Consider the following 72,089-nt stretch of genomic DNA (forward strand, 5'->3'; position numbering starts at 1 on the left):
GTCCCTTTGTCCACAGGCCTGAGCAGGGGCCAAGGGTTTGGGCAGTCCTTGGCCCAGTGTCCTTCAGTGTTGGATTTATTTATTTATTTATTTATTGCAGTACTGGGGGTTGAACTCAGGACCTCGTGCTTGCCAGGCAGGCACAGCACCACTGAGCTACATCCCCGGCCCCCCTCAGTGTTGGCTTTGAAACATGGTCTTGGAGGCTCTGAGGAGACTTTGTTAGGGCTTTGTTTCCTTTTTTATTACCTTGAAGGGCAGATACCAGCAGCTGGTATTTAGCCTGTTTCTGTTTTATCATCTTCTCATCTCTGTTATTAAAGATGTGAAGGCTGTCTTAATGAGGTCTTTTTAAGGGGGTCTCTGGCACCTCTTCTAATTTTGGAGTTTCTTTTTGATATTTGATGAGCATTGGGAAAGTGTGGGTAAATATAATTTTCCTGCCTGTGAATCAGGATCTAGAGTGGTGTATTTTAGAATGGCCTCACTGAGTCTACTCAAGAAGGCTGCAGAATTTTTGAGTGATTCTTGAATCTTCTCATAATTTACTATTTTAAATGTGGCCTTTTTTATTCCTTCTGTGAAATGGGAGATTTTAAAAAGGGACATATTATTTAGGTTAGGGGAGCCAGGCTAATAATTCCATTTTGGGTCTTTTTCAGGAAAGGCAGTGGTACCAGCTACATTGTGGTTTGGGTGCCACACATGGACAGAGCTGGCAAAAGCCATGGCAGTGGCCCAAATATGTCTTTACTTCAGGGATGTAGAAGTAAAGATAAAATAGACATCATGCCAAGTGAGCCTATAGGAGTGGGTACAGTATCTCTTGTGTAGGATCTTAGGTGTTTTTCAATTTGGGAGAGGTAAGAAAGAGAAAAGAGAATATGGACATGGACAATGCTCTCTTCCCCTACCACTTCACAGAGAAGGAGGACAGAGGCAGCCTGTGGTTGTGGTTTAACAGGGAGTTGTGTATGAGTGGAGGCAGTGGGTGGGGAAAGGGATGGTAGAAAGGGAGAAGAAATAGAATGAGAGGAAGCCTCTGATGGTGGAGTTGAGAAAACCAAAGGAAAACGGGGATGGAAGGAGGCCTTTAACGGCAGGGATGAGGAAGAGGCTAAGGGTTGAGGGACATGTGGTAGTAGAGGTGCATGATCGGCAGGATCAAATTCAGGTTCAAGAAAAGAATTAGAGTCAAGTCTAAATCAATCATGAAGGAGGAAAATTTGAAATGTAGTACAGGTTTGGCAGAGTGAAGGATGAAAGAAGACTGGAAAAATGCCTACATGAGAAAAAAAAATACATAAGACACTTCTGATGACTTGCCCTTGCGCTGAATAAAGCTATCTAAATGTTGAAGTATTTGGGACTCATAGGTGCCATGTTCTGGCCACTGGTAATTATTATCTGTGACTGTGGCCAGATAGTGTTACAGAGAAAGATAAGGTTTTTTTTGGTTTCATGTTTTCCTCTCCCAGGTAGAGGGTTCTTAGGTTTTTAAGGAGGCAGAACAAAGGTGAGTCTTTGGGTGGTCAGAAGGCTGAGCTGTAGTTGCCCAGAGTGGAGTAGGTAGGGTCTCTAGGCCAAAGGAAGAGAAAAGATGAGACACAGCTGTCTCTTTAAGACACCAAAGAGACAAAGATGTCCCTGAGTAATCTCAGAGAAATGGTGGCCACCAGCAGGAGACCAGTATCCTATACCTCCTGGGGGGCAAGCCCAAGGGGACAGTTCCCCCGACCTGGGTGGACCAAGACCTAGTGCTAGGATTTACTGATGGATGGATGGAAGCAAAGGGCAAGGTCCTCACGAGGAGGCCTAGAGACTCACTAGACTCTTAGGAGATTACTTCCTGGAGAAGAGAGGACAATCAGTGTTGTGTGGAAGGACTGCAGTGTCAAGGGAGGCCTTATGGAACAGTGGCCTCACAAAGGCCTCCTGGTTTCAGCACCAAACGTTTGATTTAAGACCCAGCGACAACCAATCAAGGTGGAAATATTTATTAGCATGACAACTACACATCTTAGGAATGTGAAGTAAAGACTTCAGCAGGCCCCCAAGAGGCAAGGTTGCAGCTCTGAAGCCTGGAGTTTGGGGTGGAACTTAGGCTGGGGAGTAGAATGAGGGATGGAATGAAGAAGTCAGCTGGCTTTAAACCTGGAATAGAGAAGTTAGATTGCTAGGATGGGCTTTAAATTAACAATGACCATAAGTGCAAAAGCCCTGCTTGGGTTCAATCCTCAGTACTGCAGAGGAAGAAAGCATGTGTTATGTCACAAGCCTGTGATCCCAACAGTCTGTGAGGCTGCAGCAGGAAGATGGCCAATTCAGCCCAGATAGAACATTAGAACATTACATCCTCTTAGCAACTCCTTGACACAAAGTTTAAAGATCTTTTAGAAAAGACTAGGAATGAATCTCAGTGCAAGGGCCCTGGTTTCAATGGCCAGTGCTAAAACACACACACACACACACACACACACACACACACACACACACAAATCCCTCCTTGAATAACAAAGCCATCAATGCAGAATTATGTCCTTACCACTGAGCTTCAGTCCTTAGAGTCTCTGGGCACCAATAGAGGAAAGAGGTGCCCACTAAATTTTCCCTAAAGAATCTGAAGGTGGTGAGGCATTAGTCTTACACAGGCAATATCATGTCTTCAGAGAAAGAAATTTAGTTTCTGAGGGCCTGTAAGGAGCCAACTGAGGGAATTCTTAAGGTTGTGCCCACCCCAAGGCAAATAGTGCACCACAGTATCTGGGATTTGTTGTCTGTTCTGGATGTCCAGTGCCTGAAGTGTCTCAAAACTTCCTTCTGGGCTTTGTGAGAAAGTCAAGGTCTTGACTGATAATAGATAACAGGCAGCACATTAACAGCTACTTTCTTTTTTTTTTTCTGGTACCAGAGATTGAACTCAGGACCCTGTGCTTGCCAGGCAAGCACAGTGCCACTGAGCTACATCCCTGGTGGCCCCTACAGCCACTTTCAATATGAGGAATCCATGTGAGGGTTGTGAGAATAACCAGTAGCTGACAAGAGGATCCAAAAAGCCCTTCCTGTACTGTCAGCTTGGGAGATCAACAGAACAGATAATCAATGAAGGTTTTGTTCAAAGTATACGAGGAGATTCCATCAGATTCACTGAAGTAATCCCAGGTTTTCACAGGTTTCAGCAAATGTGTCTGAAGGAAGAGACACATGCACATGAGTGATCTCACAGATCACATGGATCTCTGGGTAGTTTTCAGCAGAGATATCCAGAAGAGACACTCACTCACAACAACATGGTATTCAGTGGGAAGGAGATTTTATGGTGGGAGGGTAAACTCAGGTCAGGTGAATAAGTTCGAGGCCTATGAGACTCTAGGACCCTGACAGAAGACTCATCTAAACTACATACTCTGGACTAAAGTGTCATTCTGAGGCTCTACACAAACCTTTGGTCAACTCTGGGAAAAACATAGGACAGGAACACACAGGTCAGATAACTTCATTATTCATATATATATATATATATATATATATATATGTATATGTATACACACACACATATATATATACACACACACATATATTTACATATTTTGTTTATTTTTTAGAGGAGTGAGGGCTTTGTTTCAAAGGCGTGTGACCTAATTATCAGACGAGGATTTCTACATTCTCAAAGGATTTAAGGTAAGAACTCTGAATTAGTAGTGAGAGAGCCACCCAGGTCAGAACACAGGTAGCCCCACAGTATGCACCTATGTTGTGCATTGTAGGCTATACATATGTAATATCCAATCAATTCTTGCTAGTTGTTCACTAGAATATGGGTCTTTAATATAAGGGCAGGAGGATAATCAGGCCAGCAAAGAGACAGTTTCATATAGGAGCAAGAGCCAGTGTGTAGACATTAAGTGAAGACTGAGCAAATATGTATTATAATGCATTTGGGACTCTCATAACCACTACTCTGGCTCCATATTAATCTGTTGGGATCTCCTGGCAGGAATGGTCAGAATTTCTACACTCTCATTTGATGTTCATACATCTCAGGGAAGTGAGTGTCTTGGTATCAAAGGCAGCCTCAGGTCAACATAAGAGTAAGTGTATAATGGCTTCTAGGAGGCGAGGTGAGTTCAAAGACTGAAGCTATCACCCACCTATGTAAGAAAGGGACCCAACCAACTCCATTTCTGCTCTCAGTTCAGGAGGTCTCAGGCAGGCATCACCTGAAGAGAGATTCCTTCTTTTCCTTCCTGGGCTTCCAGCAAGGGAAGTATTTTGCTGTGTAGGGCCCACATCACATCAGGTCAGCTGGAGAATGAGTCAGAAAGCCTACCAAGATCAGAGTGAGGACCCCGAATGGTGTGAGGGGTCTACCTACCCTTATGCAGAGGTCTTCCCTTTGGTGTGAGCCCTGGTAATCCAGGTTTGGTAGATGTATGAGATGTCTTATCCCTTCCTTCCCAGTTGTCTCATGGATGTGAGGCCTTTTACTGGAAGAAGTGAAGATAGTTATCAGAACTGGGGAATGTAGCTTGGTAGGAAAGGATTAAACACTGACTAAGGGCCCAGCATTTCAGAAGATGGTGTCTGATCATTGCCCTGCTTTGCTGTGCTTTGAGCTGCCAGGAGCATTGGGCAAGCCAGTCAGGCTATGGTATCTGTGCATTTCATGCAAGGTAAATGTAGGTTTTTAGAGGTTTTTGTCTGAAGAAGTGATATTATATCAAAATATTGTGAGCCCAAAGCAGACAGGCAGGTCTGCGGACGCTGTAGCAGTCGCCAGTCCCACGGAGCACACCGAATCATCCCGCGCCCCAGCAGCAATCCACTGGACACCCAGCCCTGCTTCTCTGTACAGCCACATGGTTCCACACTACAAAGATGCAGAGGACACCGGACCACCAGACCACTGTTCTGGGTAAGTTGGAGTCATCTTCACCTCCTATCAGGACCAGGACTATCTTCAGGGGAAGGGCAGCTGGAACCTGCAATACAACTCTGCAGAGTTCAACCCTATGGGAGGACAGGGAGCTCAACTTGGGACTTGCAGCCAGAAATCTGCCTGAATCTCATGGGTCTGTGACTAGCTTGCTGAGACTCATTGACTTATATCTGCACACTGCAACCCACGTTGTCTATTGTGACAGCAGAGACATACCCGGAAAGAGGCTTTTCATCTTCATGGTTATTTTTTAGTCCCCAAATTAGGTTTTATTATTTTGGTTTTTTTCTCTTCTTTTCTTTTGCTCCTCTTATCTGTAAGTTTTTCCCCTACTCTTTGCAAATATTTGTTTTTCTCTCCTTTTTTTCTTTTCTTTTCTTCTTTCTTTTCTCTTTCCTTTCTCTCTCTCTTACACTCACTCTCTTCCTCTCCCACATTGTTCATCTTCCCTTTTGGTCCTCATTCGGAGTTCTTCTTTATTTTCCTATTATTCTCTTTTTCCTTCTCACCTGTGTCCTCTGACCACACTGCTAACCTTCCCCATCCTTCTTCCCATCGATCCCTCCCTCCCCAACCCCTTCTAACTCCCCATCCCAAAGGGTAAAGTTGTTATATTGAAGAGTTTATTCACTATATGTTGGGTTGGTCCTCGATCTTGATTTAAGTTGCACAGCCAAAGGTGATAGATTAATAACTATCACAAATTGTCATTCTTTAAGAGGTATTTGATGTTATGGTGTTGCTGATTGTATGACTTAGGCTAAGGTGTCGTGATTGATCAAAACAGTTTTCCTTCCTGGTATAATGAAAATGAGATAGCCTCAGAGCCATTATAGACACAAAACCTAAAGAACAGCTATATCCGGTAGACACCTCTAAGAAGCAATCATTCCATAAGGGTTTTAAATAGATCAACAAAGATACTTACAATAAACAACTTCATAATATCAACCCAGGAACTAAACCAGGGACAGTACCAAAAAGAAAAATGAGAAGGCATTTAAACAAGTCACAAATGCAGACTTCCAACCCACAAAAGGCAATTTCTGGGGGAAATGAGGTGCAAAAGTCTGATAATCAACCACTTGGACACCCTGAACTGATAGCACAGGAAGTAACAAAACAGATGAATGAGGCTCTAGAAGAATTCAAAGCAGAAATAATCTCCCAGATTACTACAGAGATGGTGAGCAGAGGGAAAGACATGATTAGAGGCTCTAGAACAGAAACAGATAAAAAAATAGATGAGCTCAGAAACATGCTGGAAGCCATGAATACCCAGCATAAGAAAGAAATGGAAACCATGATTGCCCAACATAAGAAAGAAATGGAATCCATGAAACAGATTCAAACAGATATTCAGGAGATCAAAAACTCCATTGAAAGTATCCACAGCAGATTAAGGGAATCTGAAGATAGAATATCAGACATGGAAGACAGGATCGTGGTTAGAGAGCATGAAAATAGAGATTTCTTAAAAATAGTAAGGGACCACGAGAAATCAATCCAACAACTGCTAGACGATGCAAAGAAGAATAACATAAGACTGATAGGAGTCCATGAAAAAACAGGAGAAAGCACAATTGACATAAAAGATCTGTTCACAGAAGTAATAGTGGAAAACTTCCCAGACAGAGGTAGAGAATTGGACATATAGATAAGTGAGGCATATAGAACTCCAACTAGCCATGATCAAAAAAATCTACATCTAGACATATAATAGTCAAGATCCCAGAAAGCCAACAGAAAAACAAAATCCTACAAGCAGTTAGAGAAAAGAAACAAATCACCTACAAAGGAAAACCCATCAGAATCACAGCAGACTTCTCAACACAAACCCTCAAATCAAGGAGAGCCTGGAGTGAAGTATTTCAAGCCCTAAAAGAAAATAACTTCCAACCTAGACTGTTGTATCCCGCAAAATTCTCTTTCAAAATCGATGGGGAAATTAGATACTTCCACAACAAAGAACACCTGAGAAATTTCATGAACACCAAACCAGCACTACAAGCAATTCTAAACAATATCCTAGAAAAAAGCAGTGAAGGTCACAACTCCATGAGGCCCAACAGAGGGAAGCCACCAGGCAAGGTAAGACACTAAAGGGAAAGGGGGAAAAAATAAGAAATAAAAGAGCCAACAAAAGTAAAACATCATGACAAGGATATATCAATATCTACCAATTTTAACCATCAATGTTAATGGCCTCAATTCACCACTCAAAAGAAATAGACTGACAGAATGGATTAAAAAGGAAAATGCAACAATATGCTGTATACAAGAAACACACCTAACTCAAAAAGAAACTCATAGACTGAAAGTAAAAGGATGTAAAACAGTTCTCCATGCCACAGGAACCCAGAAGAAAGCAGGGGTAGCAATCTTATTTGCAGACAAAGTAGATTTCAAACCAAAACTAATTAAGAGAGACAAAGATGGTCACTACATCCTTGTGAAGGGAACAATCCAAGAGGAAGAGATGACAATCCTAAATATATATGCACCAAATACAAATGCCCCCAACTATACAAAACAAATATTAATAGACATGAAAAACCAAATAAACACTAACACAGTTGTAGTGGGGGACCTCAATACCCCACTATCACAAATAGATCATCTAGACAAAAAGTTAAAACGGAAATTCTAGAACTGAACCAAGCTATTGAACAAATGGACTTAATAGATGTTTACACAGTGTTCCACCCCACAAAATCGGAATACACATTCTTTTCAGCTGCACACAGGTCATTCTCCAGAATAGACCACGTGCTAGCTCATAGGACATATCTGAGTAAATGTAAAAGAATTGAAGTTACCCCCTGTATATTATCAGACCATAGTGCAATAAAATTGGAGATCAATAACATAAGAAACTGCAAAACCCCGACAAACACCTGGAAACTGAATAACACCCTCTTGAGCAAACAATGGGTCACAGAAGTAATTAAAGAAGAAATTAAACAGTTTCTACAAGTAAATGAAAATGCCAGTACAACATACAGGAATCTATGGGACACAATGAAAGCAGTTCTAGGTGGGAAATTCCTAGCAGTGAATGCCCATATTAGGAAAACAGAGAAAACTCAGATAAATAATCTAATGCAGAACCTCAAGCCCCTAGAAAAAGAAGAGCATGATAAACCCAAAGCTCGTACAAGAGAGGAAATTATAAAGATTAGGGCAGAAAGCAATGCAATGGAGGCTAAGAACAATACAAAAAATCAATGAATCAGAGTTGGTTTTTTGAAAGAATAAATAAAATTGATAAACCTTTAGCCAACCTTATCAAAAAAAGAAAAAAATGCACAAATACATGCAATTAAGAATGAAAAAGGTGCAGTCACAACAGATCCAACAGAAATCCAGAGGATCATCAATACCTACTTCAAGAACCTCTACTCCAATAAAATGGAAAACTCAGAAGAAATGGGCAGATTCCTAGATGCATACGAATTGCCAAAGTTAAATGAAGAAGATATAGAAATTCTAATCACCTCAATTACAATGAGTGAAATTGAAAATGTAATAAAATATTTACCAACAAAGAAAAGCCCAGGTCCAGATGGCTTCATTGCTGAATTTTACAAGACATTTAAAGAAGAACTAACACCATTACTCTTTAAATTCATCAAGGAAATTGAAAGGGAATCAAGGCTTCCAAATTCATTCCTGGAAGCAAGTGTTACTTTGATTCCAAAACCAGGGAAAGACCCAACCCAAAAAGAGAACTACAGACCAATCTCTCTAATGAACATAGATGCAAAAATCCTCAACAAGATACTGGCAAACAGAATACAGAGGGTTACCAAGAAGATCATACACCCTGACCAAGTCAGATTTATCCCAGGGATGCAAGGATGGTTCAACATTCATAAATCAATAAATGTAATACACCATATTAACAGAGTCAAGGACAAAAACCATATGATCATCTCAATAGATGTAGAAAAAGCATTTGACAAAATCGAGCACCCATTCATGATAAAAACCCTGCAGAAAATTGGAATAGAAGGTCTTTTTCTTAACCTGATTAAGGTTATCTATGAAGAACCAATAGCGAATATCATACTAAATGGTCAAAAACTGAAAACTTTCACACTAAAATCAGGAGCAAGACAAGGATGCCTACTAGCACCACTCCTGTCCAATATAGTTCTGGAAACATTAGCCACAGCAATTAGAAAAGAGAAAGAAATAAAAGGAATAAAGAAAGGAAAAGAAGAAGTTAAACTGCCATTATTTGCTGACGATATGATCCTTTACATAGAAGACCCAAAAAACTCCGCCAAAAGACTTCTTGACTTAATTGACAGATTCAGTAGAGTAGCCGGATACAAGGTCAACACTCAAAAAACAATAGCCTTCTTGTGCACAAATAACACACTCACTGAGAGAGAAATTAGGGAAACAGTTCCTTTTACAATAGCATCCAAAAAAATGAAATATCTAGGAATCACTCTAACAAAGGAAGCAAAAGACCTTTACACTGAAAACCACAGCACTCTGAAAAAAGAGATCAAAGAGGATACAAGAAAATGGAAAGACATCCCTTGCTCCTGGGTAGGAAGAACCAATATAGTGAAAATGGTCATATTTCCAAAACTACTATTTAGATTTAATGCAATGCCAATTGAAATTCCAATAATATACTTCACAGAACTAGAGAAAACAACCCAAAATTCATTTGGAACCACAAGAGACCTAGAATAGCTAAAGCAATTCTAAGCAACAGAGGCATGGCTGGGGGTATCACAATCCCCAACTTGAAACTATACTACAAAGCTACTGTGATAAAATCAGCATGGTACTGGCAAAGGAACAGACCTGAGGATCAGTGGAATAGATTAGAAGATGTAGAAACAACTCCAGACATGCTCAGCCACCTCATCTTTGACAAAGGAGCCAACCACCATCATTGGAGGAAAGATAGCCTATTTAATAAATGGTGTTGGAAAAACTGGATTTCAACCCGCCAAAGATTGAAACTAGACCCATACCTATCACCATGCACTAAACTAACATCAAAGTGGATTAAAGATCTAAATATTAAGACAGAAACACTAAACTTGCTGGAAGATAAGTTAGGTAGACCTCTTGAAGACATTGACATAGGAAAAGACTTCATGAACAAAACCTCAGCAGCATGGGAACTAGCAGAAAGAATCAACAACCTGGATCTCATCTTATTAAAAAGCTTCTGGGGGCCGGGGAGTTTGCTCAGTGGTTTCACCGCCTGCTGTGCAAGTGCAAGGACCTGAGTTCGATCCCCAGTACCAAAAAAAAAAAAGCTTCTGCACTGCAAAAGAAACCAACAGAGCTAACAGACAACCTACAATATGGGAAAAAAATTTTAGCAGCTGTATCTCAGACAAAGGACTACTATCTAGAATATATAAAGAATTGAAAATAATCAGACTCCCCAAATTCAAAGACCCAATTCAAAAATGGACACCTGAAATGAATAGACATTTCTCAGACAAGGAAGTAAAAGCAGCAAACAAATATATGAAAAAATGTTCAACATCACTGGTCATTCGAGAGATGCAGATGAAAACAACACTGAGATTCCACCTCACTCCAGAAAGAATGGCTGCTATCAAGAAATCAACCAATAACAAATGCTGGCGGGGTTGTGGGTAGAAAGGAACCCTTCTCCATTGCTGGTGGGAGTGCAGACTGGTGCAACCACTGTGGGAGTCAGTATGGAGATACCTCAAAGAACTAGGACTGGAAGTCCCATTTGACCCAGCTATTCCCCTGCTGGGTATCTTCCCAAAAGAATTAGAAGAATCATACCACAGTGATATATGTGCACCTATGTTTACAGCGGCACACTTTGTAATAGCTAAAGCTTGGAAACAGCCAAGGACCCGAGTTCGATCCCAGGAGTCTGTAGGTCTAATGGAATTATTCTGTGGTAATTTGATGTCTTTGCAGTTTAAGGAATAAAACTCAGTAATAAACATAGAATGTTTTTCATATTTATTTGGGGAAATAGAGTTAATAAGGGACCAACATGAGCAGTTTGCTATTTGTCAGAATGACTGGTGATGAAAACTAGTGCTTTCTTCCCATACCTGCTGTTACTAATCCCACAAGTTCTGGGAATGCAAGTGTTGTAAGGATGAACAGTCACTCTCAATGAAAATGAAGATTATACAGAAATTCAACAAAGGAGCTATTCATATAATACAAGGTTCCCTTTAGGGTACTCAGTGAACACCAAAGGCTGGGGATACGGGTTGGTTTACACCAGGAAGCTATTTGTCTTCTTGGGTCCTAGATGGTGTTCTAGAATTTTGGTTACTAGTGCTCCCCCAGGATGGAAACAAAAACAAACAAATAAGCATTAGGAAAGTTGATTCACTTTAATGATAATAGTATACTTGATAAAATGCACATGATCAATAAGCTTGGGAAAATGGATTTTGCAATCATGTCATAATCAGAATGGAATTTTTAAAGAGTTATTTAAAGCATTATGTGTTTTATGAATTAGCAAACATGATATATCACTGGATTTGTTTTGTTTTGTTTTTGTTTTTGGTACTGGTGATCGAACTCGGGAACTTGCGCTTACAAGGCAGGCGCCAGAACCACTGAGCTAAATCTCCAGCCCTTATATCAGTGGATTTTGACAATTAACAATAGAAAAGCAGTTCTTTGTCTAAGGATTTGAGTATATTAGTCACAAATTCATTTTGTGATTTTAATTAATCAACTTTCTCTTTGATAATGCATTAAATATGGACTCCTATCCTTTCAGGTTAGGATACAACTGCAATTTATTTGTAGTAAAAGTTTGGGCCTACTGTTTATTGGGAGAGCACAGAGTTTTGCATTATTTTTGATTTGGGGTTATTGTATCAATTTATAGAAGTATGATTTATGGGGGAAAAATCATATGTGAAATCGAGCAATGTAATACATCAATCATATGTTCCAAATTGTTGTATATTTTATTTGTTATTTAAGTACACTGCTATATAGCTGATGACTTTATAAGTTTTTGAAGGTCATTTTAAACTGTGGTGAGTACATGCACTGTGGCAGGCTCAAAGAATCATGATATGCTTAATTTACAATGAAGCATTCATTTCATTTCCAGAGTCCTTGATCAGATGAGATCACATTAATTGAATTGGCAGAGGAGAAAGGGAACTTCAGATTGAAATCCACAAGTGCTACTATTGGAAAGTTACCATAACATGGCAGGTACTACATAAATATTCTTTGGGTTAACCAATTGCACAGTCAAGGTATACACAATAAGTATGCAATTAATTATGCCAATTTCAATTGATAACAACTATATTTTATGTGATATAATAATTTAAAACTTTAAATATGTATAACTTGTTTAACATTTAAAATGAAAATTTTATAACCAGTAAATACTTGATGTCCTATTTTCACATTAAAATACGCTTCTTTGAAAAGTCATGAATGTTTTTATACATTTCTAAGTAATTGGCTATGAAAGGGTATTTTTTTGTTTTGTACCGGGGATGGGACTCGGGACCTTGCATTTGCGAGGCAGGCGGCAGCATCGCAGAGCTAAATCCCCGGCCCTTATCAAAGGGTTTTAATACGTAAACGTCAATTGCTTGACATTCAAGACCATATAAGACACACATCATAGCTTCAAGATTGAAAGGTTCATGAAGATTTTGAAGAACGAAATGTATCATTTAAAGAATAATCTGCAGAAGGTATGAGGTAGAAAAGGTAGAAGGCTACTTGATTAAGCACTCATCCCATACTAAATAGGGAGTTGGCAACGGGTCAGCTTCTAGCAACTCAAGTAAGACTCCAACCCTAATAGAAGTTACTCAGGCGTCTCAGCTCCAGGACATATCTGGTATAAATGGTATTCACATTCCTAGGTCGAAGCGCCGACCAGTTGCCATTCCCTACTCCCACCAGCAGGGGCACCGTTTGGCCTCCAGGCCAGGGCTCTTCTGGCCCCCCGGAAATTCTCAGTTCCCTTCCGGTATTATTTCCGTTCCTAAGGGAGAACTTCCGGGAGCGACAGAAGTAAAGGTTACTCAGCTAGAAACTGAGTCAGGTTTGTCCACCTATGGAATTCTTACTTTATTCTCAGTTCGGAAAGAAATTTCGTTGGGTCTCGAATTCTGTTACCAGTTTCATTGTTTTCTTTTCCTTTCTGCGCGGAAAGGATCCTTCTGCGTTATTACCGGTTTCCTGGATTCTGGGGAAGGCGCCATCGTGGAAGAACCGTTCCCGGACAGGTAACGTGTCTTCACTTTTCAGAGGGTTTTGATGTTTATGCTGCACTCATATTCTTTATATTTCATGGAGATTCCAAATACATATCGAGCTAGTAAAATATTTTAGAGGGCCGGGGATTTAGCTCAGTGGTTACGCCGCCTGCCTTGCAAGCGCAAGGGTCCGAGTTCGATCCCCGGTACCAAAAAAAAAGTTAGCTTCTCAGTAGATGGCCAGGCATGGTGGCACACTCCTGTAATCCCAGCTACTGGGGATGCTGAGGCAGGAGGGTCGCAAGTACTATGCAAGGCTGGGCAATTAATTTAGTGAGACCCAGTCTTTAAAGAGGAGGAAGGGACTCGGGATGTAGAGTTGAGCCTGTGGAGGCCCAAGGTTCAACCTCCAGTATCGACAAAATGTTCAATATCTGTTTCGTCAACACACAATTTTTCCCTTGTTATAAATAAAAAGGTATTTTATTTGATTGACACTAGCGACAAAACCAAGCAGGGGCAAAAAAAAAGAGTGCACATGAAAATAACAAAGCCAAAAATACCTTTAAAAATCGAGATAAATGATAGATATGCATTAAAACAGCGTAAACACATTCACAGGCAAAACATGGGTGTTGTTATCGTTCTTGATCCTATGCTAATGTTGAAGAGGATGGGAACTTGTTAAAATTCTTGCTGATAAAATGAAGTGACTCTTGTGTTACCTATAACAAAATGTTTTATGCCTACAGTCCTACATTTATAGAATATGAAATAATGTCTTGCTTTGGAAAACACGTTCTATTGCTGAAATGACTCATAGAAAAAGAGTGTACGTCACAACCAATTCAGGGACAAGAAAGTGAATGTGAGTGAAAATAACTAGAATGTATACGGATAGATACTTAATATAAGTACTTTTGATAGTCAATTATGAAATGATACATTCTTTGACAAAATATCTTGATAAAATGCATATATAAAATGCATATATAATATAGAATAATAAGTTAACTGACATTTAGTAGAAATATACTATATACTTAGTGGAAATTAAACAAGAAAGGACTTTCATATGGTGACAGTAAAGTTGGGAAGGAGTAGGCAGTGATCCTTTTTTGTTACTTTATGAATGTATATGAAACTTCATAACAAAAGGACTCTCTTTATTTGTCCTCTCTTCTCAAATATTTTTTAAGTATTCTTGCTTGAAATCAAGTAAGTTGACTCAGTCTAATTCACTTTGCCTATCAATTGTCTTAGGTATATGTTTTTCTCTGATTGCAAAAAACGTTAAGTTTACAGTTTGAGAAATGGTGCAAATTATATATTTTTCGTCTAAAATAATATGGATCACTTTTTACTTCAAAGACCCAGCCTTTCAAAATGAAATAATAGGAAAAAGTCTGTGTACTCATCCATATAATTTTCCTGTTCACGCTCTTGTTCCCTTTAGGTAGTTTTCCATCAAGGATTTGTTCCCTTCGGTCTGAAGAATGTCTTGTATGATTATGTGTTACTGTGTGGATGGGAACAGATATTCTCCAGTTTGTTTCATCTCTCTGTCAGTCCGGAAGGATGCAGTTGGAGTTAACGAATTCTGTGTTGACTTTTTATTCTTTATTTCAGTATTGGAAAGTTGCTGATCCATTTGCACCATTTTGCCACGGATTGGTTGAAAATGTAACTGCCAGATTCCAGTGTCAGTAAGTAACGTACTTTATTTTTCCTAAGCTTTTCATGGGTGTACAATTGTATACATCACTAATACTTGTATTTCACACAGAAATTCAATATATACCTTTGATACACAACGAAAGTACAGTAGCTATTTAGTCAATTCAATTTTTAATGTATTTGTAGAAAGAAAACTTTGCAACAGCAAAAAAACCTAAAATGACAAGTCTCATGAAAAAATGTTTTGCAAAAGCCAAAATACACAATTTTTATTTCTTAGTCAAATACAAACAAATGTCTTTTTTTTTTTCCTTTGATTTTGTGAAACAGGCTCTCGCTATGTATTTCAGGCTGCCCTTGAACTTGTAGCCCAGGCTGGCCTCAAACTTATGGTGATCCTCCTGCCTCAGCCTCCTGAGTGCTGGGGTTACAGGAGTGAGCCACCACACCTGGCTCCACAAATGTCTTCATACATCAGTAAAATAAGCGATGCATTTTCCCAAGCAAAATAGTTTATTTCAATTGTTAATTTGAGGCAAATTTTGACATGCATGAGAAATTGTATGAGAACAGATAAAATTTTGGTCAAACAAAATGAAGGGATGCATGCTAAAAGCAAAATATTTTCTATCTACGGTAATTATATAATATTCATTAGCACTCAAGTGTGGCAAATACATCCTAATTTGAATTGATTTATCTAGATAGTACATATTTTAATAATTGTTATTAGGCAATATGTATATACTTGTGTGAAAATCAAAATATATGTATATGTATAAGCTTAGTATATGTGACAGTTTCGGTATTTCAGATATTTACAAAATGATAGAATACTTAACCAATCATAGATCAAACAATTCAGAAAATAAGTGAAAACAAGAACGATATATTTCTGGTTTTCTATAGCAAGGGATATGGCCATTATCTTCTATGTTTGGCAGGGATGCAATAATCTTCAGGGAAGTTGGAAAACTAGCAGGAAAAATGGAAGGCTTTGGGGGCACCCTGGTAGTATGTTTTTGGCATGGTGAAGCTAGTCCTAGCCCAGCTAGAGGTGGAACATTTTACATGACTGACCAGGGGAGCATATTTGGTCCCCTCCACTTGGTCCTGAGTTAGAAACAGGGGCCACAATGAAGTGTTGGCAGTCCTCACTGTTTGAGCCTGGTTACTGTAGAATTTGTGGTTTGGCTTCAGTGGCTTTCTTGCTGCATAAGCTGCTGTTATTTATGGTCTGTTGATTCTCGGTTTCTGTGTTGTTTCTTACAGTAGATACAAAAATAATTGTACATAGAAAATTAATATATTTAATGTGATTGATAAATATAACATTTTAAATAAATAGCTTTTCTGTTTATCATGATACCAAATTACTGAGAGAGAAAAATGGTACTGGGTTTGGGGAAATTAAATTGGTGTCTTTAAGCAAATTTTAAATTTTTCCTACGAATTATAAATAGTAATTTTCCTTCTAGGGTTATAGTCAACAAAGCTACTCACAAGTATGCATAAAGTTTTGGTTAATAAATGGTGAAAAGTCTGTCTTTGGGGGGGGGGATTTTTGTTGGTTTGTTTTTTTGAGACAGGATCTTGCTTTGCAGGGCAGGCTGGCCTTGAACTCACTGTGTAGCCCACACTGGCCTCAAACTCATGTCAATCCTCCTGCCTCAGCCTCCCGAGTTCCAGGATGATAAGCATGAGGCACCATGCCCAGGTGAAAGGTCTGTTTTTCAGTAAATATTGTTGTGTTCATACAGTGAGACTATAGCTCTTACATACTAGCAGAACCTATGTTCAATTAATATTACTGATGAAGAAAAACATTTTATTTCACATGTATGTGTATGTATAGAAACACATCACATATGTCAGTGAAGCCAGGGCCTCACTTGTGCTGGACAAGTGCTCTACCACTGAGCTGTATCCCTCGCCCTTCCGTGTTTGAAGTAAGCATTCATCTTGGATAGTTGTCTTCCTGTGCCTAACTTTTTAAGATATAAAATTGTCTTTAAAGGCAAATAATCTTCTGAAGAGTGGATCATACTTATTTTTCTTTGTTTAATGTATTTCTGTGAAATGTTTTCATCGATTGCCCAGTTCCCAGTATGTACTAGGTATGGATTATGTGGTGGAGGTACATTACTGAGGTAGAGCCTAGTGGAAAACAAACAAGTAAATATGGCATATGCTATAGCATTGAAGTTTTGTAGTCATTTTTAAAGGTACAGTAGTAGCTGGGCACGGTAGCATACTCTTATAATCCCAGCACAGGGAGGCTGAGGCAGGAAGTTCAAGTCCCACCTGGGGAGTTTAGTGAGACCTTGTTTCAAAATAACAATAAAAAAGGACTGGGACCCGGCCGGGGATTTAGCTCAGCAGCACAGTGCCTGCCTGGCAAGTGCGAGGTCCTGAGTTCAATCCCCGGTACCAAACAAACAAACAAACAAAAAGACTGTGTATGAAGCTCAGTGTGACAGTCCTGTGTTCAATCCCTGGTACAAAATAAATGAGCTACATTAGTAACTAAAATACTGCTTATATCTCTTTGTGTTATGATTACTCGTTGCTCTAGTGATTGGCATATAAATCCTTTATTTTTTTTGGTCTCCTTAGAGTTAAGAAAATATCAATTTATGTAAATGCAGCTTCACAATAAGAAAATTCCATTTCCCTTTTTTGTAGTCTTTTTTTCCTATATATTATGTAGGCATTTTATTGAGAATTTTATATTGATGATTCCTTTGTACCTTTCATATTTAGTGAGACAGTTGTATATAGTTAAATGTGAGTGATTTTGCAGGTCAGGTTTTATATATGAAATACTAAGCAATTTTTAATTACAAATGTCAGTTTTTATGCACTGTGTGTGTGTGTGTGTGTGTGTTTGTGTCCGGTGTGGGGTTAAGCCCAGGCCTTCACACTGACCCCTTTCTCTGGCCTCCTTATATGTTTTGAGCTAAGGTCTCACTAAATTGCCTAGGCTTGGCTAGAACCTGCTGTCCTCCTGCCTCAGCCTCTCAGGGTGCTGGAATTACAGGCGTTCACCACCGAAGCTGGCTGTCAGTTGTCTTTTAATGTTCTAGCTTTCACCTGAATTTTTCCTTGACATACTGTTTACATAGTACTATGTGGTTTGATTTCCACATTTAAAAATTTTTCTAAATTCTCTGTTGTTGATTTCTAATTTCAGTTGGCTGTGTCGAAGAACATACTTTGTTTTATTTCATTTTGTTTAACATATTGAAATCTCTTCCATGGCCTAGTATGTGGTTTACGCTGGAAATGTTCTAGGTATACCTGCAAAGCATGTATTTTCTACAGTTACTGGGTGAAATATTTGTGGAGGTCTGCTAGGCCTACTTGATTTATAATGTTCATATCTTGGGTAAGCGTTTTAAAAATTTCTGCCTAGATGTTTTATCCCTTTTTGAAAGTGCGATAGCTATGTGCGATGATTGGTGTGTAATCATTTCACGGTGCATGCAAATATCAGGTGTTGTACACTTTAAATATATGCAGATGTATTTGTCAGTTATACCCCAGTAACACTGGATAGAAATGTTAATAAAGGGACTTATTGAGCTTTCCAAATGTTATGTTTGAATTGTCTTTTTTCCTCTTAGTTTGGTTAAATTTTGCTTGAAGTATTTTGGAGCTCTGTTGTTAGTGTATATCAGTTTATAATTTTTATGTCTTTGTGATAAGTTGACTGTATTTATTCTCATAAACACTTAACATTTTCTAGAAAAAGTTATCAATTTGATATTAAAATAGTCATTCCATTTTTCTTATGTTTGATTTCCTATATGTTTTATCCATTCTTTTATTTTTAGTATATTTGCATCTTGAATCTAAAGTGTCACATATGCAGAGCAGATATTTGTATCTTATCTTTTATTTAGTCTAAAATTCTTTTCCTTTCCTTGAATTGCTTAATCCGTTCACATTTAATGTTATTCCTGATGGTGGATTTATGTCCGCCAGTTTGTTTTCTATACGGCTCAGGACTATTTTTGCTTTGTGCTCCTCATTTACTAACTGCCTTTCATTAAATACATTTTGTTTCCATTTTAGTGTCTTCCATAATTTTTACCATGCTTTTGTGTAATTAGAGATTTCTGTCTCTGATTTACCATATAAACCTTAATGTATCATAAAATGCCTCAGATGTACACTAAATCTATACATCTATTCAGTTCATCCATGTATATCCAGTAAGATACAGAACAGTGCCATGGTACTCCCTCACTTTGCTATTTTTTTTATATATTTCGTTTATGTATGTTACAAGCAAAAGTACCTTGCCACACATATTTCTGTGTAAATCTCGTGTCGATTGAAGAATGTAGGAAAGTGAAATACGTTTATAGATTTTATATATTATTTCATATAAAAATTCTTATCCATTCTTTTTAGTTCTCTTTTTGGTACCGGGGATCAAACCCGGGACCTTGTGCTTGCGAAGCAGGCGGCGGCACCGCTGAGCTAAATCCCCGGCCCTTTACCCATTCTTTTTCATTGCCTTTCTCACTGTGAATTTGTGTTACTTGCTCATTTTTTGTTTGTTTGCAGTGCTGGGACTTGAACCCAGGGCTGAATGCATTCTAGGAACACCCTCTACCACAGTGCTACGTGCTTTCATCCCTATCTGTTTTTATTTTCGATTTTTATTTTGACACATGGTATTGCTAGGTTACTAAGATTCCTTGAATGTCCCGGAACTTGTGATCCTCCTGCCTCAACCTCTTGTGTAGCTAGAATTACAGGTGTGTGCCACCATGCGATTTTAATTTTCTGTTCCTCTGTAGTTTTATTCATAACACCCTTCTCCACGTTTTTATTGCCAAACATTTGTTATTTTATATGACTTTAACACAGTTTTATAGTTGTGCAGATGTCTTGTTAAGAAAGTAGCCTCATACGCCAGTGTACTTCACTTGCTCAATACCTACATAATTACTTTAGTGGAAACCGTTGCTTTAGCAATACAGATTCTAATTGCTATTTGGTGTCTCTCCTTTCCTGATAAGGCACTTCCTTTTAAATTCTTGTAAGCAGGATTTGTAACAGCCTTTCCTTTTTTTTTGGTACTGGGGATTGAACTCAGGACCTTGCGCTTGTGAGGCAGGCGCGGTGCCACTGAGCTATATCCCAACCTCAGTCTTTCAATTTTAATTTATCTGCAAATATCTTAATTTGGCTTAATTGTGAAGATAAATGGGCTAGATAAAGGAAGGTGGGTTGATAGTTTTTCTTTCAACTTTTTGAATATGTTTCCCGTTTCCATTTAGCAGTGTTTCTCATGAAAAATCAAGTGATGTTACACTTTATGTCCACTTAGATACGATTCAGTTCTTGGTTTTTGCTTTTAATATTTTCTCTTAAGCTTTGGCTTTCAACTTTTTAGCTCTGATATCTCTTGATGTTGATCTCCCAGCATTTATCACCCTTGAAGATTAATGAGCTATTTGGTTATAGAGGTCAATGTGCTTTCATCTCATGTGGGGAGGTTCCAGCTATTATTCCTTTGCATATATTTTTCTCTCTTGCTCTCTCTGTCTTCTGCCATTGTGCATATGTTGGTGTTCTTTTGGGTTTTCTTTAGATTTTCAAGATTTTTTGAGACAAATTCTCACTCTGTAGTTCAGGCTGGCCTTGAACCCACAGGGATCTAGCCTCCTGCCTCAGCCTCCCTGAGGGTGGGATCACAGGTGTGTGCCCCCATGCCTGGCTGGTGTTCGTGGTAATGTCCCTCCTTCTTCTGAGGCTCTGTGCATGTTTCCTTATTCTTTTCTTCATCTCTCATAATCCCTACTGGTTACCTTCAAATTTGCACACACATGTACAGACACAGACGCGCGCACACACTCCTTTACCCTATAAAAGGGATCTTATTTTATGTTTAATTTTGAGCTAGTCACGGATTCTTAGATCAGAGGGTTCTCCCTATTACCATAGTCTTTCTTTCTAATTAAAGTCCGGATTTGGTTTTATATGCTATTTTCTATTCAGTGAGTCAGTGGCGTCATCTATTCTTTTTAAGTTTATTGATACTTTTTAATTTGTGAAATTTTAACTGACACCTAGAAACTTAGAAATCATACATATTAATGAAGACCATGTGATAATTTGATGTATGTGTGGATTGTGTAAGGTTCACATCGGGCTAAGTGTATCTGTCTCAGTCATCAGTCATTTATTCATGGCGAGAACATTCAAAATACTTGCGTCTAGCATTTGAAATGTAAGCATAGTTTCCTTCAGTTCTGTGGATATATTCATAATGGCTGTTGTGAAATCTTTTCCTTTTCCTGCTAGTACAAGTGTGTGGTTTCCCTCACAGGCAGTCTCCGCTTGCCTTTTACCCCTTATATATGTCACATTTTCCCTTTACTTTGCATGTCTCAGGGTTGTGTGTTGTTGTGAAAAACTGTACATATTAGAGAGCATAATGCAGCAAATCAGAATGCTGATCCCCAAACAGCCTGTTTTTGTTTTGTTTTGTTGCAGCTTGAGTAGTTCTATGATTTGTTTCCATTGCAAGGTGCAGATTTTGATACCTGACATTCTGTGTTCCATTCTGTGTTCCTGCCTTCCTAGGGATCCTCCTCCTCCTCCTTTGGTCAGCAGGAGACACTTACTGGTCAAAGGTTGTACTCAAGTTACTGCAGCCGAAAGATGTTCACGATTAGACCTTTGAATCGATTTATGTCTTGCATTCTGCTTTCATGCCACTTGTCTCAAAGTTTAGCTTCTGCATTGAAATGAATAGACTGAGTGTGTATTTTGAAGCTTGGCTTTATAGGAGTCACCCAGTGTCAGAATAGCTCTGTCCTTCATCAGCCAGTAATTGTTCAGAGATTATGTGTAAGCACCTTGAGACTTGAATGCTCTCCGCCTTGCTGATGAATCTGTTTGTAATCTGGGAAGGCTTTCAAGTCTCCCTGCACGCTGTACTCTATAGCTCTTATGTGGATGCAACCTGGACAATGCAGACAGCCTTCCGGACCCCAGAAGTAAGTATGATCCAAAAGGACCCCTCTTGGCTATTTTTTCCTGTGGTTCTCTCTCTTAAATTTCTGGCTGCTTTGCCATCTGTCTTGTTGATACTGCTACCGTGGAGCTACCTTTCCTAATAGCACACCGCCAATATCTCCATCATTGTTGAAGCCCGCAGACAGGGAATCTTCAGGTTCTGTCACAGAGTCAGCATGCTCAGGCCGAGCTGTGAAATACCAGCAGTTGCAGCCTGGATGTTCCCCTGGGTAAAATCTCAGCACTACGAACTGCTTCGTCTGCCCAACAAACCAGACAGGGGAAGGACATCAGCAGGGCCTGGGAGTAGCAGACCTTTGTTCCTGACGTGGGGCCCTTGGCCCACCAGGGGAAACTGGTTGAGGGACACGTACCCCAGTCGTCCTGACTGTGCTTCCCAGGAACAGAGCTTCTTTAGCGGGCAGCGTGTAGGGGTTAGTGACTGACAGCCCACCTGTCCTTGCGTAGTGAAATTGGAGCCAAACACCAGGTGCTGGGAGGACAGAGAGTTATTATCTGTTTGCCACACTTCCCTCCTGTGGAGATTCTGTACCGCCTCACCTCTCTGGGGCCAGAGTGCATGAGAGCAGATCACAGCACAGCTCAAATGCCGAAGACTCTTGCTATTTATCCCAAGATTTGGCAGAGTCCACTGAATGTTTTGTCATTTGCTGTGCCCTTAGACTTCCTTGCAGATGTTTAAGTGTTTCTAACTTCATTTGCCCACTGAAATGATTGTTTTGTAGGAGATCGTATTCACGCAGCTCCACACACATCCATTACTAATGTGCCTTTTCAGGTGCATTTCGAGTAAGAAACTCAGATAGTCAGACTGTGCTCTGGTGAAACAGTGGCAGCTACGAGTACGTTTACAGGAAGTACAATCATGCCGTTAGCACTTCTGCGAGGCGGTTTTGTTTCTTACTCCAACTGGGAGAGCAGGTCAGTATACATAATTACAGACTTGGTGCTATTCCTTTTTTATTAGTACAGTTTTGGAGGACATATAGATTGGACTAATCACCCGGAGTTGCTACATGTACATAACACGTCTTAGTTCTCTGTTTTCCCCATCACCTTCTTCTCCCACCTCTCTCCTCTTCTTCCATCTCTTGGTACCGCTACCTTTTGCAAAAGATCCATGTCCCCGCTTCCTGTTGTCTGTTATTTTGCCCTTTAATTTATTTATATCTGGGATTCTCATACGTGAGAAATCATGCAATATCTAATGTATCTGATTTATTTCACTTCACATTATGGTTTCAAGATACATCAAATTTCCTACAGATGAGTCAACATTAACCTTTTTATGGCAGAGAAGCATTCCATTGTGTAAAAAGATGACATTTTCTTTATCCATTCGTCTGTTGATGGACATATAGGCCTCTTCCAAGATTTAGCTATTATTTGTTCTGCTTCTCTGTTTGGAAATCAGTATGGTGTGCATGTAACCCTGCGATATGATGCCTTTAGCTCTTTTGGAAAGATAGCTAGAAGAGGAAGAGCTGGATCAAATGCAATTTCTAATTTTAGTTGTTTGAGAAATCTCCACATTGATTTCCAAAATTGGTGTACAAGTCTTGATGACAGCCATTTTTTCCGGGGTAAGATGGAAAATCATTGTTGTTTTAATTGGCATTTCTCTAAGGCCAGATATGTCGAACGTTCTTTCATACATTTATTGTCCGTTTGTACGTCTTCTGAAAAGTATCTGTTCGTTTCAGTGGCCTGTTTTTGGATTTGGTCTTTGAGTTTGGGTTGTCTAATGCTTTTTGAGTTCTTTATATATTCTAGACATTAGTCCTCTGTCTGAGGAATAGCTGTGGCAACTTTTTCCAGTGATGTAAATTGTCTCTACATTCTGTTAATTTTTTTCTTTGCTTTGCAGCAGCTTTTTAATTTTATATGATCCAATTGGTTGATTATTAATGTTATTTCTTGAGCAGTTGGGGTTATATTCAGAAAGTTACCTATTTTATCTTCCAATTAACTGTTTCTGTTTCACTACATAGATCTTTGATCCAGTTTGACTTTATTATAGTACATGGTGAGAGATATTGGTCTAAGTTCAGTCTTCTGCATGTGACTAGCCAGTTTTCCCAGCATCATTTTTTAAAAAGAGGATATCTTTCCTCCAGTGTATGTTTTTGGTGTCTTTGTCAAAGATCAAAAAGTTGAATGCCCTGGGGTTGTTTCTGCACCCTCTATTCTGTTCCCTTGATTCTCATGTCTGTTTTTGTGCCAGTACCATGCACGTTTATCAGTGTAGCTTTGTAATATAATTTGAAGTCTGGGATTGTGATACCTCCTGCTTTACTCTTGTTGCCCAGGATTGTTTGCTATTCTGGGTCTTTTCCGGTTCCGCATGAATTTTAGGATTGTTTTCTCTAGTCCTGGGAGGAATGGTGTTGATATTTTGATTGTGATTGCATGAAATCTGTATATCAGTTTTGGAAATGTGGCCATTTTGACAATATTGGTTCTTCTATCCAGGAACAAAGGCTGTCTTTCCATTTTCTGGTGTCCTCTTAGATCCCTCCCCCCCTTTTTCAGATTACTGTAGTTTTTGTTGTAGAGGACTTTCATTTATTTGGTTAGGTTAATACCAATTTCATTTTTCTTGACACTGGTGTGAAAGTGATTGTTTTCCTCATTTCTTACTTGTTGAGTTCATTACTGTTGTACAAGATTGCTATTGATTTCCTTGTGTTGACTTTGTTTTCTACTTCACTACTTAATTTAGTTATTAATTCCTGAAATCTTTTGATGGAAATTTTTGGGTCTTCTTTGTAGAGGATCATGTCGCCACAGATAATGGTGATTTAACTCCTTCCTTTCCTACACGTATCACGATTGTTTTCTGTCAGTTGCCTGAGTGCTCTGGGTCATATTTTGAGTAATACATTGAACAAGAGTGGTGATAGTAAGGGCTGGGGATTTAGCTCAGTGGTTCTGCCACTTGCCTCGCAAGCACAAGGTCCCAAGTTTGATCCCCAGTACCAAAAAAAAAAAAAAAAAAAAAAAAAAGGAGTGGTGATAGTAGACATCTTTCTCTTGTCTCTGATTTTAGAGATAAAGCTTTCAGTTTTTCCCTATTTAATATGATGGTAGCCGTAGGTTTGTAATAAATAGCTTTTATCACGTTGAAATAAAGCCTTTATGTATTTTCTTCAAGGTTTTCATGATGAATGGATTTTGGGTTTTGTCAAAAGCTTTTTTTGCACCTATTGAGAAGATTATGTGATTTTTTTTTCCTTGTTTCTTTTGGACATACTTGTCTTTTCCAGACTGTAGAGAGAGAGCTTTCAGTTTTTCTCCATGTAGTATGATGTCACCAGTAGGTGTGTCATAAATGACTTTTCTTAGATTGAGATAAAGGCCTTCTCTACTTATTTTCTTCAAGGTTTTTATCCTGAAAAGGTGCTGGATTTTGTCAAAGGCTTTTTCTGTATCTATCAAGGTGATCATCTGTATTTTGTCCTTGCTTCTGTGTATGTGATGTATTACATTTGTTGATTTGAATATGTTGAACCAACCTTGCATCCCAGGGATGAAGCCTACCTTGTCATAATATGTGATCTTTTTGATGATTTGTTACATTCTGTTTGCCAGTGTTTTGTTGAGGATTTTTTTCCTCCCATGTCCTGTTTAGAAATTGGCCTGTAGTTCTCTTTTCTGGTTGAATCTTTGTCTGGTTTGGAGTCAGGTTAATGCTAGCTTTCAGGAGTGACTTTGGGAGTACTGGTGCCCTTTCAGTTTCATTAAAGAATTTGAGGAGTATTGGCATTAGATCTTTCTTGAAGTTTCAGAATGTGGGCTTTTCTTCCTTGATGGTTTTTTTTTTTTTTTCATTACTGCTTCAATTTCATTATATGTTTTTTGATTTTCTCAGGTTTTTTTTTTTTCTTGGTTCAAGTTTGGTAATTTGTATTTATATAGGCATGTACCCATTGCTTCTAGATTCTCAAATTTATTGGAGTACAGGTTTTCAGAGTACTTACTATTAATCTTCTGGATTTTGGTGATGTCTATCTCTTTTACTTCTAATTGCATTGATTTAGGTCTTTATTTTTTCTAGTATGTTCTCTAAGGCTTTGTCCATTTTGTTTATTCTTTTTAATAACCAGCTATTCAATCCATTAATTCTTTGGGTTTTTTAAGTCTCATTAATTATTTAGTCTTCATTAATTATCGCTCTGATGTTTATAAATTCCCTCCATGTACTAGCTTTGGATTTGGATTTTTCTTGATTTGCTAGGACCTTGAGGTGCATCATTGAGGTATTTATTTGGACTCATCCTGTTTTTGTGATGTAGACATTCCCAGCTATAAATGTCCTTCTTGGCCTGCTTTCATTGTGTCCCATAGGTTCTAATGTGTTGTGCTAGCATTAGCATTTGATTGTGGAAATGTCTGACTTCTTCTTTGATTTCTTCTATCACCCATTGATTGCTCATGAGTACTTTATGTAATTTGCATGTGTTTGCATAATTTCCGTGGTTTCTTCTGCCACTGATTTCTAGTTTCACTGCACTATGAAATGATAATTCACCTGGGATGACTTCACTTATTTTGCATTTATTGACATGATACTTGTGGGCTAGCATGTGGTCTATTTTGGAGGAAGTTTACATTCTGCTGAGAAAAGTGTGTATTCTGTTGTTGACTAGAACCCTCTGTAGATACTTATTCAGTTCATGTCTTCAAAGCATTGTTTCAGCTCTGATATTTCCTTGTTGTTCTTTTGTCTAGTTGATCTGTGTGTATGAGACAGTGGGATGTTGAGGTCCCCTGCTATAATTGTGTTGAAATTTATCCCAATGTTTATGTTCATTAACATTTGTTTAACGCAGTTGCATACGCTGATGCTCAGTGCGTATATTACTTAGAATTGTTATATCTTCCTTTTGGATTGGTCCCTTAACCAATATGCCATGACCTTCTTTGCCTTTCCTGATCAGTTTTTGGCTTGAAGTCCACTTTGTCTGAGAATAGGAGAGCTAGTTCTGCCCGTTTGGGGGTTCCAATCACATGGAATATTGTTTTGTATCCATTGATTTTTGGTCTATGAATGTCCTTTTGGAGTAAATGTGTTTCTTGTATACATTATACTGTTATTTTTTTAATCTGTTCTTCCGATCTGTGACTTTTTTTTCCCAGTACCGGGGATCAAACTCAGGACCTTGCACTTGCCAGGCAGGCGCGGTGCCAGTGAGCTAAGTCGCTGGCCCCAATCTGTGACTTTTGATTAGAGAGTTGATACCATTCACAGGGAGAATTATTCCCGAAAACTACTGACTTATTCCTCTCATTGCATTATTTTCCTGTTGATGATTCCCTTTTCTTTTATGCTCTGCTTAAAGGCTTAGCTTGCATAATGTATTCATTCTATTATACTTTTTGACATTGTTGGCTTCCTTGTCCCTTCCCAGGACAGTCTTGACAATTTTTTGTGATGTTGGTTAGGTGGCCATGAATTTGTTCAGGTGCTTTATGTCATATAAAGGCCTTATTTGTCCTCCAATTTCAAAAGATAGTTTTGCCAGTTATATCAGTCTTTGAGTTGGAAGGTGTTTTCTTTTAGGGCTTGAAACACTTCAATCCAAGCTCTACTGGCATTTAAACTTTTTTTGAGAAGTCTGCTGTTATTTTAATTGCTTTACCTTTGTAAGTGATTCATTGCTTTTCTCTAAAAGATTTTAAAATTCTGTCCTGTGTTGGACCTTGGGATTTCGAATATGATGTGTTGTGAAGAAGTTTTGTTTCCTGATCATGACTGTTTCCAGTTAGATATGCCCGAGTTATCTGTATGTGGAATCCTTTCCCTGTATTTGGCAAGTTTTCTGCTGTTATTTCTGTAAGCAAGTTTTTTAAAATGCCGTTTGTGCTGTCTTCTAATTTTCACTCGTCCTAGTTAATCTTAGATTAGTTTACTTTGTGTCATCTAGCACCCGTTGGCTGCCTTTTCATGGTCTTTTTCTTTGTGTTTTTAAGGTATCTCTGACACTAACGTCACTGGCATCAACTTAATCTTCCAGTTTTGAAGCCCTGTCCTCACACTGCTGCCTCTGTTCCTCATCATTTTGATAGACTTTTAATTCTATGGATTTCTGTTTGGTATGTTTTCATGGGCTGCAATTCTTTGCTAAACTGGTCATTCGTGTTTTTATCTTTTTGTTTAGCTGAGCTAGCTGTCATCCGTGAACCTACTGATCGTTTTGTTTGTAAAGTCTGTGTCTGTTCAGTTATATGTTATGTCAGCTGACTGTGCACCTTATTGATCTGGGTTGTTGTTGGGGTTTTTTGGGGGTTTTTTTGTACCGGGGATCGAAATTGGGTCCTTTTCGCCTGCACAGCAGGCAGCGAAACCACTGAGCTAAATCCCCAGGCATGATCTGTTTTTTTAATTGCTTCTTTTAACATTTTGCATATTTCATCTGTGTGGCTTTTGATTTCCTCCCCACCAGTGCTCCATGGATCAGCTGTGGGGGATTTGGGAGCTTTTGGAGGCATTTTCTTGCCTTGTTTTCTTTCTTTCTTTTTTTTTGGAACCAGGGATCGAACTCAGGACCTTGCACTTGCAAGGCAGGCGCGGTGCCACTGAGCTAAATCCCTGGCCCTGTTGCCTTGTTTTCACATGTTTCTTTGTGTGTGTGCGTGATGCTTGGTGGTCAGCTACACTGGAAAGACTTGGTTGCTCATATGGTGCTCTCTTTAGTGTCTGCTTTTCAGTGGTGCAGTGTGGGCACAGCTAACTTTAGGCCCTTTCCTCTGTCCCAAGATCCAGCACCCTTTGTTAATTTGTAAGGGCAGGGTGCAGTGTAATTTGCTCAGCACCCAGTTCTGCTGAAATGGACCACAGTATTGTAAATGACACAAAGTCAACCCAGCTATTGGTATGCAGAGGAAACCAATTAATAGCAAGGACTATGCCACCCTAGAAATAGTGTTGAATTCAGGGACAACAATAAAGTCAGACACAATCTGGATACTGGCATAGCACAAGAACCAATAATATACCACATTAACTATTGACAAGTGATCTGTAATTGTAGTATAATCACAAAGACAAACCCAATACTGACACATACAGTCAATATTTACTAAATGCAACAACTATGCCACCCCTAACGATAGAAAACCATTCAACAGTCATAACACAGAGTTAACCAAATATCTAAAACTTTAAAAGGCTTAACTGTTATGCTAAAAAAGATAGAGGGGTGAGGAATGGGAGAAAAAATGAAGTTTTGAAAAGAAAGATAAGGAGGAGATAAAAGTGAGATTAATAGAAATTAATTGAAGTAGACAAAAATTACAGAAAAGAACAGCAAAAGGCAGCAAAAAGAAAAAACCCCAGCAAAATGAAGAAGAAAAAATTAAAAGGAAAAAAATGATCCAAAACTCCAAAGAACCAAAGGAAAAATATGAGTCAAAAAAACGTCTTGCTTTTGAATGAGTTTTTCCTTTCCAGGGTCTGTAGTCTTTGAATCCAGCAGATATGGTGGAGGTATAGTGAGTCACGCTAAGAATGATTATTTTGTTTCTACATCCTTGTGTGTGTGTGTGTGTGTGTGTGTGTGTGAATCCTGCTCCCTGACCCCCTTTCCTGCTGTGTGCAGGTGGTCAGTGCATCCGCACCGAGACTCTAGCCGTTCTTGCAGCTCCCAGCTCGCGTGTTCCTCTGTGCACTCTCTGTCATGGTTTCTCTGACTAGCTGTATGGCCTATGGGTTTGTGAAATGCCCTGCTCCCTGCTTCACAGGTCTCTCTCTCTCTCTCTCTCTCTCTCTCTCTCTCTCTCTCTCTGTGCACACCAGGAAGTGGCAGTGACCCAAGCTGGGCCATCCCCTTGCTCACATTGGTAGACGTGGAGAGCAAAGAGACCACTGAGTACTGTGTTGCTGTAGGCAGCAGGGTGGGGGTTCACGCAGTTTCCTGGACTTAAGGCCAGCACTTCCAGACCAGGCTGCCTCAGAGAGCCACACATGCCATGCCTGGCTTCTCACCACAGTGGGCAGGGCTCTCGTGTCCCCAATGATAGGTCTCCCACCACCTCAGCAGCTATTATGTATAGTAGCTGCCCTCTTCCTATCGTGCCTTGCCCCCTCCCCTGTGTGACGTCATGCCAAGATGGTTGCTCCCACCAAAGAATAAACCCTTCTTCCCAGCATGCCCCTGGTCCCGCCTAGAGAGTAACCTAATACTCGCTCACCTCCTACCACCTAGTGACCTCATGGGCTCCTCCATTCCCTAGCCACTACCCCACTCAACCCCACCTCTGCCCCTACAAGCCCCACCCCAGTCTCTATAAAAGACTCTCCCTGCCCCGGCCATATTGCTTTTGTCTCTCCTTTGTTCCGAGACAGCGTGGCACATCTATTCCCCTAATAAAGGCTTGCTGTGGCCTGGTCTGGTCTTGGTCTTCGGCCCTTTTACCTGACATTTCTGGTGCCGTGACTCAGATGGTAGATGGTCCATTAATGGACGATCCCCCGCAGGACGGGGTTGCTTGACCTTTTGGCCATCTCCAACGGACCTATCTGCCATTGCCAGGGCCCTCCGGGGCTTTCTACCTTTGCCATTGCTGGCGCTACACATCCACACCGGTCACCAGTCTCTGGGTGAGTAGGGAGTTCAGCGTCCCTCTCGTCGGGTTCTCTGTCTTGTTCTCTCCCCCTCTGGGGACTTCTCAGAAATCCAAGCGCTTGGTCAGAGAAACCCCCACGGCCTCTGGGCCCAGGACTGTGCCCCTGGGAGACGTCCCATCAGCTCGCCTCCTCTCTTTCTCTCCCTTTGGGAGACTCACTCGGAGATTGTCAAAGGAGACAAGGACGTTTCTCCCCTTTGTCTTTCTCCCCAGGGGCAGCCTCCTCCTCACCCGCTCTAATCAGGGGGCCCAACAATCCAAAGCCCGCCCCTCAACGCCTCCAGGCTACCTTCTGGCACAACTCAAACCCCGTGGATTGTTGGGACGAGATTTTAAGCCAAAAAGACTTGTTTTCTATTACAATCAGGTTTGACCTCAGTATAAATTAGATAATGGGTTTCCAGGGCCCAAAAATGGCACTTTCAATTTTGACATACTGTGTGATTTACACAACTTCGGTCAACGCAATGGCAAATGGTCAGAAATCCCCTACATACAAGCCTTTCCTAACTATGCTCTTAACCCTCCCTCTGTCAAACCTGTTCTCCTTCTCAAATAGTCCTAGCCTGAGCCGATCACTCACCGCTCATACCTCCCCCACTTTATAACTCTGTTGATAGGAAAAAGTTTTTAAGTTTAACAGATTAGCTATTAAAGTAGTTGTGGAAGCAAACTAGGTAGTGTATCCCTTTAAAAACTTGCCTTAGCCCATTGCTTCTGCTGTTTAAAGTGAAGGTTATATAGCTCCTTTGATCTGTAGCTCCACTGTAGATAACATCCTAACTAAAGAATGAAGTGGGAATCCTTGAACAAACTTGTGAGACATGTGCCTTAACTGTCATGTGTTTAGGGCTGTAATCAGTGACAGAAACCACCTGTGTCTAACCATTAAACAGGAATTGGAACTTTATTTACTTAACAAAGACCACTAGGGATGAGATAATGATGGCCAAAAGTATAAAATGTTTATAGTGAGTCGGAGACAAAATATTTAAAAAGCTATAAGTAAAAGACATATTTTTGATATAAAAGGATTTTATGTTTGTCTTGTTAGCAGGACAAGACCAAAAGGCCTAGGTACATAAAGAAGGTGTGTGGAAGAGATTTATAAAGGAAATATATATGTTTACTTGTTGGTTTCAAGTTTGTTATAAAAGGTTTACAGGAATAGAGGTTTCATTCCTTCTGATTTTAATTCTACAAGAGATCTCTGTTAATTGACTTACAAAAGGTTTTAAATAGTCTTATTTATAATTATAAACCTAAAATTATAAAGAGATTATAATTCCATTGGGCTAAATATATTTGAGTGCACTCTAGTTTTAGAAATTGTCTTATATCTTTGTTTTTTGTCCAGTCGTACAGCTGTTTTGTTTATAGATAAAGGTTATTAAGTTCAAGGCATGCTCCCCTTGGTGAACAAAGGAGCGGCCGCATGGAAATATTATCCAGTCTTTGTTCACTAGGGGGACCTCAACAGTTTTCATCTTACAACAGACTGACCCGATAGTTTTCATAGCCTTATAAAAGACTTACAGGAATAAATATTATTTAAATATATTATTATACTGTTTATATCAATTGTCATCAAAGGGATAAATTCTAAATATGTTATTTGGTATGCTTACACTGGTCATTTTCAGAGGACTAAATATCCTGTAAAAAAACAACAACAAGGTTTTATTTTTTCTAGTGTACTAAATGTATTTGTACTTTCTGACTGTACAGGTTTTCTAATATTTGTTAATGATAACATATATGGGCTATTTTCTTTAGATGGTATCCTATCAAAAGATTATTTATTTATTTATTTAAAGGTAATAATTTAGGTAAAAACTTTTGGTGTTTTTAAAAAATGAGCACGTTTAACAATGGCTATTTTATATCAAGATGGACATTTAAATGTGTTACAAAGGTAAAGTCATCATAATTGTCATGTTAAAATATTATTTGTGGCTCTTTTTCTGTTAATATTCTACAGGAATTCAACTACTAAAAAACAACCATGACTGATAACAGTAACAGTTCTCTATATTTTAAATTCCAAAATGCTTGCTATTCAGGTAAAACTATAATAGTTAAGTTCATTATTCTTGTTACAATGCTAACACTATTGACCTTCTCTTCTGGGTGTTCAACAACTAAAGTTTGGAGACCAGAACTAAAAGGTAACTGGGCTATGAGGACAGCCAATATTTTGGCTCTGGCCCCTCAAGGTCAACAAAGTTCCAGGACATGAGGGAACCTTCTCCACAGGGTCCTACATCTTTGGTAAGTCACTCAACCTCCTAAACTGGGAGATTGCTGGACACCAGAGGACAATGTACTCTGTGCCAAAGGAGGGTCACCAAGAAAAATATCTCCAATGCTTTCACTGAAAGCAACTTGGTCAAGCAAGGCCATGACCCATCCAGATGGCTGACACTGACAGAAAAGCAGAGAGGCACTATGCATGGTTCCAAAGTAATGGCCTGGGGAGACTTAACTGACCTTAATAGATAACAAGAGGTTCATATTGATTGACACAGGTCTCACTTTAACTTGGTCTTAAACACCCAGCAGAAAAAATAACCAAAAGAGGCATAAAACAATGACATAATAATAAAGCTAGACTTCAGAAAAATTAAGACATAGCCCACCCATTAAAATCTTTTGGTTCACTCATGACACAGCCATTTCAAAAAGACAAAACTTTGGGTACTAAATAGAAGCAAAAATCATTAATTAGCTACAAGTGTGTACAGATTTGCTCAGTTACATACACCTTTTATATTCAAAAAAAAAAAAGGATTATAAAGATTATATAAATTGTGTTTATCACTTTTCCACTCATTCTCTAAGAGCAAGGTCATGACACATGGGCCCTTAGATCAGGAGCTATGATCTCTTCCATAACAGTCTCTTACTTCTATAACAAATGAGCCCCTAAACATCCAGCTGTCTCTGTAAAACCTATGTAAATGAATAAAATAATTACATGTCAAATGAAAAAAATTAAAACTCAATGGGCCAGATAGATATGCCCCCCAAGGTACTAATCAATGGTGGGGTACATTTGGTTCCTGGAGTTCATGGCTCCCCTGGCTATTACCACTCTTGGGACCCCTCAGTATTATCTGTTTAATTCTCTGTTTTGGACTGTGCCTGGTTCGCTGTTTCCAAAATTTCTTGCAGGAACGATTGAGGGCATTCACCAATCAGACAGTCACAGAGTTCATCATGGCAGGGTACCAGCCAGTACAACAAAAGGAAGAGGTCCCCACTTGCCACGGGCCTCATCAGATCCAGGTCTAGCCGTGATCTTCGTCCCTTGTCAGCAGGAAGCAGCTCCAGAAGAAGAGACCTTCATCCAACTATCATAAAACAAAAGCCTGGAATGATAGGTCTCCCACCACCTCAGCAGCTATTATGTATAGTAGCTGCCCTCTTCCTAGGGTGCCTTGCCCCCTCCCCTGTGTGACATCATGCCAAGATGGTTGCTCCCACCAAAGAATAAACCCTTCTTCCCAGCATGCCCCTGGTCCCGCCTAGAGAGTAACCTAATACTCGCTCACCTCCTACCACCTAGTGACATCACGGGCTCCTCCATTCCCTAGCCACTACCCCACTCAATCCCACCTCTGCCCCTACAAGCCCCACCCGAGTCTCTATAAAAGACTCTCCCTGCCCCGGCCATATTGCTTTTGTCTCTCCTTTGTTCAGAGACAGCCCGGCAGATCTATTCCCCTAACAAAGACTTGTTGTGGCCTGGTCTGGTCTTGGCCTTCGGCCCTTTTACCTGACACCCAACCTGAGCTTAAATTTCTCAGGGGCTCTACTGGCCTGCACCCTGTTGACCACTGCCTCTCCCGGTCATTTCCCACCCAGTCCCGTGCCAGGGTGGCACCAGAAACCATGGAGTAAAGCTGCTCTGCAGTTGCTCTGTGACCCAATCCCAAACAATTAACTCCTTCCTAAAATGGCTCCCGATTAAACCCTCTGAGACATGGCAGGCGCTGCACTGGACTTCCTTCCTAACTCTGGTCTGTCTCGTGGAAGGAGTCATTTCAGAGTAAAACACCATGTTGTTTTTGCAGTTTACAACAGCCATGGGCTCCTCTTGGGACCAGGACTGGCAGTCTGGTTTGCTGTCTTGCCCGGCCACTGGACTTACCATGCGTCGATGGAGACAGGGTCCCCTCCCTCAGAGCCAAGGTGAGCCTTCTGGATTGCCTTATTCCTTTCTCTGCACTGTGGCCCACCTCTCTAGCTTCCCTTTAGTCTTTGGTCTTCCTGTCAGCTCCCTCCGAGTTCCTAGATTCACCTGTGCCCTTCTCTCCGCCACTTTGTTGCTCTCCAGCTGTCAACTCCAGGTCCCAGAGAGGTCGCACTTTGCTCCTGGTCTCCACTGTCTTTGATATGTGCTCTCATTCCTTTCTTTAACACTGGCAGAATTGGCCTAAAACAAAATGTTTAGGATAGTTTTTGGCTATGGGGAAAAGGTGGATATTGTAATGGGAGGCAGTAAAGCATTCACCTTCCTTATTATTTTAGAAGTCTTAGAATGTTTCATTTTCTACCTGGGTGGTTTTTAGTCAGTTGGATTATGCTTGGCTAACCACGTGGGTCTGATTAGTTGGTATTTTTTCACTGTTCTGTATTGTATTATGTGTTGAGGTATTAATATAGGTCATGTAAATATAATATACATTATCTAGAAAAGTAAGGGAATGATATCTGAACTTTTGATGTATTTTGTGTGCATGCATGTGTCATTTGTGTGTGTGCACAAACATGTTTTCTGAGGAGGGGACAGGAGAATGTGATTTGGGACGTGTAGGTATTGGATCCCAAAGGCATTGGGCTTTGCTAGTGTTCTCTTTCCAGGGGGCATACACTTGTTCCCTTCAGTAATAGTGTATATACTACGTGTGTATTTCAAATATGTAAGTTGCTAGTCAAATATATTTTGAGAGGTAGCTTCTTTTAAATGTATCATTGCATACCCTTTTGTGTACCGATTGTTTTCAAATAGTAACAGTTTTGTAGTTGTTTATAGGGTCAGATTATATTTTGCTTTCTGCGTGTAGTACTCTATTGCATAAGTATTCCATCATATAGGTATTGACCCAGTGTGTTGCTTTTAATTGTATCCCGTTTGGGGCTACTTTGGATACAAGTTTTATGCACATGGAGATACCTGTATCTGTTGAAAATATGCACGCATTTTTCTTAGGAACATACCTAAGAGCAGACTTGCTTAGTTACAAGTTAGACAGAGAAACTATAAGTTTTAATAGTTACTTGAGGTTTTACCATTATTAAGGATCTGGATATTGGTTACTAAAATGAGTACTTTTTTACACTAAATCGATCAGAGAATATTTTTTCTAAAGGTGAATGAAAGAGTTTCGGAAATTCTTAGAATTTCATCCACGGAGTACTGAGTGCAGACAGTAAACAAATTGAAGTGGGCAGTAGAAGGCCAACGAAAGAAATGTTTTCATTGTCCTAGACTGAATATTAGTTGTGAAGTAGAATGAGTGCATCTCCATGCAGCAAAGAGGGGACCTTGGAACTAATTTACTTCATGTAACGTAATTGCTGAGTAAGAATTGGTGCTGTAATGTCATTACATCGTGTTTCTTTATTGTTCACTTTTGCGAGCAAATTGGTTAATGTAATATTTTCATATCTTTTTGTGCATTGCATTAGATTCGCAAAAGAGTGATTTTACTATCATTTGTAATTTGACTACTGGCACTAGATCCCACCATTTAGAGATTCAATAAAAGGAAAATAGTGGCAGTCACAGAAAGCACGTTTATCAGAAGAATACTATATTTTGTTTTTTTAGTAAATAAATATGACCCACTCTCAGCATCAAAGGGTACTTCAGTTATCAGGAAAGCATTGTGAGATCAAATTCCACATAGCTACAGTCTTAAAGCTACAGTCACTCAGCTTTGCTTAAGCGACATCCGAATGAAGTTATGAGGTCAGAATGCCTAAGCACTGGTTGCCGCAGACCAGCTGCAGTCGATGTCGATGCAGGGTAGGAAGGGGAGATGTCCTGGGCCGGCAATGAGAAAAGAACCTTCTCAAGCAATGTTCAGGTTCCCTCTGATAAGTCTCGGGGTCTGATTTATTTTTATATCTTTAAGCAATAGCTGGGAGGCATTGGGCGGAACATGTTTACATTTTAGTTGCCTTAGCAGTTTCTATTGAAGTAAAGGTTATTTTTTGTTAAACAAAGTACAATTCCTCTAAGCTGTTTCATTTCATTGAACATCACGAATACATATTTAAAAATTACAATTGTCCCCTTATTTACCCACACCTAAACAGAACAGAAAGTAACTTAATCAAAATCTTTGTATCAGCGGGGGTACAAGCAAGATTTAATCAACTAAGCGTCAAACTTGTGGTCACCAGCTGGCCCTTGAGAAACTGCACAATGGTTAATATAGTTTGCTATTAGCTCTCTATTTTTCTATACCTCTATTCATCTTAACTAAATGTCATTTGTGTTCATAGTCCATGAGCAGGAGATATTTACAGCACTTTGAGAAATACTGAGTAACTTGCCTCCTTAATGCATTTACCTGTCTTAACGTTCTTTCTGTTTCCCATTTTCCACTATTTCTTCCATCTAAAGTCTGTCCTTTCAATCTCTTCATAAGACCCCTTTAGTAAAAAGAATGTCAGCAATAAGAGGGGGAGTCATAGTAGTGGGGGAAACAGAGGGGGTTTTAGGAGAGGTTTTTTTAGAAGTGGATGTGGCAATAGAACTAAGAGAAACTGGAATTTGGGACTTGTGAGCCAGATCAGATTTCAATGTATCATTACCAATTTGTCTCATGGAGAGTGTTGTTAGTCACAAACACAATGACTCCTATGATCAGAGTAACAATTATAAACATTATGGCAAGAAAAAATAAAACATGAGGGTATGATGTGTTCCACCCTTTCTTTCCCCCAGCTGGAACTTTGTCAAGCAGCAATGGAGGTTGGTTGGGCTTCGCCAACTGGTAATATTGAGAGTAGCACTGTTACTGAGATGGGTATTACTGAAGAAGAACGAAACCGATGATAAGAGGAGGCACTAATTTCTGAGTGCTCACTGTGTCTCAGGTGCCATGGTAAGAACTTAAGGGACAATTCAGTTTAATTTTCACAAATACTAGCAGATGGATATTGAATATTTTAATGAGGCTACTGGGGTTTAAGAAGTGCATAATTGGCTGTGAAAAATCAGGGAACTGAGAATCAGGTCATGACGTTTTCTTTTTTCTGTGGTTCTGGGGACTGAACTCAGGGCCTTTGCACTAAGGTACATCTCCAGCCTTCTTTTAACATCTTTTTAAATTTTGAGACAGGGTCTTGCTGGGTCACCAAGTTGCCCAGGCTGGTTGAACTGCAATTCCAGGTTTTTCTCTTTACACCTTCATTGTAGAGGCTGTTCACGGATGGACTTTTTTCTCTTGTGAAAAAAATGCATAAGTATGTTATGGCTTAAAGTCCTGATAGTTGTGTAGAATTTTATTCTCCCTTTCCTTCATTCTTTATTCTTCCTTCCCCTTTGGCTTGTCTCTTCTTCTGCCTTTTTCTTTATTGCCATCATAATAATTGGTGTATATGAATGATGAAATATGTTTATTCTCTACAGTGAGATTTGCCTACACTATCATTTAAAAATGGGAATAATTTAAAACTTCAAATAAAATTAACTTTTTGCTCTGGTGTTATGGCAGCTATAGCATGATTCTCTCTCAGGGTATTGTGATGAGCCTCAAACTGGCCAAGAGAGAGATTAAAACCTAAAATCAGTATAGAAGTCTATTTGGAAAAAGAATGTTTCTCTTTAAGTTAGGAAAAGAAATCATGAGAACTGATATGAACAAAGGTTTCCCTTTAAAACTATTATTTTTTAATGCAAAGGTATGAAAATTTGAGGTGCATTTTCTCAATTCAGGTGTGTATTACATATACATGATAAATATATGTAGATAGTCATACATTATTATAATACTATACATTAAATTATGTAGCATACATATGATGGTATGTGTTTGTATATATGTGTGTGTGTGCACTTGTGTTGTTCCATAGTTGTAATTTTAGAAATGAATGAGAGAATTGATAAGGGAAAAGAAATGTCCAGAGGGCTATCTGGAAATAACTAAAATATATATATTACATAGAAATATTGCCATTGCAGATGTTACGTAAATGCTATTTTTGCAGCTAAAACTCTTACTTCAGGAACAATTTTGTAATTTCCTATTATTGAAAATATCATTTTATCCCTGGTGCAAATGTCTAATAAGTGTATCCAGTTTCCTATGTTTGTCTTTGTTCTATATGTAAAATCTCATTTATAGAACATCTGCTCTTTCCAAGTATTGCTTTATAAGGATAAATAAAGCTCAGCTTTTTCTCTCGGGTTCATAATGTAGTGGGAGAGTGAAAAGGTAAACAAATGGTATCCACAGAGTAGGACACGATTGCAAGCACTGAGAAAAGGGTGCACAGCGCCTTGGAAATGCAGAGCAAGAGCAGTGGCAAGGGTGCCCGGGGCCTATGGTCTGTTCCTGACACTCACAGTGGTGCAGGATCACGTGAGTACACCCACCAGGGTGCCACGGAGGAAACCCATATGAAGTGCTCTTTAAAAATGAGGTGATGATAAAAACACAACAATGAAATACTTTGAAATTTAAAATTGTAAAGCAGAAAATTTCTGATTGACACTCAGTTAAGTTTTTGAAAGTTATACTTCTTTTAGTACTCCATAGGATAGAATTTCTCATATTTTCTTTTCCTGCACAGAATGTTTGTAGATGTAAATTTTCTATGTTTAAGTGGCTCAGGTTCAAACTTCAATATTAATATAATCCTCATCTAGGCATATTTTAGAATAAAGTTACATTTCAATTCAGTGATTTTTGATTGTCCAAATGTTGATATTAGTGTTCTCTCTTTTAGGCTGAATCTAGCAGAGTGCTGGAAGCCAAAGTGACAAACATTTCACTAAGGAATGCTTTGTAAGTAGTAAATTATTCATTGAAGCTTTATTGTAGCTTACTTTTCACACATATACAAATTTTATAGAGAGAGAGATAGGTAGAAAATGAGATATACTTTAAAAGATATCTTCACCCATTTCTACATTGTTGGCTTTTTGCTTCAATCTTTTAAAACACCCCATCAACCACAATGTAAACAATCCCAAACACAGAAAGTATTAATGTAACCACTTACTGGAATCTTCAACAGAGTCTAGGCTTACACTGTCCCGTCATCTCCATATGGCCATCAGAGGTGCAGTATAACCTCTAAGACCATCACTTAAAGATGAGAAAATGGTGACAAAGCATAAATATACCAATGTAGTGGACTTAGTTTTTTGAGTTTTTCTCAACTGATAAATTTATTCCTGAGAATTCTTCATTATCTTATTATCTCTTTGTTACTTTAGAGATTTTTAGTTATTTCATTGATAGAGATAACGTATATAACCCAGTCCACCCTTAGCAGTACCCATTTGTAACCTCTCCAAATTAGAGTCCCCCGTCAAAGCCCAGCCATCTCATCCCAACTGGCCACATGCAAACAAACTCAAAGACTAATTTTTCTTCATGTTCCTTCTGTCAAGAACCAAATATTTGCAAATCATCCTATTTTTCCAAATCCACGAATAATCACAGACTCCTTTGTGTGCCTTGTGATTTCATCTGCCCTAAGTTAACTAGCCATGAAATTCTTGGACTTCTACCCTCTAGTTGTCTCATACCTTTATCTCTTCTCCGTTCTCACTACTACAAGCTCAGACTTTGAAGTCTTAGGCTTTTCTCGCTGAGGCCCTCATCGCCTCTGGCAAGTCCTCATGAATTAATCTCTGTACTAGATATTCTTTGAATGAAACAAGCTGATTCCTTCTCCTGTGTTCTTGCTCCTTCTTTCTGGACTAATGTTACTCATTGTCTTGTTTGTGAACATACACTCAAACTTTCTCAATTGAAGTGTCTCTGAGTTGTTTTGTAGTCCTTACTCCCCATGCCTACTCTTATCTGGTATAAAGAGTACGCCTGTTGATTGTGTCAGATACACTTGTGCCAAAGTCATGCATGGGAAATCTGCTGTATGTGCTCTGGATGACTCACCTCAACTTTGACCTCATTAGTAGATGTCACTGACTCTCACATTGTGATTTCCACATGAGCAGCCTAAGCACTTCAGAAAATGATAGAAATGCCAATTCTCAAGCCACACGAATAAATGACTGCATCAGAAACTGGAGGTTTATGTTTTAACAGGACCCTGAGGTTATTCTGATGCCAGGTACCTTTGAGAAACATGTGAATACATCCTTTCTCATTCTCTGCACTTTCACAGCAAATTTGAAAATCTGTAATTGTGGCACTTACCATATTATACTTTAACATTTTAGTTATTTTATTAAGCAGTTTCTTCTTCATTTGTAAGTGGTGAACACCAAGGAATATTTAGTGCCTATCAATAATCCTTGCAATCCCTTTATATTCACCACCATCCTGACCTGCCAGAATTGGCCTGCTTTCAATATACTTCACCAGCCTTGGGAGGAATGAGCATTCCGTAAAGTCACTGTTATTGTGATTCAAGTTTTCCTCACAGGTCAGAAGGGAATATCATGAGCATGAGTCTGAATTTCTTTGGCTCAGAACACTTGCTGACTTCTCCTGTAATGTCTAACTCTTACCTCCAGGCACGATGGCAAAGATGGATTGATCTTCACAAGATGCACTCATATTGTATGGAAATCCTTCAGCCTTTCGACATTGGCTGCAACTCACCACGGATTCATCTACTTCATCTGACATGTGAAGAATGGATGATCTATCATTGCATGGAAGTGTTGCTTCCGGTAATCCTTTTGTAGTGATAAGGTCCAGGAACGCACACTCTGCTCTCACTACCTTTGGCATCTGCTGAACATGCCCATAATTGGGAGGACTTACCTTATTTCCCATGTCAGTCATGGGCTTGTGTCCATTTTTGTCCAGACGCTTAATGCAAAGCCGTGGCCCTATAGCCCATTATGGCCCCAACTGGAGACTTAGGAGAAATCCACTCCAGCAAAGACATGAACAAGTAATGATGATGTGCTAGTCTTCAGGTGCAGGGCAGTGTGAAACTTTCCAGGGTATTGCCTGTGTTCATATCACGTCTAGGCTTTTGCAGTCCTCTGACAATAGGTTCACACTGTAGCATATGAAGTAGACACCCAAGAGTGCCTAAAGGATCTTGAGGCTCATAAGATTCCCAGATTGTTCTTGGGGTGGATATTAAACAGTCCATCTAGCAAGGTGAATGGCAAGTGCAGTGCTGTGTTTAGGATGCATTGGGCCATTTTCATCTCAAAGAACTGAAATTTGCACACTCTGGTGAGGCTGCCACAGTGATTGTACTTGTAGGCCTTCATCGCTATGAACACGCATCCACCAACTTAGCCCATGCTTAGAGCCAAGAGTATGGATGTGCCATTTGGTAAGGAAGGGTGGACACAGAGCAATGCCCAAGAAATTCTTACGCCTTTTGTACTGTAGCTACTTAGACTCTCCTGCATGCTTCGTTCTCATTTGTATGTGCTATTTGAGGAGGTCCTGAGGACCACAGGCAGGGTATTTCATTGGACGTGGCTTTTTTTACAGGTGACTAGATCACTTTTGATTAAGAAAACTGTAGAAAGTTAGTAACTGCCACAAGTGAACGCCAGGTGGTGGCACTTGTCAATTTTCCACAGAGTCCTGCTTTGCAGGGTGTCTGAATGCACTGCTCGGGGTCTCTGCTCACACTTGGTGGAATCATTTGTGGCAGATTTTAGTCCACACAGGTCACTTTTCCCCATATTTCTTTGTAAACTCTTCAGCCTTCTTACAGAGTTTTTTACGGTCCTTAGAGTATTCTTCAGCTAGGTCAGCCCAGAGCGGGTGCTCGGGCTCAGGGTCGTTCACCAGTGCTATGAGGGACTGGATTACTTGGTCGGTCTCGGTCGCTGGCTTCCAGTTCTCAGCACTAATTACTGGCAGGCAAACCTGTCCTTTTTCATCAATGTTTGGGTGATAGATCTTTGTTTTCAATGTGATCTTCGGTGGTTTGAATGGGTACTCTGCTGGAAAGTTGATTTTGATTCTAAAGGCCCCCTTATCATATGGAGGGTTGTCAGGAACAATAAGCCGCTGCCAAGTCAATAAATTAGCTTCATGAACCTGGATGTTACGGAAGTTTTTCATTCCACATTTGCGGATCTCTTCAAGCTCCTTCATCAGCCTCCTGCTGGCCGCCATCTCGGATCTGGTGCTGCTCTCATTGGATGTTTTTAGTGAGTTCTGTACTCAGGCCAGATGAGTTTATATTGCACATTAGTGTAAACTCTTGTTGAGTGAGTAGTTTAAGATTGTTCCTCTGGATGAGGTCATTGTGAAGGAAGAGATAGGAAAATCTCAGCATCCTTCATAAACATTCATCTAAAAATGTCCTGACCTACATTTGATCCGTGGTAACTGTGGTATGTGGCTTGATTGCCTTGAATGATTCTCTCTGACATATCAGTCATGGTCTGGGTGGTATTTTGGTCCTACATCTTGGCACCAAAAGAGGCCCTAAGACCCTTAGCAGCCAGGATGGGGGACTGAGAAGAAACCTGCTCCAGGACCCACACAGGCTGGTAAGGAAGATGTGCCTGTCTTTGGGGGCAAAGTATTGCTCCTCATGTCAGGTTGTTGAAACTATTGCATTGCACTGAAGAGGTGCGCGTTATATGTGGGAAAGTACGAATGCTGGCCTTGGACCCCCATGTACATTCCCTGCCACTGAATGCTGGGCCGTCTGCCTCCCAGATGTCTCAAGGCCTCCTAGATGTGAAGCAGGATACACTGACATAAGAAACAGATAGGTGCCTTTCTGAGAAAGCAGGACACTGATTCCCACCACACCACTTTGAATACCTTTTTATCTTCTGAACATATCCCTATATGGAAGGCCTTCCCTCCTATTACACATCAGTCATGCACACAGTGGCATTTTTGTCAGACTTACTGGCACCAGGAAGGGCCCTGTAGCTATTTCCCAGCCAGGGTTGGTAACTAAGGAAAAAGCCACCCCAGGAAGGCACAGACTGCTAATGACGATATGCCAGTCTCCAGAGGCAGGGTACTGTGAAACTATACATGGTCTTGGCCTGTGGTCATGACATGTCTGGATGTTTGTAATTCCCGCCATAAGTTTGCCCTATAGCATAGAAACTGGGTAGTGGCAAGCACAATCTCCAGAAGAGGAGGATGAAGTGACAGTGTGGCATATCCTGGTCAGGATCACAATAGGGTGAAGTGCAGCATCTTGACTATTCATTTCTGTGGAAGGCTGCACCAGCCATCCACTTCGCATTGCCTTTCTGGTTCTGAAACAATACCTGCTTAGTACTTGGACTTCCCATTGAGGGGAGCTCTTAGTGCCTCCAGTATGCCTCTGCTCATTTGATTTGGGGAATCCATTTCAAAGTGCATGAAGAATGATTCAAAGGGCAATTTGGATAGATGGTATGTAGGGTGCTATGAATAGAAGCCATTGTGTCTACTTGATTCTAATGAGGTGCTGAGTAGCCCCACTTCCCGGGAGCTCTAAACCCAGCATTACTACAGTGGGGATTCTCAGCTGCCAGGGACCATGCACAAAACAACATAGCCCCAGCTTGTAGCTAAGGAAAGATGTTCCATGTGCTGTGGGGCAGATGAAGAGCCTGGGTACATGAGGCTCTCGTGCTTTTTTGCCTAGAGCAGCTTGATTTTTCTGCATGTATCACATGTACACAGTTATTACATATGGGGAAACTGTGCCTACTGCAAGAGGCCATGTGTAAAATTTGACTGAAGGTTGTCAGGGAGTGTCACTGCTCAGGCCCAACAGGAGTCGATTGCCCTTCAAGACAGAGTCTTGGGGCCTAGGGCGTTGCCTGGGTTCCTGCTGGGGTGGGGCGAAGGCCTTTGTCATGGAGGCGATTGCCTCTTCTCTTCCTCCTCACGTCCACTCCTCTGACACCATCCTGCCCTGCCCTCTCTGGGCCTAAGAGCAACCATAGAGTCTGGCCCAGCCCCCTAGGCAGACCCCTCCTGGAAAATACTGAGCCTGGGTATACTGCCTTGGTGCTTTTGTGGCCAGAGTCCCACGGGGCCGTGATAGAGGAAGACCTGCTCGTGGGGGGCCGCAGAGTTGGAACACGGAGCCCTTGGTGCTGTGACGACACCAGGCTGGGTTTCCTACGATCGTTCCTGTCTCCTGCCAGAGTAGGGTGTAGGAGCTCTCCCACAGGTGTTGCAGGTTCGCAACAGAGCTCACGACAGGTGACCCATCGCACTTGACAAAGAAATCCTCTGTCTGTCCTGGTGTGCCGGGAGTTGTGATTGCTCAGCATGATTCATTCCGTCAGGTGCGAATTTTGCCATTGCCTATAAGGTATGAAGAGAGCAGAGGCTTATTCTTTGCTGGGCACTCGGCATGGAGTTGGCCGTCCACCACGCTGTGGGCTGGTTACCACAGATTTGGGCCCTGGCCGTGCTGACCACTCATGCGTGAAGAGGAAATCCACTGCAAGTGACCCTGTGCAGACACTGCAGTTGATTTCTGGTTTGGAAATCCTGGGTACGCTGGGTTCAGTAGGCTGCTCTTATTTTAGAATTGCAACTGGACTTGAATTGATGTGGGCATGTGGATTTCTGCTCCTTCCCACAATGGGGGATCCCAGCTGGCAATGTGCCGGTCATTTGTTGACCTGAAGGGGGAATGCTGCGCCTCGAACCGCCAGTTGGATTCCCATACTCTGAGTGGGGGTTTGTCTGTCAACTTCTCACTTGGCTTTTGTTGTCGACCTCTCTGATGTGAACACCCTAGTCTCTCGAGTCCTACCCTGTGTGAGAAAGGGACTGGGGAGATTGTGTAAAGGCAGGCGCGTGTCAGCCATCAACACACTCATCCACATTGACTCCCTTTGGTATATGCTGTGCCTGTCCGTGTTTGGGAACCATGCTCTTCTTTGCTCTTCAGTCATGCTCTTGCTGCCTATTTGGTTTGGCTTCTTGGTGCCAATAGAGGCCCTGAAACCACATGCTGGCATACAGCCCACCGGCTCCTATGTCATTCCCTGACACTCAGTGGGGGTCCTCTCCCTGGCAATGGAAGGTTTGTCCCGCACCATCCCTGTTGTGAGGACACACATCTAGCAAGAGATCCCAATGTGAGAAATGGGCAGTTCCCTCTCTGGCAAGGCAGGACGCTGATTTCCAAACACACCCCTCTGAATACCTCTTTGTCTGCTGAGTATGTCCGTATTTGGCAGGCCTTCCCTTCTTCTGCACATCAGTCGTGGGCCCGTTGGCATTTTTGCCTGACTCCTTGGCACCAGGACAGACCCTGTAGGTGTTTTGCAGCCTGGGTTGGGGCCTAAGAAGAAAAGCACCCTGGAGAAGCAGAGGCTTAGAACAAAGATGTGCCAGTCTCCACTGGCTGGCTGTTGTGGATCGGTTCCCGGTCTTGTCCTGTGAGCATCACATGTATAGATGTTGAGAATCCATGCCATATGCTTGGCCTGTAGCATAGGAACTGAATCCTGGGAGGCACAATTTGCAGAATAGAAAGCATGTTATCTCTTCGTTTCTTCTGAAGCGTGCATCATGCATTACCTTCTTGGCTGTATTGTGGCTGTAAAACACCTTCTTTTATTTATGGGGGCTTCACATTGTTTGGAGATCTTTGTGCCTATTATTTCTTTTGTTTTGATTTGCTGGCCTTATCTCAATGAATAGGATGAACATTCTGAAGGGCTATTTCGTGGTTTCTCTTTAGGATATTATGGATAGAGTACAGAGCGTTTCTGGCTTCTAATGAGCTGCCAAGTGTGTGGCTTCAGTCAGCTGTGCAGGTAAGAATTTCTACTCTGGGCCTCTGAGGTGTGAGGGTGCACACACCAATGGGGCCCCTGCTGACTGCCAAGGGAAGAAGTGTGCCATGTGGTTTGGACCTGAAGAAGAGCCTACTGTTCATGAGGCTCACTTGCTGTTTTGCCTACAAATGTTTTGTTCTCCTACATGCATCACATGCATATTGTTCCTTTGTATGGGAAGAAGTTACCTAGCCCGAGTCCAGGTGTAGCATTTTACTGGAAGTTGTTGGTGTCACTGCTCAGGCGCAACAGGATTCAGTTGCCCTTCAAGACAGAGTCTTGGGTCCTAGGGTGTTGCCCAGGTTCCTGCTGTCATGGGGCGAAGGACTTTGTCATGGAGGCGATGCCCTCTTCTCTTCCTCCTCACGTCCACTCATTTAACAGCATTCTGCCCTCCTTCAGCTTCACAGCAGGGATGGAGTCTGGCCCAGTGCCCTAGGCGGACCCCTCCTGGAAAGTACTGTGGCTGGGTATAGTGATCGGCGCTTTTGTGGCCACAGTCCCACAGGGCTGTGAGAGAGGAAGGCTTGTCACGGGGGCCTTGGAGTTGGAACGCGGAGCCATTGCTGCTGTGAGGACAGCGGGCTGGGTTTTCTAGGGTTATTGCTGTCTCCTCCCAGAGTTCAGTGTGCCAACTCTTCCACGGCTGTTGCAGGTTCTGAACAGCACTCATAGCAGGTAACCCATTGCTCTTGACAAAGGAGTCTTCTTTCCTGGTGGGCAGGGAGTTGGAATCAGCACGATTTAACGCATTACTTCTCCACTGCAACTTCGGGTTGATGGATAAGTTCCCGACATTGTCTATAAGCCGTGAGGGAAGAGCGGCTCATTCTCTCCTGGCACCAGCCCTAGGGTTGGCACTCCAGAATCCTGTGCATTCATTTTCCACTGATTCACCCACTTCACTTCCTGACCTTCCATTTCAAGGGGGGAACCCACCGCAAGTGCCCCCGTTCCTAATTGCAGTTGACTTCGGGGTTGTGAATCACTGGAGTCCACTGTGTAATACGGTGCTCTTATTTTAGGATTGCCTCTTGACCTTGAGTGAATGTTGGCGCATGGGGTTCTGCTACTCATTGGAGGCGGCTGACCCCCTCTTGCGTTGGTTCCAATGAACCGGCCACTTTTTTTGTTAGGGTGAGAATGTTGGGCCTGGAACCCCACTACCTTTTTCTGCCCCCGAGCAGGAGGTTCCATGTCAGCTCCTCAATGCAGCTTTTGGGCCATTCCTTCCTGATGTGAACACGCTTGTCTCTCAAGTCCAGCCATGTGTAATAGAAGGGGTCAGTGCCTTGCTGGGAAGGCGGGAAGGACAGTGCCAGCACCAAAGACATTCATTCTGCATTGACTACCTTCGGTGTATGCTGCGCCTGTGCATATTTGAATGCCATTTCTAGTTTTGCCCTTCAGTCATGGCCTCACTGGTATTTTGGTCTGCCTTCTTGGTAATAATGAAGGTCCTATAGCTGCTTTGCAGCCAGCGCTTTGCAGTGGCAGCTGGATTCCCCTAAGGGGAGCTCTCTTTGCCCAAAATATTTTTATGTTTAATGTTTGTTTAAAATACAATGCTCTGACTGAATATCTGGACATCTAAATATTTCTCTGCAGTAACTACTTTCTTTTTCTGTATGTTCACTCTCCAGACGCTGACTTGTAAATTTTCCTTGATGTTTGTACTCAATCTTAGTGGTCAGGTCTTCTCTTTTGTGTCCCTTGGGGGCCAGATTCCTGAAGGTTTCCTTTCCCACAGCTCTGTAACGAGTCTCCTGTGAACGATCCAGCAGGGCCCATTCCTCAAGGTCGCGTTCAGAGACTCCCTTTCTGGTTCAGCATCTCTGGGGACACTCTACAGTGCTCCAGGCCTGTGTGGGCGACACCGTGACACAGACTGCCTCTTCTGCAGTCTCCCTAGCAGCTCCAGGAGGTTTTAACATGGCAGAATTTTGTTTACTAGTGCTTGGATTGACTTGTGGCGTGTTGGCCATTGCCTTCAGTTGGAGGGTGCAGCGCAGCACTTTTTTTGCTGTGAAGCACCTTCTGGTCTAGTCCTTGGGCTTTGCCTCAAGTGGCCTAAAGAACTCAGGCTCGCAAGACTCCCAGAGTATTTCCTGGGCCATGGTGAGCAGCCCACTGCTCACTGTGCCTGAATGGCCCGTGAAATGCAGCTTCTGGAAGGAATAGGATCCATTCTTTCCAGTGACCCAGCCTGTGTGCAGCTCGGTCAGGTCTGAACAGCAGCATGCAAGCACCATGTTGGCCCCTTGTTAGCACCATGGGAAAGAAGCTGCCATTCGGTATGAGGCCGATGATGAGCCTGTGACCATAAGGCTCTCATGCTCCTTTTACCATAGCTTCAGGAATGCTCCTGGCTGTGTACGTCCACGTTGCCACTTTGATGGGAGGCAAACTTTAGCCTTGACTCAAAAGCAGGCAGCAGTTGAGCAGTTCTGTTTTGGCCATCGGAAAAGGAAACTGCCCACAAAACTTTCCCAAATCAGTTAGATGAACAAAGCATTTCCCTTCCTATATGAAGCTTCCTAGAGCACACAGGAAATCTGGGTCTTTAGGCCCAACCCATCTGGACTAGGGAAGAACAATCAGTCCTTGTGTGAAGTATTTGTTATTGTCACATATGCTCCTGTCTCAGGAAAACAATGAGGATTAGTTAGAAGCAAGATGATTGTACCTCATTGGTAAAAGGCTTTGGATAGTTTGATCTCATGGCTTTGCCTACTGTTCACATAAATCCCACTGTCTCCACCCCAGCTGAAAGTTGTTTTTGTGTGTTCTATGGCAATTGCTTCCAAAATGCATAATTTAAAATGAAGAAAAGTAAGTTGCTATGCCTCTTTACCACCAATGACGTGGGTCACAGAATTCCACTCCCCACACATGTAATCACATTGACATGCTTGGAGCATGGAGGGCTGCAATCACATGTACAAAGTAGAGTGAAAAAATGTTCCATTGTGCACCAGCTGCCAGAGGAAAAGCTTTGGAGGAGTCCAGGAGGCGAGGGGAAGTCTTTCAGTTGTACAGCTTCCCTCTGGATGTGCTGTTTGCTGCCACAGAAACTGGTAGACCTTTAAAAAGCCACAATGTGAATCACGTGTAACTTCTGGGTCCACCATGATGATTCTTCAGTCTCCTTTGCCAAGTCCAAGCTTTGCAGCAAGCAGTCCAGACACCTGTCATCGGATGCAGGGAATGACACCTCACAGTGGAATGGGCACCAGCAGGCAGAGGGCAGAAGCCGTCTTAAGAGACAATACTGTGGCACTTTTTCCAAGTAAAGGCCAGTGCCACAGCACAAATGGTGTCCAGGAACTCCATATGTTGAGCTAGGTCTCATAATACAGGGAACATCCCATCATCACCCATTACAGCCGATCAGCAGCCTCCACAGGTGGGTCCTTCAGGAGACAGGAAGTAGAGCGAGGGTCCGTGGCCAAGTGCATTATAGGGATATAAACATCGTCCATGTTTGGCATGACAAAAACTTTCTGAAACTCTTGCTGCAGTTTCCTCTCTATCCAGTCTGTCACATGAACTAAAGTCACTTCTCTCCAAGTTTTGGGCGAGCTTTCAGCTCCGCATGTGGTGGCTTCCAGAAGCCATACCATAGGCGGTCAGTTGGAGGTGGAGGAATGTTGACCACCAGGGTTCCTCGACATTCTTGTACTTCAACAGTTAGCAGCAGGGGCGTATTGGAGACTTCTTCAATCTTCTTTTTAATGAACTCTGTCTCTGTTGCTTTTTGGAAATACTTTGATTTGGTAATTTTATCAACAAATCTCATAATTTTACTTGTTTGATGACCTCCAACATACCCTTCAGCCCCTGGGAGCAGCTGTTTGTCTCCTGCACTGGGCTCTGGTGTATCATCTTCATCAGAGGAGCCGGCACTGGAGGATTCCTCATCACTGTCAGCAAGACAGTACGCCCGGAGCCTGCAACCTTCTTTGCCAATTTCTCCAACCTTCCGGGCTTCAACAAGCGGCTCTTTACCTAGTTTGGTCAAATTCATTTTGGTCTCAAGAGTCATCAGAAAGGATCCATTGTAGGACATTTCCAAGTCAATCCAGAGACCTTTATTTTGCTGAGTTTCATCTGGATTTTCTTTGACACCAGATCGGACCAGTACTTCTCTCCTAAGAAGTCCCAAAATATCCTTCCAAGCAAGGCATTCACCCAAGCTTCCTGTTCTTCCTCCTCAGAAGGTGGAGCCTCTGGTAACTTTTTCCCAGTGGTGGGGCTGCTCTCCACACTCTGCATGGGGCTCCTGTGGGGGCTTTGGCTTTCCTGGGGCACACACCTGCCCATGTACACACTGTAGTCTAGCAGCATCTTCTGCCGCACGCTGCCCACCAGCTCCTTTTGCTTTGGCTGTGTCATGATCTCCTCCACACTACCTTTGCTGCTGCTGTGGCTGTGAGTCAGGTGCCCAGAAGGACTGCTGTGTCCGCTGTGGGTGGGCAGAGGGCCTGGTTTACTTCCAGAGACACCAGGTGGCTTCTTGAGGTCTGATTTCAGCTTAGATGCCAAAATAAATCTTCTAAACCACTCCTCTTTTTCTCGGCCTGTTCTCCCAAACAGATACAGTATCTGATCTCGGTGGACAGATTTCATTCCCTCTTGAGGGTGGGGTGGCTTCTTAGGGTCCTCGCTTCCCAGCTCTCTCTCAGCTGGTGGCTTCTCTTCAGAGGTCTCCTTATCAGTCTGAGCCTTAGACATAAAGTCTTGTCGACTAAGCTCAATACAAATGGGGTACTTTTTGTTCCAGATTCGTTTTCGAGCCAAACTTTCAGGTACAAGATAAATCTTGCTGTCAGAAAGGTCATAGATTTTCTGGCTGATGTAGGTGACGTCTGGCTTCATTTCATTGTAGCTCGCCCTCCTGGATATGTTTTTATTGGGCTTTGAAAGCCTTAAGGTTCCACCCTCAAGTCGAACAAAGATTGAGTGTGTCAAAGTCGCATGGTAAGTTTCTGGATCATAGTTGTAAATCTCATTCATCCATCCCTTTAGTATTTCAGGTTCTTTAATGTCCAAAGATCTCATATTCCAGTGTTGCAGATGTTTATGTGACTTGTGATATTTATGAGCACTTGGTGGTGTAAAAAACCAAATCATGCAAACTGCAGTCATGAATCCAAGGCCAACTCCCAGACAGAGTCCGCTCACATAGTGGGGGAGGGGGAGGATGAGGTACGCATAGACACACGTTATAAAGAAGCCCAACGTCTTCATGGGTAATTCTGGGTGCTGCGTGGCCAAGTCCTCTTCCTCTTCACTGTCAAGAATCGTGCCATCCTCCATGAGCACCTCTGGCCTCAGAGGGACATTGGGGGGCTTATCAACTCTACCCTCACCCCTCTGTTTCCAGGTCAAAGTCTTGCGTGTACAGTTCACAAAACTCTTCATCTTCTTTGCTCACTAAGGCAGACAAAGAGCATTTCTCTAGGACAAGAGAGCTTGTCTTCATGCCTAAATCCTTTAGGCTGCTTGCCTGGGAAACTTTAGTTTCCACCTCTTTCACAGGCTCTTCGGTGGACTTTGGGTGGTTACTCCTGGGGACATTGGAGTCACTGCTAGAGCCATCCCCCTCAGAGTCACACTCCTCTTCCTTGATGCTATAGTTGTTATTGCTTTCCAAATGCCCGTTCAAGCTGGACAGGTTGGAGAGTTCTGAAGCACTTGAAGATAAGGCTTTGGGCCTGTGGCTGACACTTTCTTCCCCTATAATTTTACTAAGGAGCTGAAAAGGCTCATATATGACTTCTGAAAGGCATCCTTTAGTGTCTTCAATTTTTGCCTCCATTTCGGGCACTTTAAAAAAGGAGCGAGTATCAGAGGGAGAAGTCAGAGGGGAAGAAGGTGCAGTTTTAGAATCTCCACCTGTATTTCGTGGCTGTGTGAACTGCTTGAACAGGTGTAAATTCAGTTTGGAGTCAGCTGGCTTATAGAACACAGTATCCGACTCCTGCCTGGAAGTGTCGGTAGACAGAGACTTGACTAACGTCTTCATCAAGTGCCTGTGCCTCGGGGGTATGGGGTTTCTTTTGGCTCCACCTCAATTGACAGGGACTTCACCAGGCTCCTGAAGGGCTTAGCGCTGGAGAGAGCAGAGGATGAGGCACTGGAGGAGAGGATAGGAGACTTGGAAGGAGAGGACAATGGGGAAGAGGAACTGGTTTTCTACTCAGAAAGGGATGACACACTGGGAGAGCTAGCTAAGGGCCCTGATGATGACCCTGGAGACAGAGCCAATGGCACTGCACTTAATACTTGAGCTGCTGGAGGAGGGGATTCCAACAGCTTTACAGTGTTCTCGGAGACGGGCAAAATAGCAGGGGCCTGGGATACGGACAGTCCATCTGCCACAATGGGTGAGGCAGCAGGGCCTGCAGGGTCATGGCCACCCTGGGGTTCAAGATGGAGGCCTTCCTTGGCTTCAAGCCCTGTTACAATGCTTTGGTCATCCAGCCCCTCCTCAAGGTATTCCCTGAACTCTTCTTCTTCCTCCTCCTCCTCCCCGGATGCTGAGAAGTGAATAGCAATGGTGTCTTGGGACACAGGCCTCTGCACGTGCACTTTGGGGGCTGATGGTTTTGGCATGTCAATGGTTTTCTCGGCATGGCAACCATTCAGACTTGTCATTTCCAGCTTCACAAGGGCTCAGGCTCTCAGACTCGCTGGGTGCTTCATCGTACAGCGGCTCGGGCTCGAGCTCAAGCTCCAGCTCGGGCTCCGGCCACGGTTCTGCAGCCCGCCCGCCCCCGGGCACCGGCCGCCCCATCCCCCACGTTGCCACTTTGAAGTTGCTCACAGCATAAAGTTTTCCTGTACACACGAACACACATGTATATAATATATCTGTGCCAAATGAACGCACGCATAGATCCCTGCTGATGTGAGGATGGGCTCCTAGGAGTATGGAGCTGGATCACAGAAAGTGCGCAGTTGTCTGTGAAGGAATCTGAGCTACAATACATACACTTCTAGCTACCGTGAACTTACAGAGTAAAGTACATTAGCAGATAGTTAGCCTGGTATGTAAATGAGCTAAAGTTCGCTGCTGAGTATTAGCACTAAGGATTTCTTGCGTTACTTTTTTACTAGCAGGCTGATCCAAATTAATTCGAAAGACCATCAGTGTCAGACTCAAATGTTTGTGTATTCAGTTGTTTTAAGCATAGCCCCAATAAGCATATTTCAGGCAATTGCAGCTCACCTGTTTTTCATACCTTGTGAAACTATGCTCAGCATGTGCTATGCATAATGAGATAATCCCCAGGGCTGAGAATGCCCAAAGCTGATGTTGTCCTTTGAAGATCTCTGATGCAGAGACTCTGCCCTGCGACTGAGTGACATTATCTGAACCTGTGGCCCCTCCCCCACCCCCTTTCTCGCTACCCTCCAGGTGTGACTGTGCCCACTTCTGCGGCCGCGCAGCCTCTGGGTAGTCTCTAGTCTCGTGCTGTGCACAATTTCCCCCGCATGCCAACCTGTCAGTGCGCCATCCAAATAAATTTGTGTTTGCAAACTTGCTGTGGTTTTATCTTTTTCCTTCATCAAAATGTAGTCCCCCTCACCTGCTCTGTTGAGGCTTAAAGAAAGTGAGGTGTCACAGTGGCACGCAGCATAGAGGATGCAAAAGATTATTCAGGGATGAGGCTTAGTTCAGTCCACCGAGAGGCCCAGAGGAGCTATTTCTCATCCGAGAGCATCCAGCCATCAGGGAGACTCTGGGAGAAGAAAAGGCCACTGAGCAGAGAACTCTCAGGCTTCTATTTAGAATATCAGTGAAAGAGAAAAATGCAGCAGAAAAGCAGTTTGGACACGGTGCTGCCTCAAGGCAAGGCAGTTTTTCTTGGGGAAAGGGGAAGGACAAGGGACAGACTCCACATGCTTCAATAACCTAAACTTCTTGTTGTTTACCCATTCACTCCTCACAGCCTGTGTGCTTTTGCCCCACAGTTTAGCCATTCACTCCTCAGCCAAGTCTCCCACAGGTTAGCAGTTGCAAAAGGAATTCTGAATCTGGCTGTAGTACAGACTACTGCATCTTCTGGAAAAGCATGGCATCTTTTACTGGTCAGTGGGCAGATGTCCAGATGTCCTCTGGAGTTGCTCACCACCCCGCTCCGTCTGGACAATTGAACCCACTTGGTAAGAGATGAAATTTGGATGTCTGGCTTTAATAGTTTGTTCGGGTGAATACAAGAGGTGCTAAGAGTCAAGAAGGGATGCCTTAATTAGATTCTTTAAGACTCAGAGCCCGAGGCAGTTTATGTGAGGTGTGACACCAGAAAGCATTGGAAAGAGGCAAAACCAATCTCAGGGTACATTATCAAAGTCACTGCTGTGTGTTCCATTCTACCAGAGAAGCAGAAACAATGACCACCCTAAAAACAGGATCTTTTAGTATTTACGTATTTGCTCCCTTCCCCCATTGAGCATCATTCCTGGCTGTACTTCCCTCATGTTTCTGGTCTGTGGCCAGACAAGGGCCTAGCATGCTTCCAAGGTTATCAGAAGAGATCTCAGAGCAAATGCAGAAAGCTGTGTGCTTGAGGTTGGGTCTTGCAAGTGCAAGCTGAGTCTAGATTTGCAAGGAACTGTCCATCTCGCCTGCGGCTGAGATCACAGGCAGGCTGAGGAGGTATGATCCAGCTACCAAAGGCACCTCCTTCCTTAAAGGTTCAGCCAAGGGCTTCCCCCAAACTTCACTGTTGGTTTCTTCTTGAAAGAGTGGTCACCTTCGTGTCTGTATTCACCATTTGTTTTCAACGCACCATGAGCCAATTTCAAACTCAATGAAGCTGAGTTGCTGTTTGGCTATTGTATTGGTGCTAGCCAAATCAGGCAGTTACTTAGTTCTATGTTTGGGAGTTGGTACACACGTGCACTTACATCAAGGGGCTGAATGGAGTAACTGGAGGGTGTGGGGGGGGGGAGAATAAAATGTAAAAAGAAAATCAATTTGAAGGACCTTTTGCTGATTTGATAACTTTTAAGCAACTCATAAAGATGAAAAGGTAATAAACATTTTCCTTTTTGTTACATATTGTGCATGCTGTTATTCAGAAATATTGAAGTGAACAAAATTAAATAGATTTAAAACAGATTGTGTAAAATCAAACAAAGATTTTTAAGGGACATGATTAGAAATAACTGTTCCCAGCCCAGTCTCCCACCTCAGCCTCCCTAGTGCTGGGATTGCAGGCATGTGCCACCACATCTGGCTTCAATTCTATTTTGAAAGGTTATGGACATCTTTGTTTAAATGCCATTCTGAACTTGATCTCACTGTTAAATCTCCAGAAAGTTTGTCAAGGGTATTAAGAAAAAAAGTTCTTCTGAATAGATGCAAATGTAAAGGACAAAGTCACCAAACCTAGACACAAGACTGTAGAGTGGGACACACTGATTATGGGAGATCTGTTCAAGTCACCAGGAGCCATATTATGGTTTGAATGCTCGTCTTCCAGAATTCACATAATGGAAACCTAGTATGAATGTTATATGTTAATGGTACTGTATTTGGAAGTTGTACCTTCGGGAGGTGATTGGATCATAAGGCTGCTGTCATCATGAAAGGATTAATTCATTTATGGACTGATAGATTAATGATTATCAAGGAAGTGGCTCTGTCATACGTGGGCGCTCTCTCTGGTATGATTAGTCTTGTTCATCATGAGATACTCTACAGCAGTCCCCACCAGCAGGAAGGCCCTCACCTGGTGAGGCCCCTCAACTTTAGTCCTCAGTCTCCAGAACCATGATCTGAAACAACTCATATTCTTTATGAATTACTCATCTACAACAACAGAAGATGGGCAAAGACGAAGCACAAAGGGGTTTGAAGTTACAATGAAAGATATTCTTTTTGGCAGAACCGGGGAAGTGTGATTGTGGATGATGAACCTAAGGATTTGGGTTTGGAGGCAGGGTGATGAGTCAGGAAATCATGAACACATTCTAGGGAAGAATGGAGGGAACTGCTAACATCAGGTGACCGTGGGGGAACTGGTGAGGTGCATATACATAAAACAAACTGTGCAGTGGAATAAATGAAAGGAAGTTTTCATTGACTGAATATGAGGAGGAATCAAGAGTGATTCTCAGTTGTTCAGTTTTCTGAGCCAGCACCTTGTTTAACTATCCCCAATAAATTGGAAGTGGTATTTTAAGTGTTGGGTCAATTCACTGTGCATAAATCTCTGCCAAAATAATTACGGGTTTAGAATAGTGCTGTCTTACCAAAGCATCTTCCTTCCACCATGATAGTTCCTCGGTATATATGAAATAAGACAATATTTTATGAAAAGTTTTATAAATCACATCTCTCATTATTGTACTACCTCCCTCTGGGGGACCTGGCCAGGAGTGAATGATTAAACTGTGAGACAAAAGCGCATAGGCTCTATGAGGACTTAACAATTAAAAAGAGGGGCAAAAGCACACACATAATTAAACTGCAGGGCAAAAAGCATGTAGGCTTTGTGAGAAGTAAATCATTAAACTGTGGAGCGAAACACATCGGCTGTGTAACAGCAAATGTTATGCTATGTTTACTTTACAATAAAAAGGAAATACATAGCAGAAGTACAGAGCCTCACTCGCGGGTAGGACTGTCTTCAGCGGCCTTGCAGCTTGTCAGGAAGTTGGTCCTCTCCCTGGGCCAGCAGGGCTGACAGACACAGCTCCTCCCAGAATCCTCACTGTTTTCCACCACTTGCATCATGGTCTACACAGCCTGAAGGTCCAGTGTAGATGAAGGGTCTGGATCTCCATGCCATGTCCTTCTCTGGTTTCCCTGGTCACAATATTCAACCCCTACCCCAGTCCTATCTGCCAAGCTCTGAGCTGCTAGCTCGACAGCGCCATGACACCAGTTTTTCTTGCTGACCACGATAAGCAACCGGATGTGATTCAGTCTGACGGCCCCTGAACACCCATCTATCAGGACAGATCCCGTTTAATTCAGGGGAAATGACCCATTCTGGTTGGGTCTGGAATCAGGCTTGTTTGAAGATGGCACACGTGAGGAAGACAAGGGAGACAAGGAGACCGTCATTGTGAGAAACTGGCCTGCTAAAGTTGGGGACAGTCCTTCACATGGAGCTTCCGTAAGAAACACAGCTCCGGAAAGCGCTAAAGGGTGTCAGCTTGTCAGTACTTAGGACTAAATGGCACGCCGCAGTCAGAATACCTGGGGAGTCCTTTGTTTACGGCATTTCAGCATGAGAAATTCATGCCAAGAAAGACAAATTGCAATTATGTTGTTACACCCAGCGAGAGAGAACCAACCAGAGACCGATATTAAATCCACACAGGAGTTTATTACCGGCCAGGACCCAAGCCGAGCATCGGACTCGAGCTCCGACTCGGGGAGACAAACATGTTTTATACACCTTTGAGGCCAACAGTTTCTAGGCCCCCCTATGGGATAGAACTAGTAAAGCAAGCAAAAGGTACAGAAGCGGAACGTCCTGCTGTTAGAACATTTGTAAAACAACAGTTGATTAATTGTTATTTCTAAAGAGACTTTCTAAGGGGAGGAGGTTTTTAAGCTTCCTCCTTCTGAGTTTATCTAAAGGGCAGGCAGGTGGGTCAAGCAGCAATATGGAGTGAGTCTGTCTTGCTAACAGGGTCCTTCAGTGTCTGGGACAAAGAAACATCCCAACAATACATTTACAAAACGCATTAAGTACAATATTTGGTATCTGTACAACTAAAAAATACTCTGACCACTAAGTGAGAAAAGAGCTCCCAATTTTGCTAAGTAAAAAGACAGATTTCAAAGCCACATGATTGATATAATTCCATTTCCTTTTTTAAAAGAAAGAAAAGGAAAAGGGGAGGTGGAAGGAGAAAGAAGGAGGAAAAGGAAGATGGAGGCAGTGAAGGGTGGAGGATGGAGGAAAGCTTATGTGGCCATGGGCTCACAGGGCAGCAGCGCCTGTGTGGATGTGATTAAGGCCGGGTCCCGAGGTGGGGCACGATCCTGGAGTGTCTGGTGAGCCCAGTGTCCTCACAAGGGGGCTTGTAAGAGGGAGCCGGAGGGTCTAAGTCGGTGCAGGAGAGGGGACCTTGATGAGTCCTGGCTGTGCGGCTCAAGGAAGAGGCCACTGCAGGGGACAAGCAAGGGGCAGCCCGTAGAAGCTAGACAAGAACGAAATAAATTCTGTTTCAGAGCTCTGAGAAACGGTGGCCGTGCCTGCTGACCCCGTTGACTTCATCTCAGTGAGACTGAATTCACACTTCTGCCTTTCTAAATGGTAATGGGATGAAATAATATCATTATAAGCAACTCAGTTTGTGTGCCTGTATGGGGTGTGAGTGACAAACAATTATATTTGATCTTAATTGTCCTGCAAAACGTTTGCCCTTTTTTCTGGATTAAATATTGCTGTCCTTTAAATGAGAAGTAGTAGCAGAGGCACAGGAGTTTCCCTCCGGTTTTCCATGCCCCTTCCTGGGGCGTCAGCATCCACTGTGGTCCGGGAGCCCGTCCCCCGCAGGCACGAGGAGGTACTCTGATCACAGCGTGCGCGCCACTTCTCTGCCCCAGACCTGGCTTCCAAGCTCAGTCACGCGCTCACCACAGAGCAGCTCATCTGCTATGACAGGAGAGGACACGGGGCCCAGAGAGGCCGGCTCACATGCCCAGGGCCACACAGCTAGGAAGTGACAGGGGTGGCTTTGCACCAGGCAAGTTGGCTCTGGCTTTTGGAGCACTGAGTGCCTCTGTGTGTTAGTAGACACCGCAGTGGCAGGTGGCACCCAAGAACAGCCCTGATCCCACTCCTCCCCGCGTCCACTCTTGGCCCTGTGTCCCCGCAGTGGCTTCCCTGAGCAGGGGGAGCCTGATCCGCTCCCTGCGACTGGGTTCGGCCCTGTGCTGTGCTTTGGCCATGGAAGGTTAGCAGGTGTGAAATGACCACAGCCAGGACAAGAGCTCTCTGACCGGGCTCGCGCTCTGGTGCCCTCCAGGGACATGGCCAGGCCAGACTGGCGCTCCTAGGAGGCAGGTGAGGGGCATGTGGGCCAGAGCCCTGTCTGCATCAGCCGCTGATCTGCAAACTCAAGAGGTAAGTAAACACTTGGCACTGCATAGTGCTGAGATTTTGGGGGGTTTTGTTAGGCAGCTTTCTTGGCTTAATGACTAACAGATACATCCTGTGCCTTTGACTTTTCTGACTACACACAGCTTGACCTTAACCAGCCTGGCAAGTTACAGACAGATAATAGTAAGGTTTACTCAAGTTTTTAAAGACTCTGCAACAGTTTGAAGACATTCTCATTTTTTCATCTTTTTTTCTTTCCTCTCTGTCTCTGTCTCTCTGTCTGTCTCTCTGTCTCTCCTCGCTCTCTCTCTTCTTTCAGCTCACAGTAGAGGTTTCAGTTCATACTCGGCTGGCTCCGAGGCAGGGTGCCGTAGCAGAGCAGCATCACAGAAGAGAAACTGCTCGTGTGTGGGACTGCATAACTCTGTAATCATAAAACCTCCTAGCCCCAACTGTGATTGAATGTGAGTTAATGGATAAAGATGCTTGTTAGTTTTGGGCCACTAGATAAAAATCTGTAACAGACCTAAAGTCCCAAAGTAAACTACTCAACTCCTTGTTTGCCTGGAACTGATGTTCCGGACACCACAATCTATAGAACAAGCTGCAAATGTCTGCTGACCATCAATACGTGACAGTCGACCACTAACTTTGTCCCCTTTTCTTTAATTCTATATGATAACTTCCCCCTCAACCCCCTATAAGAACAGCCTCGGACTCTGAGCCAGTTGCCTCTCTAAGCTACTTTGCTTTGGGAGTGCCGTCTGGCCAGACTAATAAAGGTCTGTTTTACTTTCCAACTTGTCCGGTGTGTTCCTTCCCGGGTGTTCTTCGCTGCAGTCAGCTCCTTGGAGCGTTTGGTAAGGCCCTCGGTCTTACACATGGTGTGGCAGCCAAAAGCCAGGGAAGCAACAGAAGCAGCACTGAAGCAAGCCTACATTTCCCTTTTATCCCATCCAGGCTAGAAGCCTTTTGAATTCTATCACCCACACCCAGAACTATGCTAATTCCAATCAGTGAACTAGTTTAGTGCTACAGGCCTGGAATCCCAGTATCACACACCCTAGATCCAGCCAGCTGTGTAAAGCCCCACCTATGAGCCCACAAGGCTTTGTGGAGCTGTCTAGATATAAGCCATAACATTTCATCATAATGGTTTTAGTTTTCCATAGAATTAGTATAAATGAGTGGCATTCTTGCATAAAACGTTAATATGTTTGGTCTCTAAACACTGTTCCATTTTCAAGAAAATCTAAATGATTTAAGTGCACCAGACTCCCTATTGTCATCCAAAGCAAACTTTTACTAAAGAATTGCAAGTATTTTCTCCCAATCTATTCCTTGTCAATTGAACATTGACAGGATGACAGTGTTACCAGTGTTACTTAATGAGTAAGATTCTCTCTAGGATCCTGCCATTTAAACCAATAAAAAGGGGCAGTAGGCAGGGAGGAACTTAGCATCTGCTAACCTTGCAGGTGAATTGGTTTGTGTCTGTTCTTGGTTTCCACCCCATCTACAAGACAGCAGCCCAGCCCTCAGAGAAGCCAGCAGCAGCCTGGCCCTCAACTCATGCAGGACAAGCCTATGGAATGTCCTCTGTGTGCCACGTGTCTTTCACATGGTCCTGCTTTTTGGCACAGCTGCATGCCCTAGGCTACACTCTGACCCAAGCTAGACCTATCCAACCCTTTCCCAGGAGACTGGGAATTGGAGATGTGTGTGACCCGTGTATCTGAACTGGAGAATGTCCATGATCTATGCCTGCTGCCAACGATCATGGATAAGAAACGAAAACAGAAAAATACTCATTGATGGAGATACATTCAACTTCTCAGATTCTAGTAATAATTCCAGAACGCTTCCAGTAAATTGTGTGTTCTTTGTGTGCTTCCGGGTTTGGCTTAGGCCAGGGTTTCTCAATTTAGTGCTGCTGACACGTTGGCTGGATCATTCTTTTGTAGTCGGGGCTGTCCTCTGCACCGCGGTTGTTTCCCAGTATCCTTGACCCCCAACCACTAGAGGCTGGTTCGACACAGCCCATGAAGTGTGAAAAGCTGTCTTCTGACATTGCCAGATGTCCTAAGTGGGGACAGCGTTGACTGAGAGCAGACTAACTTAGTTGGCTTTCTCTCACCTGGAATTTAGCAGGGTAACATCACCCATGTGTCCTAATGTTTCTGGGAGACGTGCCACATTTTATCTGACCATTTCAGTGGGTTTAGTCCAAAGTCACCTGACAGTAAAGAAGAAAGGGCATGGTGCAAGGGCCTGGGAGAAGTCAGCTCTTTATTCTGTGGCAGATGAGAAGCAGAGAGGGCAGAACCAGGGGTAAGCCTGCACCCTCCCAGATCATACTACCAATGCCCCTGCTCCATCCAGGGCCCATCTCCTAGCACCCCCTCAGCTGTGAACTCATCCATGGACTGAGCCTTTGAGAAGTAGAGCCCCTACCCCATGACCCAATCAAGGTCCAAGCACATGAGACTTCCATGGGACATTTTAGAGCAAAACAGTAACAACAATTGTTCCTGATAGGAGTGCAGAGGGCAGTGATTCTCAAGGCAGAACAAAGGTATTGCCCTGCATTGGGCAAGGTCCTGCACAATGTCCGGGGGACACTTACAATGGTACCATTTGTCCACAAGTCAGTAGGTTTTGGAAAACTGTGTAGCCACAGAAAACCAGTAGATGGATTCCTTATGGCCTCCTGTAGCATCCATTAGCTTCCTGCCAGCCTCCTTTCTTGGGGCTCCTTTGTTGGTCCAGCTGGAGGCCTGGTGTGTGGGGCGAGGAGAGTGACCTCGCAGAACTATGCGACCTCAGTCACACACACTCTTTGTGACTTCACCCCCAATTCCCAGCCCCTGCTCTACAAGAGCCAGGCCTTCTTCCATCTTCCCAGTAGTTCAGCCAGTCATGTCCCATAATGCCCTGCAGCCCCTTCTGCCTACAGTGCCACTTAATCCAAGTGGCAGGTAAAATAAGGAAAAATACACATTTAATTAGTTGTATTGTTAGAGAATTATATCGTCATTGTCCAATGTGTTCATAAGTTACAGTATTCATGGACCATCATTTCCAAGTTTGAAGATTATTCAAGTTATCAGTTCTCAGATTATCAGGTTGCCTTCTGTGTCTCCCAAAAGTGTTTTACCTCTTCTCTGCCTTCACTGGACAGCATTTCCACTTTTAGAAAAAGAAATATTGTGAACCATGCCGTGCATAAAAACCCAGCTCGATCTCTACCCTAGAATCTTCTGGACAAGCAAGATATGAGTGAATTTTCCAGGATATGAAAGAAAGGATGCTTGGGTCACATTGTTCACAATAAAGAGAAAAACAAAGCAAGCAAATATATAGGAATGAAGAACGTATCTATGAATACGTATCACAGACCGTGTAGCAGGAGCAGTGGTCGAGGCAGCAAACGTCAACCTGTGTTGAATGTGTCATGTGTGTTGAGAAATGTGGTGGGTAAGCACTGAATGCTCTGTGTGGCCACAGTCAGAGGAGGACAGCATTTCTGCTCCCGTCTCAGAGGTAGGGACCTGAGGGGTAGAGTGGAGTAACCAGCCGCGAGCGCACTGGCACTGGCTATCCAGGGAAACCAGCTGCACCCTGCCCGGATCAGAGACCCTTGGCAGTGCATACAACAGGAGGGATATGCGGCCCTGATTCCTAGAGGGTAGGGTCAGGGATGCTGCTGAACGGCCTGCAGAGCCCCAGCATAAAGGTCCCCCCACCAAAAAAGTGCCTGGCCCCAACTCTCAATAGCACCAAGCATGAGAGGGCTGCTTGTGGCCAGGGCACAAGTGAGATGTCTGTATGGTCGTTTACTATTTCATTTTCCACAGTGGCAAAGCTAGAATTTAAGCACAGCTGGTTTGCTCCCATGACCATGGTGTATCAATAATCACATTGGAATTCCTTTCAGTTATTAAAGAATCTGAATTGGAGCTACAGGAACTCACAGGAAAATGTCATGTGTGTGTCTATCATATACAGTATGAAGTGCACAATTATCTGTGCAGTGATTTCATTTCTACCAAAAATGTGTGGGAAAATAAAAGCAAAACAATTCATTCATTCATTCATTTATTCATTCATTCATGAATTTATTTATTTCACTGCAACACTGGGAATCGAACGTAGGGCCACTCTAGCGCTGAGCTATATCCCTAGTCCTTTCTATTTTTCATTTGGACAGAGCATCTCACTAAGTTGCCTAGGCTGACCTCAAACTTCTGAATGTCCAGTCTCAGCTTCCCTGGTAACTGAGATTCCAGGTATGCAAGTCTGAGCCTGGAAAAACAAAAGAATTTTGTCCCTAGCAGTTGATGGTGGACATATCCGTAAGATGGTATTAAATGGCACCGTGTGTGTGTTCAAGTCAATGTCATGCATTTTTCTTATTTAATTAAGAAATAAAAATAATTTTTGTCATGTAAAGGCAGTTGTATTGAAGTACATGTACATTGAAATGGCTAAGCCAAGGTAGTTATGCACATTACTGCACATTCTTAGCATATTTTTGAGAAGAACAATTAAAATCCACTCTGATAGCAATTTTCAGGAATAATTCTTATCCCTGTAGTCAACACGTTGTGCAATAGATCTCCGCAGCTTATTTCTTGCAAGAAAAATTTTGTGGCTTTTGACCAACGTCTCCCCTATCCAAAACCTGTGGTAACCACTATTTTCCTCTCTATTTCTATGAGTTCCACATATTTAGATTCTACCTGTACATGAGATTATGTGGTATTTGTCTTTCTGTATCTGGCTTATATCTCCAAGTAGCATAATGTCCTCTTGGAGTGTCCAAGTTACAGCAAATGGGAGAACTTCCAACACTTTGAAAATGTCTAGTTTATTAGTGCATATTAGTTATACAGAATAGTGGGTTGTGCTAGGCATATTCCCACACACATAACATCTTTTGATTATTTTTATCCTCATTACTCGTTACTCTTCTTACCATTCCTTCCTCCCCTCTTTTATTGGATTCTTCTTCTCTCTCCATCTAGTTTTATGCGCCCCCCTCTTCCCCCCCCCTGCCTCTCTCCCTCCCTCTTTCAGATAAGCTGTGTGCGGGACTGTGTGTGTGTTCGCAACTCCTCCATGTTGTTCACAGCAAAAACAGTAGCTACCGAACCTGCTCCAGTCCCAGGGGAAGATGGAATTTTGCATAGTTGTTCCACCTTCCTAGGTTGATTTCTTGGTTTAATGTGACGGAAAGCAAAATCTTTATAGGGTGAAATGCCTAATGAAAAAATGAGTAAATCCTGCATTCACTAAGAGCGGTGCATTTCATGCATGATGGGGTGGTCCGGGCCTGTAATCCCAGTGCTCTGGGAGGCTGAGGCAGGGGGATCACAAAATGGAGCCTAGGTTGGGCAACTTGGTGAAACTCTGTCTCAAAATAAAGAAAATGTAAATAAAACATGCTGGGGATGTAGTTCACTGGGCAAACCCTGGGTTCAATTTCCTTTTCCATACATATGCAGTGCTGCAAAACTGACTCACATGGTGCCTTTCACTGTGTGAAGTTCATATCCCAAAGGAAAGCACTAAAACACATATTAATCCCTAATGAGTGTTGTGCTTCCTGAAATAATTACTGCAACCTGTACTGATGTATGCAAGTTATATGCATCAAGAAATAGGATGGCTTTATTGAGGGGTAGGGATATAGATAAATGAACAGATGCATGAAGAAGAAAATGTATTTGTTCCTTGGTATCCACAAGCAGTGGTTTCTAGGATTCCCCCAAGGACACAAAAATCCCAAGACACTCATCCCTTCTATCAAATGACGTAGTATTTGCGTATAGCCTGTACATATTCTCTGCTCCTTGTGGTGTAGAGAAACTGATAGAGTGGAAATGCTATTAAACAGTTGTGATACTGTACTGATTGAAATAATCAGAGAAGAAAAGGAAGACATGTTTGGTACAGTTCCCCCCGAGACTTTCAATCTGCAGTTGGTCGGATCCCTGGATGCACAAGGCTGACTAGAGCTAAATGTGAATAAGATCTAGGTGGTGATTGGGTGTTCAACCAAAATTTTTTCAATTTTGTTGACTATTTGAAAGATTTCATAAAATAATCAGAAGAATATACAGAAAAGAACAAAAAATGTGTACATAAGATCAGTTCAAAATCAAAGCTGAGTAAAGATGAGGAGGTATTGGCGGTGTAAAATATTAACTGTGGTGAAATTACAAATAGTTTTTATTTACTTTTACATCCCCGATGCATTGAACAAAGTCTTTTTCTGTTTAAAAAATCTATATCCGCAGGCTATTTTGTAGTGTCCCATCCCCCCGACTAGGCTGCTGCATCTCCCTGCTGTGTCCCCTGGTCATGACTGTGACACTGAGCACCTGCTGGGCCCCATAGTCCTCTCATCCCAGCTCTCATGTCTACCCGCGCTGCGCTGGCCTCTCAGATGAAGACCACACGTGCTGAGGGCCCGCTCACTCTGCTTCTCCTGCCTCAGCCTCCTGGCCGGCTCCATCCCTGCCATCCATCACCTGCCACCTCTCATGACGACCTCTACTGGCCTTTAGTTCTGGTCAGTTATCTTTTCCAGAAACTAAAGAAGGGAAATTTACATTTTACCTCATACTACCTTATACCCTTTGGATGACAAAATGAGAAAAAGGAAAACCCTAAATAAGAAATTACAAAATAAGTGAGAACTGTATTTTTAGCAACACAAGAGGGCTGCATTTCCTAATTTATCCAGAGCACAGAATCAAGAGTTACAAAACTAAAAGGAAGGTGAAGAACTGAATAGAAAACTGTTGCACTACCCCAGAGGGAAGGAGGAAGTGTAAATTAACAATCTCAGCCAGGTATTGAAGCACATGCCTGTAATCCTAGTACTCTAGGAGGCTGACCCAGGAGGCTTGCAAATTCAGGACCACCCTGGGCATTTAATGATTAAGGAGATCCTCAATAAAAAATAATTAAAAAAATAGGTCAGGTCATCAATTTCAGTGAGAATTCCTAAGGTTCAGTTACCAACACTGAAAAAAAGGTCTCACAAACAATGAAAAAATGCCAACCACAGTAAAAAGATACAATTTCTACCTTCCAAATAGGCAAGGAATCAATTAAAAAGTTGAATGGTACCTGGTGTTCTTGATAGTGGGGGATTCAGAAATGATTACTAAAGCATTATTTGAAAGGTATAAAGCAATGAAACTTTCTGAGACATAATTGGACAATATCTATTAAATTTATAAATGTATGCAGCCATTGAACCAGACCTTATTTGAGTTTCATATTCAACAAACATTTATATAATTTTACCAAGATTAGTATATATGAACATGTTATGATAGTAAAGCAGATGAATTAGAGGAGAATGGAGAAAATTCTTACTTCAGTCAACATATCTGAACAAAATACAAGCTATTTTTAGAAATAAAGAAGCTTGATTGTTGGTCAACAAAACAAGAGTCAAGTATCCGCATGAAGTCCAAACGTATCCCTCAAATAGCAAATGCAAAGCTTTTTCAGGAAAGAAGCCAAGTCTTAAAAGCCTAACTACAAGAATTATTTCTTCTGTAGGACCCAGTGTGTCCCACACTCCTGCATGTTACTAACGGCCAAAAAGAATCTACAGAGACCTGCTCCAGTCCCAGGTGGAAGCAGGAAATTTTGGGAAGTTGTTCCACCTTCCTAGGTTAGTTTGTCGTCTTAGCGTGATCAGAGTGAAATGTTAATGATGAAAAGGCAAGTGAAAAAATGAGTAAAACCCACATCCGTCAGAGTGGTGCGTTTCATGTGGCGTGTGGTGGCGCAGGCCTGTGATCCCAGCACTCTTGGGAATCACAAGTTGGCCTTGGGAATCACAAGTTGGAGCCCAGCTTGGGCAACTTACTGACTTCGTACAATAAATATGAATTAAATGGGTCGGGGATGGAGTGCAGTGGGCAGGCTGTGGTTTACATCTCCAGTAGCTCATGTCCAGAAGAAAAGCACTGGAGGCACTAGTTCATCCTGGGTTAGCTTCACGCTTGCTGGAGTCATGGGGAGGTGGTGCACTGATGCCTGCCATTTAGTACAAATCAAAGAAGAATAATTTGGATTTCTAAATGGATAGAGAGAGATAGGCAAAGGAACAGATATGTGGAAAAGGAAATACATGCATCCCTTGGTATGCACATGAAATTATTCCAGGATTCTGCAAGTGTCACAAATATCCCATGACGTTCAGTCCCTTGGATCAAATAACACAGTATTGCATATAACCTGTGCCAATGGTCTGCTCTGCTTTAAATCATCTCTAGATGGCTTATAATACCTAATACGGCTTAAGTGCTATAAGACAGTTGCACTGTATTGATTAAAAAGAATCAGAGCAAACAATCAGTGCATGTGTGCTATATTTTTGCAAACATTTCAATCCGCAGTTAGCTGGATCCCTGGAGGCAGAGGGCTGTCTGGAGAGGAAAATGTGAATGATAAGATCTAGATATAGGTATTTGGCTCTTTTCTGTAAAAATTTTTCAACTTTGTTGAAAATTGTAAAGATTTCCCACTGAAATGGGAGAATATAGAGCAAGGATGAAGGACAAGCTAATATGTACATTGGATGAGTCCCCCTGGAAAAGTACAAGCTGAACAAATGTGAGGAGGGATTGGGCTAAGGAATTAACTGTGCTGAAATTACAAGTGGACTTCATTTACGTATTCATAGTCCACGTATTGATCAAGTTTCTTTTTCTTAAAAAACCAGTACCCTCGCGCTGGCTTTCTAGTGTCACCTCCCTGCCCAGGCAGCAGCAGCATCTCCCTGGGGTGTCCCCTGGGCATGGCTGTGACTTTGAGCACCGGCTGCCCCCAGAGTTCTCTCATCACAGCTCTCACCTCTGTCCTCATTGGCATCACCAGTTTGGGCAACTTATAAAGGCCCTGCCTAAAGAGAAAAAAATCACAGTGCTGGGATGTCAGTGCAAAGTCCCTGTGCTCATTCTCCAGTACAAAGGAAGACTTAATCTTGTGAGCAATGGCAGAATTGATAATAAAAAAAATAATCAAATATGACTTTTGACCTTTCAGGCTGGCACAAATTTGATGCAAAAGTTGAATGGCACCTGGTGTTCTTGAGGTGGGAATGGAAATGATTACTTAATGCATTGATGGAAAGCTATAAAATGATGAGTTTCTGAAAGCCAAGTAGGAAATATCTATTAAACTTACAAATGCACGAGGAAGGCATTGGAATGTATACTATGCCAATATTCATACAATTGTGGCAAGATCATTATATGTAAACATTTTAAAACTGAAGTGGATAAAGAGAAAGAAAAGGATCAAACAAACACCTAAAGGGAATAAGATAAGGTAACATAGCCAAACGCCTAGCTCCTTGTGTAAATAAAGAAGACCGATTGTAGGTAAATAAAGCAAGAATCAAGTATCAGAACAAGATCCCAGGGTGGCGCTCACATAGCAGAAAAGTAGACTTTGTACTGAAAGAAAAACGCCACTGTGAATTGGATGACACCCTTGCCAAGAATTCAGAATCTGGAGTCAACGGTAAAGTGAAACTATGTGCTGGTGTACTTTCTTCTTACTTTTGGTTGCTATATATTTGATTTAATAAGCATGTATTGATTTTTAGTGTCAAAAATTATACAGGATATGCTTTTTTTTTGTACCAGGGATCGAATTCGAGACCTTCCGCTTGCGAGGCAGGAGCCAGAACCACTTAGCTAAATCCCCGGCCCAGGATATGCTAAATCAATAAGTCAAGAACCGGTCTGTACTTTCACTCTACATTCAAAAGCATTCTTCCATGTGTCCACAGGATGGCACCAAAGCACATTAAATACTGGAGAAGCAAGAGAAAAATCTGTAGTTTACTTTGAAAAGCACTTTTCCATTTGTCCACAAGATGGCGGCAAGGTGCGTCAACTAGAGTAGTAGCAAGGAAAAAACGAAGCAAATCTGTACTTTGTTTATATTTTGAAACATTATTCCATTTCTCTACAAGATGGCAGCAAAAATCCATCTCATACAGAAGCAAAACCAGTGTCAGTGGTCTGAAATCGAACACTGCTCTTAATGGCACAGTTGCTTTTGTACGTGTGACTTGTACACATTTTCACCAGATCGTTATGGTTTCTGATAAAATATAAGTATGAATAAAGAATAAGTAAATATACATAAATATATAAAATAAATATATAATATATATGATATTATGTATTATATCATATGTATATTATATAATACATGATATATTACAATATCATGTATTATATATTGTGTACATTATATGTTATATATAATATATAATACATATACATATAAAATAAAATATAAATATAAATTCATTGTAAACTTGGTAAGTAAGAGATAACCCAAGTCACACACTGTGGCAATACTCAGATGTGGACAACACTAACCACCTGGCATTAATCTATGCTTAGAGATATGTGATAGAAAGGAGAAGCTACACCTTTGTAAATCAAAATGTACCCTGCCTCAGTTCTCTTTTTTTCCCATTAACTTTATTGGTACATTTCAGGTATAAAATACAGTTACAGTCATCATTGGGATCTTGTACCATCACATGAGTCTCTTGGTTCTTATTTTTTTCCCCATTCCCCTGCCCTCCCTTCACCCCTCCACCCTTCCCTATTTGCAAAGACTTTGTTTCCATTTTTTCCTTTTCTCATATTTTTTCTTTTCCCTTTTTTCCTTTCCCCTACTCCTCCCACTTCCCCTGCTCCTTTAGACCTTTTCTTCCTATTACACAATATCAATTATACACTTTTTAAATTACAATATCAAGATCTAGAAGACATTACCACAGATTTTACAGAATTTAAAAGGATATAGAAAGCATATTACAAAAATCTTTTTGAAATAAATTTGACAACTTCTAAGAAGTACCTTGGAAGACAAATCAATGAAACTAACTCTGGAGGAAATATAAAATTTGACTAGCACCTATTAATGAAAGTATATTCCTAGCTTGAAAACCTACCTATATGACAACAGCAGGCTCATATACATTTTAACTGTAAGTTATATCAAACAATTAAAGCATTAAAAAGAAGGAACACTTCTCCCCTCATTTTAGGAAATCAACGTTGTGCTAATCCTAAAACTGGATAAAGATAATAGAAGAAAAAGTACGAACATAGATAGAAATTTGTTTAACAAAACAAACTCTTAGAAGTCAGATCTGGCAGGATGTAGAAAGTGGTTTTGTTATCAGGATGGCAGTGTTGGTTCAGCATTGGAAGATCCACCCCCAAAAGTCATCATTTTGACAGAGGAAAGGAGAAAGCCATATGATCCTGTCACTAGTTGGAGAAAGAGTATTGGACTAAATTCTACAGCTGTTCATGGTAAAAGCTATCAGGAGACTAGAAGTAGAACAGAACCTTCTCAACAGATCAAAGACATGTACTCCATACTTCCAGCGAGAACACCTTCTATGAATGGAGAAGATACAATGCTTTCTCCTTAAGGTGGGGAACAAGGGCAGATATGCTTACTCTTTATCTGTCCATTAAACTTTGAAACCTAGGCCCAACCAAAAGAGTCTGGCAATAAAATGACACAATTAGGATAGGATTGGCAAGGAAGAAGTAAAATCTTTATATGTAGATGAAATGATCATCTACAGAGAAAATACTAAGAAATCTCTAGGAGCCCCTAGAACTTGTATTTGAATTTAGCAGGATTAGAAAAGACAAGGTATATATAAAAATTCAGATCTATGTATACTTCCTATAAATGAAGAATTGGATATTGAAATTTAAAAGTTATGTACAAGTACAAAGGACCTAGAAAAGTAAAAAGAAAGAAAAAAAAACAGTGTTGGAAGACGTTTAGTACCTAATTTTAGACTTCTTCTAAAGCTACAGTAATCAAGGCAGTGTTGGTGTAAGGACAGACATATAGATCATTGGAATAAAACAGAGAATCTAGAAATACAGCCACATATATATGGTCCACTGACTTTTGAAAGATTATTTAACATTAGCATTTTATAGAATATAAACTCAATTCAAGAGCCGAGGAAGAGATAGTGTTTTCAGCAAATGGCACTAGAACACCTGGTATCTGTATATAAAAAGTTAACCTCAACCCTTTATTTCCATACATGAAAACAACTTGAAGGGATCTATGAACCTAAATATGAAAGCCTAAAAGTATAAAACTTTAAGAAGAAATTATAAGGGAAAATGTTTATGAATTTAGGGTAGGCAAGAACTACCTAGGATACAAAAAAACATGATGTATAAAAGAAAAAAATTGATAAATGAGATTCCATCAAAATTTAGAACTTTAAATGACATCATTAAAATGAAAAGTAGTCCTTAAACAGACCATATTTCCAATGCATATAACCTATGACCAGCTCATTAATAGACAACCCAATTAAAAAGTAGACAGAAGAAGATGATAAATAGCCAGTACAGCACGAGGAAAGGTGTGCAACTCTAGAATCAGAAAATACTAATCAGTACAATAACAAGATTGAATTATAC

General features: G+C 41.7%; 1 protein-coding gene, 1 long non-coding RNA gene and 2 pseudogenes across 4 annotated transcripts; 2 read left to right on the top strand and 2 right to left on the bottom strand.

Moving 5' to 3' along the window:
- The first annotated feature begins 12,935 nt into the window (after positions 1-12,935).
- Positions 12,936-42,760, top strand: LOC147823311 (uncharacterized). Its single transcript, XM_087193765.1, has 7 exons — positions 12,936-13,010; positions 13,122-13,194; positions 14,794-14,870; positions 16,446-16,565; positions 34,605-34,722; positions 39,496-39,554; positions 41,258-42,760. Exons 4-7 carry the CDS (start codon positions 16,495-16,497, stop codon positions 41,367-41,369), a joined length of 360 nt encoding a protein of 119 aa, XP_087049891.1. The 5' UTR covers positions 12,936-13,010; positions 13,122-13,194; positions 14,794-14,870; positions 16,446-16,494; the 3' UTR covers positions 41,370-42,760.
- Positions 41,155-42,839, bottom strand: LOC147823312 (ubiquitin-conjugating enzyme E2 L3 pseudogene; annotated as a pseudogene). The gene has a single exon (XR_015444144.1). The product of XR_015444144.1 is annotated as a ubiquitin-conjugating enzyme E2 L3 pseudogene (transcript).
- A 5,872-nt stretch (positions 42,840-48,711) lies between these two features.
- LOC147823313 (testis-expressed protein 2 pseudogene) lies at positions 48,712-55,634 on the bottom strand (annotated as a pseudogene). Its single transcript, XR_015444143.1, has one exon. The product of XR_015444143.1 is annotated as a testis-expressed protein 2 pseudogene (transcript).
- Positions 55,635-58,957: 3,323 nt separating this feature from the next.
- LOC147823314 (uncharacterized) lies at positions 58,958-60,362 on the top strand. Its single transcript, XR_015444145.1, has 2 exons — positions 58,958-59,586; positions 59,882-60,362. It is a non-coding gene; the product is annotated as an uncharacterized LOC147823314 (long non-coding RNA).
- Positions 60,363-72,089: the final 11,727 nt, after the last annotated feature.

The sequence above is a fragment of the Heterocephalus glaber genome, unplaced genomic scaffold (genome assembly GCF_053883595.1).
Source record: "Heterocephalus glaber isolate CG9 unplaced genomic scaffold, H.glaber_assembly_v1.0 deba00001594, whole genome shotgun sequence".
In the NCBI taxonomy this organism is placed as follows: Eukaryota; Metazoa; Chordata; class Mammalia; order Rodentia; family Bathyergidae; genus Heterocephalus; species Heterocephalus glaber.

Coding starts and splice junctions, on each gene's coding strand:
- LOC147823311 (XM_087193765.1), top strand. CDS start 16,495: ATGTCAATCCTCCTGCCTCAGCCTCCCGAGTTCCAGGATGATAAGCAT. Junction 34,723..39,495: donor TCCCCTCCCTCAGAGCCAAG/GTGAGCCTTCTG, acceptor TCTCTCTTTTAG/GCTGAATCTAGCAGAGTGCT. Junction 39,555..41,257: donor ATTTCACTAAGGAATGCTTT/GTAAGTAGTAAA, acceptor TCTTACCTCCAG/GCACGATGGCAAAGATGGAT.